The sequence below is a fragment of the Procambarus clarkii genome, chromosome 44 (genome assembly GCF_040958095.1).
Source record: "Procambarus clarkii isolate CNS0578487 chromosome 44, FALCON_Pclarkii_2.0, whole genome shotgun sequence".
NCBI lineage: Eukaryota > Metazoa > Arthropoda > Malacostraca > Decapoda > Cambaridae > Procambarus > Procambarus clarkii.
In genome coordinates this window covers 35,422,659-35,494,747 of record NC_091193.1, presented here as the reverse complement: position 1 = coordinate 35,494,747, position 72,089 = coordinate 35,422,659, and the positions used below count along the sequence as shown (strand labels likewise).

Here is a 72,089-nt window from a genome sequence, read left to right as displayed (position 1 = left end):
TCTATATACTTAAAAATCAACCCATTCGTTTATCGATCATCTCCCCATCTTGCCATACATAAAATCATCTTGTTATCGATCTATGAATCCGTCTATCTACCTGTCCATCAATCTATCCATTCTTCCATCCATTCATCTATCCATTTATCTATATGTCTATCCATCAATCCCTCATTAAATCTTTTTGTCCATCAATCCATATATATCAAAATCTATCTTTAAGTCCACTCTTTGTGCAGCTATCTATCATTCATCTATATATCCATCTAGCATTTTATATATCTATCCATCTAGCTTTCTATCCACCTATCTATTAATCTATTTATCCATATATTTATATATCTAGTCATCTATCTAAATATGCACCTAATCATCTTCCTACCCATCCAACTGCTTTACATCTATCTGTTCATCTATCTTTTCGTCTATCCATCCATCTACTTATCTATGCATTTATCCCTTCATCCATCTACTTATCTTTGTATCCATTTATCTATCAATGCATTTATTCACCCTCTTATCCATCTATCCATCCACCTATATCCGTCCATCTCTCTATTGTCTATATCTGTTTCTGACTTTGTTTCTGCCCCTCTCTTTCTCTTTCTGTGTCATAGACAGAGGACAGGCAGAGAGAGAGTCTGTTTCTGCCTGTCTATCTCTAGCTGTGAGTCAGAGTTTCTGTTTGTCTCTGTCTTTATCTGTTTTTATCTCTCTTTCTCTGTCTGTCTCTTTCTTCTATAAAATATATAATTGTCTTTGTGTGGGTGGTCAGCAGTAAAAAGAGCGCTGTTGTGTGAAATACTAAAAAAACGAATAGTTCACCCTTAGTCTGTTAGAAAGCCGTTGCTCGAAACCTTTGATATTGTGTAAAGATCGTTTGTTTTATGGGAGTACGGGCAAATTATTGACAGCAAAAAGTTTCAGTTAATTTTCCCGAGATCAGTGAATAATGCTGCATATTACCATATGAAAATAATGATTTGAAAAACTTGTTTTGAAAATATTTAGCTGCATAATTAGCTGACAGTGCCAAAAATCATAATGGTGGTAAGAATGGGGCACTGGCACGTTATTCCCTTTTAAATTTGGGTGACACCGACCAGCCTATGTTCATCCCGTTCCCCAGACCATTCCCTCTTTCAATGTGGGTAAGGCTAGCCCCATCTGTGTGATCTCTGACTTTCAACAGACTAGCAGACATTATCTCTTATGGTACTGATTATAAAATATAAATATTGAATTTTGTCACATGATACGTGCAGTGTGCTATGTTGCATTGCTATATAATGTTGGAATGCATATGTGTAACTTTTACCATCATTATCTTTAGCGTTGACGTCTGCTCCAGCGTCGAGGAGGACCTTCACAGTGTTGTCGTAACCACCTATGGCTGCCCTGAGAAGGGCTGTCATGCCTGTCAACAGATACCACAATTGTTATTATGCATAAACCATCACTATTCCAATACTTTCTGTAAATTATTGAAATAAGCTGTTCTCGTTGATTTTTTTTATATACTAGTGACGTGATCCGACTCTAAATACTTTGTAAAACTGTTTTCACCCTAAATTTAAGAGGGAAGATCGTGATAGTTTTTTTTAAGAATAGACCAATAAAATATCTTACGACCAACCAGTTCTTATTTCACAATTTATTACTTGTGGCGAGAGCGACAGTGGTGCTATTGTCATGCCCGAAACACTGAGTGTATTAGTGGCTTGAAGCATAGTATATACTTGTCCTACCTAGAGATCCAACATTCTTCTCGTATACCATTTTGTATGTATGTACTTTCCCCCTAATAAATATTATTATTATTATTTTAAATAATAATACTATTATTATTATTATTATTATTTTAAATATTAACATTATTATTATTATTATTATATACATAAGAAGAGCATTATGCAGGATGCAGCAAGAGCTGACCAACGAACAATAGCTGACTTTACAAGGGTGAACCGATAGCTCCAGTCTTGCCATCGTCAGTTAACCAATATAACCTTTTTGAGCTTCATACACCATAAACTTTGGCAATAATATGTTGGCAATACTAGCTCGAGGCAAGATAATCATTGTTGCCATCACCATACAACCAATATATCCATAACTGGTATGTAACTGATGATATTTGAGAATGGCTGATGGAGGCATGAGGGACATCGTTGTTGTCATCGGTTAACAATGACCTTCACAGATACCCTGAACACCACCATTCGTTATCTTACCATGCAAGCTTAAGGCATGAACAACACGAGGTTACGCCTGATAAATATTATTATAATTTATGGTATCTCTCTTCACTAGTTGGCATCTAACCATTGTGCAACAATGTGTTATCATTGTCAGATAAACAAGATGATCACTGCGGATATCCTGCATCAACCAAATTGATATATGATCACACAAGTCTCTTTCAACTTATAGGGCTCCAGACACCCTTGTCTCCACCGGTCCCCCTCCCCAGAAAATAATAAAAAGAAACACTAAAACAATCGCCCCAACTGACACCTCTGTGATGCCAATGGCACCATAATAAGTCACCAAACCACGTTTAATGTTTTGTAGGATGGGACCATGTTGAATTAACATCAACAAGAACCTGTTGGCATATACCACATTTACTGCATAACCCGTAAGGAAGTCCTCTCTCAGTTATATTCACTCAGGTGACCCACTACCCACTCTCAGTTTATTATTTCCCAACTCGATTTTATCTTAAAATTAATGTAACTAGCCAGAAATCTGAATTTTCTCTCAAGAATTATCAGATCCGCAGAGGCAAGGAGTGAATCATCTTAATCTAAAAGAACTGTGACATCTAATTAACCTAAATATAATAAAACGAAATGTGGATGGTACCTCAATGTTACCCTTCGACTCTCTACCTGAATCTTACCACCAGAATAGTGTTAAATGAACTAATTTATATAAACATCTTCCCTGCAATTAGAGCAGCTCTCACTGAAAATATCCATTACCAATATGTCTTCAGAGTTACCTCTGGGATGCAGCTTCCACTCCCTAAATATAGTGCTCATGGATGGATAAGTTAATAAGTGCAAGAACGTATATATTCAGTAGCTACAAGAACAAAATGTATGGTTAATACATACATAATAACCTAAGTTCTCTGTATTTATACACTCTTGGAAGGTGGTTATCCTTATAGACATTCAATATAAGAGTTCACATGATTACAACAGTTCACCGAAATATTATACTAATAATGATGACCATCAACACGTCACTGGGCCTCTACCTCATCTTCCGACTATCCTCAACCAACACTTCTGGCACTTTGCCTAACAGTCACAATGGACTTAACTGGGTGTCCGACTGCAGCTTGATATTGATGCGTAAAAGAATTCACCAACGACTCTCACCTTCAATCATTGCATGGGACAGACACGACAGACTGAATGAATGGTCCAACAAATGGCTGCTAAAGTCTAACCAGCGTAAATGCAAAGTAATGAAACTAGGCAGTGGAAACAGGAGGCCAGACACACGATACAGAAAATGAGATGAAGTACTTAATGAAACGGAAAGAGAGAAAGATCTAGGAATTGATACCCACACCAAACCTGTCTCCTGAAGCCCACATAAAAAGAATTACGTCTGCGGCGTATGCGAGGCTGGCTAACACCAGAACAGCCTTCAGGAACCTGTGTAAGGAATCATTCAGAATCTTGTGCACCACATACGTAAGACCAATCTTGGAGTATGCGGTCCCAACATGGAGCTCGTACCTTGTACAGCACAAGACGAAGCTGAATAAAGTTCAGAGGTATGCCACTAGACTAGTCCCAGAACTAAAAGGCATGAGTTACGAGGAAAGGCTGCGGGAAATGCACCTTACGACACTGGAAGACAGAAGAGTGAGGGGAGACATGATCACTACCTACAAAATCCTCAGGGGAATTGACAGGGTAGACAAGGATAAATTATTCAACACTGTCAGTACGCAAACAAGAGCACACAAGTGGAAACTGAGTACCCAAATGAGCCACAGGGACGTTAGAAAGAACTTTTTTCAGTTTCAGAGTAGTTAACAGGTGGAATGCATTAGGCAGTGATGTGGTGGAGGCTGACTCCGTACACAGTTTTAAATGTAGATATGATAGAGCCCAGATATGATCAGGAATCTGTACACCAGTTGATTGACAGTTGAGAGGGGGGCCCAAGGAGCCAAAGCTCAACCCCCGCAAGCACAATTGAGTACACGCTCTCACATGCACTACATGTCATAAACAAATGAGTCACGACAGTCCAGTTGGATTTTATCCACCACTGAAATGGATATGGATCCCTGGTGGTCCTTAATTAAGGTGTGTCGTATATTTCTTTGCTCCTTGTCTTGCTCTTTTGCCTCTCAGTAGGTGTACAGAGTTCTGCAGTCATCCAAAACCTGAATAATACTTTCCTAACAAGAAATGTAAACACAAAAACATATATGAATTAGTGTTGCCTGGAAACCCTCCTCAGATATTCTAGTTGGTGGTATCTGCCACCTCCCCATTGAGCTCATGAATCAACCTTTCCACAGACCAAGACCATTCCATCCAGTGGTAGAACCCAAAGATGCATTCGACAATTTTACATGCTGTTCATTCAAAATAGGAATTTTCTCAAACATAAATTATTATTGTTATATCTTAGCATTTATTGCAAATTTAGGTATTAATTAGGTTAAGATAGGTTTTTAGGTTCTGTTGGCGATTATTTGTATTTGTAGTATATGGGTGAGGCATTTACAGCATTTTAGTTCGAACAAAATTTATTGTTGATGAGGACGGACTGCATATATTACTGCCGCTCACTGGGAGAGATCAGTTACAGCCCCGCTCCTGTGCCAGGTTAGTACGACAGGCTCACCATAGCCCACAACCCCTCCTCGACTCAAGTCCATTACATCCAGCGGTCGACCCCACTGATGCATTCATTAATTTTTACATGCTGTTCATTTAAAACGAGAATCTTCTCAAATATAAATTAACATTATAGTATATTAGCATATTGTGCATATATAGGCATAGGTTAGGTTAGGTGTTTAGGTTCTGTTAGCGAATATTTGTATTTGTACAACGTGGGTGAAGCATTTACTGCGTTGTGGTTCGAACAAAATTCGTCAGTGAAGCACTTGTTCCGGAAGTGTTCGAACGTCAGGAGTTGTGAGTCGTGTGTAAACCGTTTTTCATTCATAAACAGGGGGTTTGGCCGGTGCATGGAATCACTTTTGGGTCTTTGTTTGGAGGACGGGCTGTAGCCCGTGCTGTTTGGAACTTTATGTTTTGAGTAGCTGAATGTAAAACAACTTGGGAGAGATGCAGTTTCAAGCGAGCAGGTGAGCCTTACAGAGTGTGAGGAGCATTATTTCATTGGTACTGAGGGCCATTGTGAGTATACCAGTTGAACTACTAAGTCTTTAGCTCTCGCTTATAGTACATGTCAACAGGTACCATGCTTTACAAGATTATGGTGCAGTTCCGAGGACCCAGACCATTACCTGGACGGAGATATTTCATACTCTTGGTAGCATCACTGGTGTTGCACCGATTGACATAAAAGAAAATGGCAATAGAGCCCTGCCCCCTATTCTCTAGTGATAATGCTCTCGAGAGGCACTCTCTTCCACCTCCACGATACTTGGTAGTGACGGCTGTTTTTGGTCGGTGTATAAGCATCTGGATTACTGACCAACCTATAGTCGACATCATCGATAGCATCGGGACACAAAACTGCACTAACTGGGGTTGCAGGAAAAATAACTGAGAATGAAGCTAGCGATCAACAGTGAAACTCACCTTCAACTCTGTTCATGAAGAGACCCTTGTTGAAGACAACTGATTCAGATTCTTTGTTATATTCACACCACTAAGGCAAGTAACGAGGGAGAGAGGTTCATCCACTTCGACAAGGTTGCAAATATTACCAGTACACCTGGAAGTGTACACCGCCTGCAGGGAAGTGTAGCATCTGCTCCCTCGACCATCACTACGGGGACTGAAATGCACTCCACAAACCATGCATATCTCTGCTGGAACACACTTCATTTCCCCTGACTGTCTGATCAGACAGGAAGATCTGGATCCTAGGGAAACATCGACAATCCGTTGAGGTTTCATATTCTCGATAATGGAAACCCTAATGTTTAAACCAAAGAGTCCAGAAGCAGGAAGAGACCAAAGAGTCCAGAAGCAGGATGAGACCAAAGAGTGCAGAAATAGGAAGAGACCAAAGAGTCCAGAAGCAGGAAGAGACCAAAGAGTCCAGAAGCAAGAAGAGACCAAAGAGTCCAGAAGCAGGAAGAGACCAAAGAGTCCAGAAGCAGGAAGAGACCAAAGAGTCCAGAAGCAGGAAGAGACCAAAGAGTCCAGAAGCAGATAGAGACCAAAGAGTCCAGGAGCAAGAAGAGACCAAAGAGTCCAGAAGCAGGAAGAGACCAAAGAGTCCAGAAGCAGGAAGAGACCAAAGAGTTCAGAAGCAGGAAGAGACCAAAGAGTCCAGATGCAGACCGAGATCAATAAAATGTGAGTTGCCCGCCAGGCTTCAACTACCAGTCCTCCAGCGACGTTTCACAACCAATCAAGTCTTACATGGCAGTGGCGCCATTGTCCAACAGCCTAATTCTCCGAGAAGCCACTTCCAGGGTCCGCCTCCACCACCAACACAGCCACAACCTACACCAGTCACGGCTTGTGAACGATTACAGTACGACTACTGAACTATTTCACCTAACGGGAATGACTGCCGGATCAAACCACAGCAAGATTGCAAAGACAATCAACACCCTACTGTCTGCAAATGGACTGTCAACCGTCATTGTACTAGGTGATTTGCTTCCTGCAACATGTGGAGGGCACCAGCAACAGCTGGGTGTAGGGGACACCAGCAACAGGTGGGTGTGGGGTCACCAGCAACAGCTAGATGTGGGGGCACCAACAACAGGTGGGTGTGGGGGCACCAGCATCAGGTGGGTGGGGGCAAGAGGTGAGTGTGGGGGCACCAGCATCAGGTGGGTGTGGGGGCAACAGCAACAGGTGGGTGTTTGGGCAACAGCAACAGGTGGGTGTGGGGGGCAACAGCAACAGCTGGGTGTGGGGGCACCAGCAACAGGTGGGTGTGGGGGCACCAGTAAGAGCTGGGTGTGGGAGGCACAAGCAACAAGGTGGGTATGGGAGCACCAGCATCAGGTGGGTGTGGGGGCACCAGCAACAGATGGGTGTGGGTGGAACCAGCAACAGGTGGGTTTGGGGGGAACAAGCAACAGCTGGGTGTGGGGGCACCAGCAACAGATGAGTGTGGGTGGAACAAGCAACAGGTGGGTTTGGGGGGAACTAGCAACAGCTGGGTGTGGGGGGCACCAGCAACAGGTGGGTGTGGGGAACAACAGCAACAGGTGGGTGTGGGGGGCACCAGCAACATGTGGGTGTGGGGGTCACCAACAACAGGTGGGTGTGGGGGGCACCAGCATTAGGTGGGTGTGGGGGGCACCAGCATTAGGTGTGTGTAGGGGGCACCAGTAACAGATGGGTGTGAAGGGGACCAGCATCAGGTGGGTATGGGGACCACCAGCAACAGGTGGGAATGGGGGCACCAGCAACAGGTGGGTGTGGGGGGGGGGCACCAGCAACAGGTGGGTGTGGGGGGGCACCAGAAACAAGTGGGTGTGGGGGCACCAGCAACAGGTGGGTGTGGAGGAACCAGCAACAGATGGGTGTGGGGGGCACAGCCACAGCTGGGTGTGGGGGGCACCAGCTACAGGTGGGTGTGGGGGGCACCAGCAACAGCTGGGTGTGGAGGCCCAGCAACAGGAGGGTGTGAAAGCACCAAAAACAGGTGGGTGTGAGGGCACCAACAACAGGTGGGTGTGGGGGGGCACCAACAACAGCTGGGAGTGGGGGCACCAGCAACGGCTGGGTGTAGGGGGGCACCAGCAACAGGTGGGTGAGAGAGCACAGGCAACAGGTGGGTGTAGGGGGCACCAGCAGCAGGTGGGTGAGAGAGCACAAGCAACAGGTGGGTGTGGGAGGCACCAGCAACCGCTGGGTGTGGGGGAACCAGCAAGAGGTGGGTGGAGGGGCACCAGCAACAGGTGGGTATGGGGTCACCAGCAACAGCTGGGTGTGATGGCACCAGCAACAGGTGGGTATGGGGTCACCAGCAACAGCTGGGTGTGAGGGCACCAGCAACAGGAGGTGGGGGGCAACAGCTGTGAGTGGGGGCACCAGCAACAATTGGGTGTAGGGGGGCACCAGCAACAGGTGGGTAAGAGAGCAAAAGCAACAGGTGGGTGTGGGGGCACCAACAACAGGTGGGCATAGGTGGCACCAGCAACAGGTGGGTGTGGGAGGCACCAACAACAGGTGGGTGTGGGGGGCATCAGCAATAGGTGGGTGTGGGGGGGGCACCAGCAAAAGGTGGGTGTGGCGGGCACCAGCAACAGATAGGTGTGGGGAGCACCAGCAACAGGTAGGTGTGGGGGGCACCAGCAATTGGTGGGTGTGTGGAAACAAGAAACAGGTGGGTTTGCGGGTGGCAACAGCTACAGGTGGGTGTTGCGACACTAGCAACAGCTGGGTGTGAGGGTACCAGCAACAGCTGGATGTGGAGGCACCAGCAACAGCTGGATGTGGGGGGCACCAGCAACAGCTGGGTGTGGGGGCACCAGCTACAGTTAGGTGTGAGGGCACCAGCGACTGGTGTCTGTGGGGGCACCAGCAACAGGTGGGTGGGGGGACACCAGCAACAGCTGGGTGTGAGGGCACCAGCAACAGCTGGATGTGAGGGCAACAGCTGGGTGTGGAGGCACCAGCAACAGCTGGGTGTGAGGGCACCAGCAACAGCTGGGTGTGAGGGCACCAGCAACAGCTGGGTGTGGAGGCACCAGCAACAGCTGGATGTGGGGGCACCAGCGACTGGTGTCTGTGGGGGCACCAGCAACAGGTAGGTGGGGGGGGGCCCAGCATCAGGAGGGTGGGGGGGGGTCACCAGCAACATGTGGGTGTGAGGGCACCAACAACAGGTAGGTGTGGCGGGCACCAACAACAGGAGGGTGTGAGGGCACCAACAACAGGTGGGTGTGAGGGCACCAACAACAAGTGGCTGTGGGGGGCACCAGCAATTGGTGGGTGTGGGGACACCAGAAACAGGTCGGTGGGGGGGGGCACCAGCAACAGGTGGGTGTGAGGGCACCAACAACAGGTGGGTGTGAGGGCACCAACAACAAGTGGGTGTGGGGGCACCAACAACAGGTGGGTGTGGGGGCACCAACAATAGATTGGTGTGGGGGTGGCACCAGCAACAGCTGGGTGCGGGGGCACCAGTAAGAGATGGGTGTGGGGGCACCAGGAACAGGTGGGTGTGGGGGGCACCAGCACCAGCTGGGTGAGGGGGATCCAGCAAGAGGTGGATGTGGGGGGCACCGACAACAGGTGGGTGTGGGGGGCACCAGCAACAGCTGGGTGTGGGGGGTACCAGCAACAGGTGAGACTGGGAGAACTAGCAAGAGGTGGGTGGGGGGCACCAGCAACAGGAGGGGTGTGGGGGGCACCAGCAACAGATGGGCGTGAGGGCACCAGCAACAGGTGAGTGTGGGGGACGCCAGCAACAGCTGGGTGTGGGGGCACCAGCAACAGGTGGGTGTGGGGGGCACCAGCAACAGGAGGGTTTGGGGGGCACTAGCAACAGGTGGGTGTGGGGGGCACCAGCAACAGCTGGGTGTTGGGTCCCAGCACCAGGAGGGTGTGGGGGGCACCAGCAACCAGTGGGAGAGGGGGGGCACCAGCAATAGGTGGGTGTGGGGGCACAAGCAACAAGTGGGTGTGGGGGGCATCAGTAACAGGTAGGTGATGGGGGCCCCACGAATAAGTGGGTGTGTTGGACACCAGCAACAGCTCGGTGTGGGGGCACCAGCAACAGATGGGTGTGGGGGCACCAGCAACAGATGGGTGTGGGGGCACCAGCAACAGGTGGGTGTTGGGGGCACCAGCAACAGGTGGGTGTTGGGGGCACCAGCAACAGGTGGGTGTTGGGGGCACCAGCAACAGGTGGGTGTGGAGGGCAACAGCAACAGGTGGGTGTGGTGGCACCAGCAACAGGTGGGTGTGGAGGCACTAGCAACAGCCGGGTGTGTGGGGGCACTAGCAACAGTTGGGTGTGGGGGATTGGCACCAGCAACAGGTTGGTGTGGGGGCACCAGCAACAGGTGGGTGTGTGGGCACCAGCATCCGGTGGGTGTTGGGGCACCAGCAGCAGGTGGGTGTGGGGGCGCATGCAATAGGTGGGTGTGAGGGCACCAAAAACAGGTGGGTGTGAGGGCACCAACAACAGGTGGGTGTGAGGGGGCACCAGCAACAGCTGGGAGTGGGGGCACCAGCAACGGCTGGGTGTAGGGGGGCACCAGCAACAGTTGGGTGAGAGCGCACAAGCAACAGGTGGGTGTAGCTGGCACCAGCAGCAGGTGGGTGAGAGAGCACAAGCAACAGGTGGGTGTGGGAGGCACCAGCAACAGCTGGGTGTGGGGGAACCAGCAAGAGGTGGGTGGAGGGGTACCAGCAACAGGTGGGTATGGGGGCAACAGCTGGGTGTGAGGGCACAAGCAACAGGAGGTGGGGGGCACCAGCAACAGCTGGGAGTGTGGGCAACAGGTGGGTGGGGGGGGAACCAGCAACAGCTGTGAGTGGGGGCACCAGCAACAGGTGGGTGTAGGGGGGCACCAGCAACAGGTGGGTGAGAGAGCAAAATCAACAGGTGGGTGTGGGGGCACCAGCATCAGGTGGGTGTGGGGGCACCAGCAACAGCTGGTTGTGGGGGCACCAACAACAGGTGGGTGTGGGGGGCACCAACAACAGGTGGGCGTAGGTGGCACCAGCAACAGGTGGGTGTGGGAGGCACTAACAACAGGTGGGTGTGGGGGGCATCAGCAATAGGTGGGTGTGGGGGGGCACCAGCAAAAGGTGGGTGTGGCGGGCACCAGCAACAGATAGGTGTGTGGGGGCACCAGCAACAGGTAAGTGTGGGGACATCAACAACAGGTGGGTGTGGGGGCACCAGCAACAGGTAGGTGTGGGGGCACCAGCAATTGGTGGGTGTGTGGAAACAAGAAACAGGTGGGTTTGCGGGTGGCAACAGCTACAGGTGGGTGTTGCGGCACTAGCAACAGCTGGGTGTGAGGGTACCAGCAACAGCTGGATGTGGAGGCACTAGCAACAGCTGGATGTGGGGGGCACCAGCAACAGCTGGGTGTGAGGGCACCAGCTACAGCTGGGTGTGAGGGCACCAGCGACTGGTGTCTGTGGGGGCACCAGCAACAGGTGGGTGGGGGGACACAAGCAACAGCTGGGTGTGAGGGCACCAGCAACAGCTGGATGTGGAGGCACCAGCAACAGCTGGATGTGGGGGGCACCAGCAACAGCTAGGTGTGGGGGCACCAGCAACAGCTGGGTGTGAGGGCACCAGCGACTGGTGTCTGTGGGGGCACCATCAACAGGCGGGTAAGTGGGACCCAGCATCAGGAGGGTGGGGGGGGGGGGTCACCAGCAAAAGGTGGGTGTGAGGGCACCAACAACAGGTAGGTGTGGGGGGCACCAACAACAGGAGGGTGTGAGGGCACCAACAACAGGTGGGTGTGAGGGCACCAACAACAGGTAGGTGTGGAGAGCACCAACAACAGGAGGGTGTGAGGGCACCAACAACAGGAGGGTGTGAGGGCACCAACAACAGGTGGGTGTGGGGGCACCAACAACAAGTGGGTGTGGGGGCACCAACAACAGGTGGGTGTGGGGGGCACCAGCAACAGCTGGGTGTGGGGGGGCACCAGCAACAGATGGGCGTGAGGGCACCAGCAACAGGTGGGTGTGGGGGACACCAGCAACAGCTGGGTGTGGGGGCACCAGCAACAGGTGGGTGTGGGGGGCACCAGCAACAGGAGGGTGTGGGGGGCACCAGCAATAGATTGGTGTAGGGGTGGCACCAGCAACAGCTGGGTGCGGGGGCACCAGTAAGAGATGGGTGTGGGGGCACCAGGAACAGGTGGGTGTGGGGGGCACCAGCTGGGTGTGGGGGATCCAGCAAGAGGTGGATGTGGGGGGCACCGACAACAGGTGGGTGTGGGGGGCACCAGCAACAGCTGGGTGTGAGGGGTACCAGCAACAGGTGGGAGTGGGAGAACTAGCAAAAGGTGGGTGGGGGGCACCAGCAACAGGAGGGGTGTGGGGGGCACCAGCAACAGATGGGCGTGAGGGCACCAGCAACAGGTGGGTGTGGGGGACACCAGCAACAGCTGGGTGTGGGGGCACCAGCAACAGGTGGGTGTGGGGGGCTCCAGCAACAGGAGGGTGTGGGGGGCACCAGCAACAGGTGGGTGTGGGGGGCACAGCCACAGCTGGGTTAGGGTTGCCCCAGCAACAAGTGGGTGTGGGGGGCACCAGCAGTAGTGGGAAGTACGACGTAGAGCGGCAATTTTGTTTTTTTCGACTGCCGCTCTACGTCGTAGGGGTATTTTCAACTTTTAGACCAGCAATTTTGTTTTTTTCGACTGCCGCTCTACGTCGCAGGGGTATTTTCAACTTTTAGACCGGCAATTTTGTTTTTTCGACTGCCGCTCTACGTCGCAGGGCTATTTACAACTTTTAGACCGGCAATTTTTTTTTTTCCGACTGCCGCTCTACGTCGTAGGGGTATTTTCAACTTTTAGACCGGCAATTTTGTTTTTTTCGACTGCCGCTCTACGTCGCAGGGTTATTTTCAACTTTTAGACCGGCCGTTTTGTTTTTTCCGACTGCCGCTCTACGTCGCAGGGGTATTTTCAACTTTTAGACCGGCAATTTTGTTTTTTTCGACTGCCGCTCTACGTCGCAGGGCTATTTTCAACTTTTAGACCGGCCGTTTTTTTTTTATTCCGGGGTTTTTATTTATTTTTGTACGGCATATTCTGTCTATGTAATCTACCATACGGGAATCGCTCCCATAATGTTTGTACCTGGGGGTTCATCTGCTCACTTGTGGCATCTAAATCGTACAGCAAACAGTCCTTGTTATTATAAATAGCTAAAGAAGCAAAGTCGCCAATGCGGGTAGGAATATCCATAGCTGCAAGCAGGGGTTAATGTCCACACATTGGTAAAACTCCATCCATTTATACCTCTAGAGGAGTGTGCGCCCCAGTCTTACTGCGCATCAGGTAGGTTACCGAGTGGTAGTTTTTTTCTTATTGTCTTCATTACTCAATAATATAACATCAATACTAAAGGGTTTTAATTTCCTATGCATTTCTTCAATGACTGGAAGATAGGATATTTCCTATACTTCATCTCTCCGAGCACATGTGCGCCCAATACCTCGGGGCAGTACTACTCGCGAAATTTCAGGGTTTTTCTGGATAAAATCTATCACGGCACTCATCGCCTCTTTAAAGTACGACAAACGATTATCTGAAGTATCTTTTCTTAAACCGGCTACCATTGCTCTGTCTTTAGATTTTTTGCAAATATCCTGAGCAATTTCATTCTTCTCTAAATGTTCTCCTATTCCATATTAGGTGGCTGCGGCTATAATATAAGGTAGATTTTGTCCACGAGAATTAGAGATGTTAATTGTTCCTGGTTTAGGTCTATCTTTAGGTACGCATCTCTTAAGATCATATAAACGTTCGCGAGATTCGTACACACTGGCGTATGTATATTTTTCTGCTAAGTCCTTAGATATACCGTAGGAGTCGCAGGATATGCAGTTCACCCCATACACAAGACAGGATTCCTTATTGCAATACACATCGTCAGTCAAATATCCCTCACGAGTTACAACTTGTGAATTCATGTTTTCAGCAGCTGCGGCGAACGGATGGACAAGTAACACTGGCAGGCTGGCTAATACTCCCCAAATCCTGTGTCGTATGAGCTTATATCTATCCCTAAGTGCGAATACAGAAAGTATTACCTATTTTTTTTTCTCAAAACCAGCCAGTATTATTACTTTAAAATTCACACTCTGTAGTGCTTAGGGGTTTTACCTTTGCAAATATGCTACTTATTTCATAAGAGGACCTACAATAAATATAAAAACATATTTGTTATTACATATCACCGGCAACTCTGTTCAGGTCTCTTACGATGTAGCACCCCAATATTAACCCTCCAGCCTAACCCCACTACCCCTTAATTACCTTTGCCCGCCCCGCCCACTCGCAGGTCACTCACACCGCATAAGATCACGTCCTAACATGATTTATCCTCCTCTATGCGCTACTGTATGCTATATGGGTTTTGTTGAAATTCAAGGGAGATATGCAAGAAAAGTCTAGTGCAATTGGTGTCTACATAAAATAATAAGTTTTTTAAATGCTAAAAATTCTTAAGCTAGCCGAGTTGCTATTTACCTGTGCATCTAGAGCCGTTTTAGTCTATATATTAAAAAAGAATTAACACCTAAGGTCAGGTTAGGGACGGTCTGGTCAATTACATTTAAAAGATGCATATATGGCGATATTCAGCACCCGAGAGAGAGAAGGGGTATATAAATATATCCTCAATACAGCCTGGGAGGTAGAATATACACAATGGAACAAGCACGTGCTAAGAAGTTCTACAGCAAGGATAGCCTAAAATGCGAGCGAATTCGATTAGATACTTTTATTAACTGGACTGTCACGTGGCTGGCTCCCTTGGCTCTAGTGCGGGATGGGTTCTATTATCTGAGAGCGACTGATTACTGTTGTTGCGCCTTTTGTAATTATGTGATAGGAGCATGGGTTGAGGGGGACACTCCTCGCAGCAGACACCAGAGTGCATCGCCATTCTGTCCTTTCATTATTGGTACCAAGTGGGAAAACGTTCCCTTAGAAATTAGCGAAATTGCGTTTCAATATGGAATATTCTTTTTCTCGTCCAATTTACGCGAAGCTAAAGGTAATGGCTTTTTTTAAACATGTAATATTACTAGCAAAAAAAAAACAACAAAAAAAGGTTTGCATGTGTAATATTTTCTCATCTATCACATTAGACTGTTGGATATCCCGTCAATAATAATATATGCTTTTTTTTTAGCAGCTCTGTCGAAGGATGAGTGTAATTTACAGATGATGGGGGTGATTAAATATAGAGCCCCTGCCTATCCTCGTTTTTCTTCATACAAGAGCAGATTGGAAACCTTTGACCTGACCTGGCCTGGGTGTGTGAAACAAACATCCAGTCAACTAGCGGAAGCAGGTTTCTTTTCCCTCGGTATGTGTAATATTTTTAATAATAATAATAATAAGCTCTTCAATTTATTCGGCTAAAAACGGGATTTTAGAATTGTAGATATACAGGGGAATATACTTTAGTTTTTTTTGTGAACACCCTACTCTATGCCGTATTTCATATTTTTTTTTTTTTTTTTCAGGCATCAGCGATCATGTCCTTTGCTTCTTCTGTGGAAATGGGATTAATAATTTCGAGGAGACTGACATACCCTGGATATTGCACGCCAGGAGTTATCCTGATTGTACCTTTGTCAACATAAAGAAAGGACGTGATTTTATTGAGGACGTTAAGGAACCTCCACAGCAACCTAAGAAGACCATTGATGAAAGTTTAATAAGTAGATTGTTAGAGGGTATACCTGCATTCCAAAAACTGATACGATTCCAGGGTATACCCTCAGACTGTGCAAGAGCTATTCTTCGAGAACATCTCAATGTCACCAAGGATTTATTGCCACTCATTTCCGAATCCACCTGTCTAGAACTGGCTATACGACATATTGAAGAAAAAACAAGGGAAAATTTGAAGGATGGGGCAACTACAGCCAATCCCGCAAATGCTGTTGAAGATATGGGAATACTTGAAAATATTAGCATACCTACATATCTGGAGCATCAGATAATGCCTAGAACGGATGTTACAGCTGAAATGGGGGCCGCAACAACGGCTTTTTCTAATGTAGAAGATATGATATGTAAAATTTGCATGGTAAATAAGATTGATGTAGTGTTGCTACCTTGCAATCATATGGTAGCATGTACTTGGTGCCTATTATCTCTGCAAAACTGTCCCATTTGCAGACAAAATATTCTATATGTAATCAGACCAATTATTTCTTGAAATTGTCAATATCTATTGAATATTAAAAACATATGTGCATGAACATTTATATTTTTATTTATCCCTTAATCCTACTGAAATGCGACTTTTTAACCTATCGACATAAACAAAACTTCCATGGTGACGTCACGCGGCTTATTGGGTGTGACGTCACGTATTGGGCGGGGTTAATACTTGGTTGGGTATAAATACCCTCACGTAAGGGGGACAAAATACAAACATTCGACTACACTCGCTACTCACCTCGGCATTCTACTGCTTGCGGCTGAAGAAATGGAGAATTTCAATGGTGAGCATAGTGACTAATGTAATATATACACATATATTGATTTTTTTTTTTTTTTTTTTTTTTTTTTTTTTTTTTTTTTTTAGTTTTGATTACTTAAACATTATATATATATATATATATATATATATATATATATATATATATATATATATATATATATATATATATATATATATATATATATATACGTATGAGGTTATTGCTATAGAAACTTATGGCTCCTTTTCTTCTCATATTTTCAGAAATTATTAAGGGAGGTGCCCAGTTCACATCTGCTGGGAATATATATGTCATCATGGGTCCGGCCATTATATCAGCAACAAACCTGACCCCAGAAACTATAACGGCTTTCCTTTCAAGGTCTTCTAAAATCCCTCTTTCTGCTACTACTCCAGCTGCTGCCCAGAACTTAAGCTCGCCTGAAACTTCAAACTCGCCATCTGTTGATGCAGCTGCTGCTACTACTACTACTACTACTGAGAAGGAGGTAGCCTCTCACCCAATCTATGCTACGAAATCTACACAGACGGACTTAAATCCCCTAAACACGCCCTCGGAGTCTTTACTGTTTGAGAGGACATATTCCTCCTTAAACCTGACTTCGTCACTGGCTGCGAGAGCATGTAGCCCTGTCCAACAACAACAACATCAACGACGACGACGACAGCAATCAAAGGATGAGTCTGTACCAGACCTGACTCTGAACCCCCTGTTTTCTGATGAGCCGGCCTTGTGCGAACGTCAAACATCCACTCCAGTGACTGAAGAGTTGGATTCAACGCCCTTATCCCCAAGTATCTTAGCGTCGTCCATAAAGAAAACTCCTGACATGTACCTGCTTGAAAATGCAGAGTTATCTGGGGCTGCTGCGGCTGCTAGTACAGCTGGGGGTCCTTGGCGCGTGTGGGATACGCCTACGATGACCCCCAGTAGGAGGAGCAGGGTCGAAAGGAGAAAATTAAGAAGGTCAACCCCCTATGTGAAAAGTAATGGAGCACGTCCTATGAAAACTAATGCTTCTCCCTCCAAGGTCACTTCGAAGTTACAGGGTCCTTCCACATCTAAGTGTATAGTAGTGGAAACAATATCAGACAGCGATGATGATATTTTTATGAACCTCGGTGAAGTGAGTCATGATGTAGAACAAGCAAATTCTAAGAATAGGGATTTGAGGAATATATCGTTTATACGAACTTGTGTCAGCAGCAGTAATAGTAGTAGCAATTCTCCTTCCCAATATGCACAGCGATGGGAGGACGATCCAAATTTTAAAAGGATATTAGCTGACGACTATCCCCAAAATTTAGAAAAAGAAAATAAGGTATCTAGGAGATTATTTTAGCCAATGTTATTACCCTCTAGTATATTTTAAAGACTCTGTATATTCGAATATATGCATATTTTTATGTGTGTGTGTAATAATAAACACTAAAAATGTATAACTGTATTTCATCTTTACCAATTGTATTTTATTGTCCGATGAATGTGGGTGACGCTTACAAGAGAGATACATAGGATTTTATCTAAACCTATTGTATTTCCCAACCTGTTGAATGTGGGAGGGGCTTAAAAAGAGTACAATAGTTGGGAGCGTAAATGATTTTAGACAGTCGGGTCAAGATGCTGTCCGGGTACACTATTGCTAAATATCGCCAGCTCAAGGCTGCCCTAATAGAAGCTGACTTTATTAACGATTATAATTTTAAGCCGGGAGACTGCCTTATCTATGACTTGACAGCAACACACCAGTTTTCTGGGGGATTTTCCCATCTGCTCGAGAAAAAATACACTTTTTGCCGTTTGCAGAAGGAAATATGTCCTGAAACACATTGTGCGGTTCTTAAAGATCGTAATAAACCAGGGGATATAATAGTTGCTTTATCCCCTGATCCAGAAGTACAACCTCATCTTATAGCAGTTATTTGTCAATATGCTGCAGGTTTACCTATTGATGATGCAAGTAATGATAATAATAATAATAATAATAATAATAATACAAAGCAGATGCTCATGAATCACAGTAAAGATGAAGATTTAGTGTTGGGATTGCAGAAGGATACTATCATCGGCAGAAGATGGGCATTTAAATTAGCCATTCAAAGAGTTATAAGCTTGACGAAACGTAATAATGCGATTAAACGGGTAATAATGCCATATGGGGCAGGCATCGATTGTGGTATAGGATGGAGTAACAAACAAGAAGAAGAGTGGATAAATGCATACTATCCTGCATTAGCACATTTAGTATATGTATTGAGAAAACAGAAAAAGGTCTTTGTCTTGGTGCGCACAAGGGAACAACGTCTACCCGAACGAGATGTGGCCGATTTACCAGCTAGGGGAAGAAGAAAAAGAAGAAAATTAGAGAACCCATAATCTATATAAACGCCCCTGAGATGAGATTTAAATAAGCAATCCTAACGTGCAAACAAAGCTCTATGGCCATCATGCAGAAAACAAAAATGAAATAAATAAATTGCATATTCCCCTTTTATGCGCGTATTCCAAATATGTAAAGTTATGTATGATGTGAAATATTATTACAATAAAATAATATAAAATGATCTATATGTGTTTTTACCTGAGCAACTGTAATTTTTTTTTTAAATGATAAAATGCGAAATATACAATCCTTGATATAAATAAAAGAAGGACAAGAATGCCTGTGATAGGATAGGATTGGGATGGGATAGGATAGGTGTGGTTATAGAATACGCCAGGATTGGAGGTTAGGACTAGATATATAAGAACTAGCTGGTCTTGGGCCAGTTTAGGTTAAGTTAGGTTCAGTTTCGATTGGAGGATAGGATAGGTTCGGATTGGAGGATAGGATGTGGTAATACCAGACAGTTAAGTTAGGTTAGGTTTAGTTTGGATTGTAGGATGGGATATGGCAGTGCTGGATGGTGTAGGATAGGTTAGGTTTGGATTGGAGGATAGAATGTGATAGCACTAGTCAGCTAGGTTAGGATAGGTTAGGTTTGGATTGGAGGATAGAATGTGATAGCACCAGTTAGCTAGACTAGGTTAGGTTAGGATAGGTTAGGTTAGGATAGGATAGGTTAGGTTAGGATAGGTTAGGTTTGGATTGGAGGATAGAATGTGATAGCACCAGTTAGCTAGACTAGGTTAGGTTAGGTTTGGATTGGAGGATAGAATGTGATAGCACCAGTTAGCTAGACTAGGTTAGGTTAGGATAGGTTAGGTTAGGATAGGTTAGGTTAGGTTAGGAGAGGTTAGGTTTGGATTGGAGGATAGAATGTGATAGCACCAGTTAGCTAGACTAGGTTAGGTTAGGATAGGTTAGGTTAGAATAGGTTAGGATAGGTTAGGATAGGTTAGGATAGGATAGGATAGGTTAGGATATACATCTCTAAATGCATTTTTGTTTTTTCACTGTACTAACTTGCCAGATGTACGTGAAAACAGTTTTGTGTAGTATAAAGTGCATAAATTATATACAGCACTGAATAATTGCTGTTACTGTGAGGAATTCCCTCGTTTATGAAAATGCCTGAGGAACTGAAATGTTGCTCTCCCCCTGCAATGAAACAGCAGCAGCTACACTTGGGCGATTGTTGCAATCAGCATCTGGTTTATTGCTCTTTCTAACGTGAAATGCATATTTTGTCATATCACTAGAATGCAAACTATGTTTTTCTACGGGTAAATAATAAAAATGTATGAAATAATTTCATTTTCAAGCCCCAGATGAGGATGGATATTAGGATAAATTACCTACTCTGTGGTAAAACATACAATTCTTCATAAATTGCAGTACGACATTTGGGTGTCTATTTGAGTTTTGAACTTATCACTGAATAATGATTACAGTTGTGGATGACTAAAATGTATGTTCTTAAACCTCTGATTAGGTTAGGTGGGGATGGATAGTCTAGTCATTTTTGAATAATAACATCAAATACTCATGCCAGTAGGACGCCAAAGGTCGCATTGGTTGTCTGGTGACGTCATACATAGTTGACCAGTAAGGTACTGTAATACCTTCACACCTATATGCTAATGGCCATCAATACCCTATCCCTATACCTGAGGTCGCTTTTCACGATAACTTACCTACTGTGCGGTAAAACATACAATTCTTTATAAATTGCAGTACAACATTGGGGTGTCTATTTGAGTTTTGAACTTATCACTGAATAATGATTACAGTTGTGGATGACTAAAATGTATGTTCTTAAACCTCTGATTAGGTTAGGTGGGGATGGATAGTCTAGTCATTTTTGAATAATAACATCAAATACACATGCCAGTAGGACGCCAAAGGTAGCATTGGTTGTCTGGTGACGTCATACATAGTTGACCAGTAAGGTGCAGTAATACCTTCACACCTATATGCTAATGGCCAGCAATACATTATCCCTATACCTGAGTTCGCTTTTCATGATGTCACTAAACAACAACAATAACTGTTCTGTAGAATGTATTTGTTTGTTATATATAATAAGTTAGGATAGGTTAGGTTAGGAAGGTTTGATCGGGTTTATGAATAACAGAAAATATAAGCAATGAGCAAAAATACGAGCTATTGTAGCTGAATATAAACTTTGATGAAGCACAGAGTACAGTTGAGGTATTAAGCCAGATTAAGAGTTCACACTTATGTGTGAACCTCCTGGGATCCGCATTTAGCCCGTTGAAGCCTCGCGCCACATTAGGGATGATGACGTCACAAAAGGCGGTAACTGCAGAAGGCCTTATTTCAAATATGAGAGGCTTGCTTTTACTGAATGAGTTTTTTTTTTTATTTGTTAAATGCTACAGTATGGTGTGGGAGGTATGTTTTGAGCGAATGTGAGACGTGCATAAGAATAGGGTTACTACCGAACTCGCATTGAAATCACCAATGCCCAGGCCTCTATTTTTTCATATAAAAGACTGATAGCAGTTTTATTTTTTTTTGCCCTATGCATAATAAACGATCCTTCAAGAAAGATTGTCAAAGCTCAAATTATATTCTCTAGAACGACGACGACGACGAAGAAGAAATAGGGGTGACATGATAGAGGTGTGACTGAATGGTCATAGTAAAGGGGAATATTATTAACCTATTATACGTATTAACATGAAACAGAATAGGAATGAATTCGATAAGTTTATATTTAGGAAAAAGACCTGGGTAAATACAGGCAGCAGGGGACGAACTTGAAAATACACACATAACTTCTTGCAGTGCTGAAGTTATGTTCTTCCCTCACATACATGATCCTCTTTGATAAATGTAATGGGCGATGGTTGGAAGTAAATATGAAATTAAAAATAGACTAGGGATGATGGTATTTTACATTAGGTTTTAAGGTCACTGTTGTATCGCAAAACATACGACTCATAGACCGGCTTTTTAATCCCCTCGAACATGCCCGTGCAGGAACGCTGAGCGGCTAGCTGGTGACGTCATTGACCATTAGCAATGTCTGTGCAGGGTCACTGAGCCAACGAAATTTGGGGATGACTTGGGGCGGCCGTTTAATCCCCTTGAGAGAAAATGGCAGGGACCATAGAGCGACTTGTAGAAAACCCAGGGTGCATAGACTGGCCCCTGAAAAACATAAACGTACGGTCTATGTCGTACTTCAAGTTCGTGAAACTAGGGGTGCGTAGACAGACCCCGGAAAAAAAAAAACGGGCGGTCTAAAAGTTGAAAATAGCCCTGCGACGTAGAGCGGCAGTCGAAAAAAACAAAATTGCCGGTCTAAAAGTTGAAAATACCCCTGCGACGTAGAGCGGCAGTCGGAAAAAACAAAACGGCCGGTCTAAAAGTTGAAAATAACCCTGCGACGTAGAGCGGCAGTCGAAAAAAACAAAATTGCCGGTCTAAAAGTTGAAAATACCCCTACGACATAGAGCGGCAGTCGAAAAAAACAAAATTGCCGGTGTAAAAGTTGTAAATAGCCCTGCGACGTAGAGCGGCAGTCGAAAAAAACAAAATTGCCGGTCTAAAAGTTGAAAATACCCCTGCGACGTAGAGCGGCAGTCGAAAAAAACAAAATTGCCGGTCTAAAAGTTGAAAATACACCTACGACGTAGAGCGGCAGTCGAAAAAAACAAAATTGCCGCTCTACGTCGTACTTCCCACTACTACCAGCAACCGGTGGGAGAGGGGGGGCACCAGCAATAGGTGGGTGTGGGGTCCCAGCAACAGGAGGGTGTGGGGGACACCAGCAACCGGTGGGAGAGGGGGGGCACCAGCAATAGGTGGGTGTGGGGGCACAAGCAACAGGTGGGTGTGGGGGGCATCAGTAACTGCTGGGTGTGGGGAGCACCAGCAACAGATGAGTGTGGGGGGCACAAGCATGTTACGAACCCGGATCCAGTGTCCGAGCATGGAGCCGTGACGACAGCGCCATCTATGGACTGGATACGTCAGGTGTTTGTGCCCGAGCCCGTAAGTGAGGTGTTTTAGTGTCCCAGTTATTGATGACGTGTCTGCTTACAGAGTCGACCTGGGACTACTGTGATGGGAGCCGAGTCAGTCTACCCGAGGCAGCCAGTCTCCATACCTTGAACCTTGCTGCAGCTGTTGTGACGTCGTCCCCCCGGAAGAACACTGTGGTGTGTTAGCCTGCCAGTGGAGTGGCAGTAAAAGGATTTACCCGGGACCGACTGTTGGAGATGATCATCCACTGGGGTACTGAAGACAGGAGAGTGATTTGTGGTGTCACACGAGGCTCCTGTCTAGGGCGTTCCACTTTTATCGTTCGTGGAGTGGCCGTACCAGCCTTGTTGGCTCAAAACCTGCCAGCAGACCAGCTGGACGTGTGGTTGACGGCCTCCACGGCGGTGCCCCCAGTGGACCCGTGTTTTGGCTGACCTGTGGCCAGGGTAGGCACAACTTCTTTGGAGAATTAATTGTGAGGCCACGAAGAAAGCACCAAGGACTCGGCACCGAGAGTTATGGCACCAGCGTCTTCAGCAGAAGACATCGATTGAGGATTAATCCCCTTGTCAAGTGTTAATACCCCTCCCCTTTGTGCACTCATTTATTTTATATATTTAAACGGTGATGGTAATAATTATAATATTAAGTTCTTAGCTTTCTTTCCCTACTCCCTTTAAGTTACTTGCGTCACGGATCTCATCCCTTGATAGCCACTACTGGCTTGGGAACGGATACATATATCTTCCTCTAACAACATCAGAGTAAGGACCCCGTTGCGTCCCGAGAGGGCCATAACATAATTGGCATCCCCAGCGGGATCCGTCCCCTTGTTAAGTATGTTTGACAGGGGTGGTGAAGTGGCGTAATCCCTGTATATAATTCCCCCTGTGTGACGATTGTGACGTTATACGTACTGTGCGGTGCTCAAGAGTGACTAAGTGCGATATTGTGCAGTGCGCTGCTCGCTGTGATTAAGCGATTAAGTGCAATATTGACTAGTGCGGTGCTCAGTGATTCAGTGCAATATTGTAGAGCGAAGGGTTCGCTGTGATTAAGTGCGATATTGCGTAGTGCGGTGCCCGAAGTGATTACGTGCAATATTGGCAAGTGCAGTGTTTGGTGCAATAAAGTGCAATATTGACGTAGAACTGTGCTCGGTGTGTTAAGTGCTAACGTGTAAGCAGTGTGTTAAGTGCTAAGTGTTCCATCTGTGACAATGGCAGAAAAAGCTACCATCGATGATCTGGACGATGTTCAGGCTTTTCTGAACAGAGTGGACTGTCTTGCCAGATTAAAATATCTGAGCAAACCAGAGCTTGTACTAGTGAGCGCCTACCTGGAGATCAAAATCCGTGCCAGTGATTCCCGTGTGGAGATCTTGTCCAAGGTTCACCGGCACCTGAAGGCAGAAGAGAAACAGGAAGGCGAGACTCCTAGTACAAGGGAAGGTGAGGAAATAGCTTCCACGGAAAAGGAAGATAAGGGCAGTGGCATTGACAGTGATGCAGGTGAGCTTAATATCAGCTTCCTAACAGTCAAAATGCGTGCCCTAGAGATCAAACGCGAGATAGAGTGGAAGAAGTTAGAAGTAGAACGAGAATTAAAAGATAAAGAAGTGGAGATGAAAAATAAAGAAATGGAGATGAAAGAAAAAGAATTGGCGATGAGGCGTTTAGAATTAGAAAGAGAAGAGAAACGAGAGAGAGAAGAGAGAGAAAGAGAAGAAAGAAGAGAAGAACGAGAAAGAGAGAGAGAAGAACGAGAAAGAGAAGAAAAAGAAAGACAGAGACAACATGAACTAGAAGTATTACGATTAGGCGCTGGTCAGAGACAAACTGGAGCAAGCGGTTTCGATCCAGTAGGGAATATCAAAATGGTCCCCAAATTCAACGAGAGAGAAGTTTCGAAGTTCTTCGCAGCCTTCGAGAAAGTCGCTGCCTCTTTGGAGTGGCCAAGGGAGAATTGGGCCATCATGATACAGTAAGTCTTGACTGGGAAGGCCCAAATCGCCTACTCTACGTTATCCCTTGACGACTCCGGCGATTACGATATGGTGAAGAAAGTTGTGCTCATGGCGTACCAATTGGTACCTGAGGCGTACAGGCAGAAGTTCCGAAACCTGAAGAAGACCTCAGAGCACACTTTCACCGAATTCGCCACCATCAAGGAGCGACTTTTTCAAGAATGGTGTGCCTCTCGGAAGGTGCAGACCAAGGAAGACCTCGAGCAGCTGATTCTGCTCGAGGACTTCAAGGATTGTTTATCTGGAGACCTGAAGACGTACTTAGAGGAACAGCAGGTAGAGACCTTGAGTGCGGCAGCCACCATGGCTGAAGAGTATATCCTGACGCAGAGGCCTTCTGCTAAGTACGTCCCAAGGCATTACCAACGCCGTTTTGACAGACCTCACGACGAAGAAGAAGAAAGACCCGTCCCACCAAGTGCTAAGAAGACGCCCCCAGGTAGCCCTCGAAGAACAAGTCCTAGTAGTCCGAAACACCGTAGTCCGAGGAGGAACATGGTGTGTTGGACTTGTGGGCAGAAAGGGCACATAGCTGCTAGGTGCCGAGGCAGAAGAGGTGGCAGCGCACGTAGGGAGGTGATGATGATGAGCTGTGTTACACCACCAGCAGGAAGCCAGTCGACAACGATGCAGGAAGGACCACGTTTGTTTTCCCCTCACACTTCAGGCGGGTATGTATCGAGTGATCATACTGGTAGATCAGTTGTAGTGCTCAGAGATAGTGGAGCAGCCCAGTCCTTGATCGTGAAGAGCTCGTTACCCGAGGGAGTAAGTGTGGACGGGAGACAACAGGTTGTCCTGGATGGGTTTCCGAGAACGCAGTATATCGCCCCCTTAGTGCCGGTGCATCTCGACTCGCCTTACTTCAGTGGCACATGTGTGTTGGCAGTAGTCGATACCCTCCCTGTGGCTGGGATTGACGTGGTACTAGCCAACGACTTGGTGACCGATTGGAGCACCAATCATCCCAAGATAGCGGACGAGTCAGCCAGAACATCAAGGTCTGAGGTAACGACAGGCCATGGTAATGTCCAGGTAGAGATAGACCCGGATTTGAACATGTCTAATTTGTCCTCTCACCCGCAGATCGACAGTTATCTAGCAGTGTCTCCTGATTCTTCTCTCGACAAGGAACATGAGGTTACGATGGCAGAAGTACCTGAGCTAGAAGAGAGGCCTTGTGTGCAGACACCCACGGATACCAACGAGTCTGGAGCGAAGGCTGAGGTGGGCTTGGGGTATGGCAAGTTACAGCGTGTATTGAACCAGCCAGAGATTCCCCAGACGTCAGAGGTATGTGCGGTGTGTTCAACAGGTCTAGTGCCCTCTTCGGTCCAAGCCAGGCTAGTGGATGTTGCCGGCTATGGACATGACAGACTCAGGAAACTTGTCCCTAAGGTAACCAAATGTTTCCTAGCGATATTTTGTTTTGTTCTCCTAGGTGTTCTCTGTGTTCTCAGTAAGAATCAGTGGACGACCCGAAAGATGATGGCTCCCGTGAACATCGTGAAGAGATCCCAGGGATTAGAGACGTGCTCTGCAAGTGTTGCGGTTGAAGAAGGGACCTGGAAGGTGATGGTTGATACAGGAGGTACGACATATGATAATATGAGTGACTGTTTCCGGCAGGTTGACACCCCCCGCGTGATAGCTGAGCCTCATGCAGCGTTATACGGAACGTTGGTCGACCTGACGGTGGCAGAGCGAATGCCATCTGCGATGTACGAACAGCCCCGTTGGAACTAGGTGTGGACCTAGTAGAGTATGCTGTAAGTACTGTTTTACCCGCTGTCGCTGTCACTCTGAATTATCAGACCCCTGTATTCCAGGTGCCCGTCTCCCTGAAGGACCACCGGACCGGTACTAGAAATACTGTCTGGGACCAGCCATCATCGGTGCCACGACACAGGGAAGTGTCGAGTCACCCCAGATCGTGTCGAAACCAATCCTTACTCGAGAGGTGTGAGATGATGCCCCTGTTTGCCATTGCAGAGGTGGTGTGGAAGATTACGTCAGGCAGGTCATCGCCGGCCATTTTCAAAGTCCCTTTGTGCCAGGGTTTTTCCTCAGTACAGTTCTGTGGACAAGACAGTCTCATCACTCCAGTGCATAGTATAAGTAAGTCCATTTGGAGTTGTGTCGCCGTACTAATTTGGTTTGCGTTTCTCTTTATAGAACCCCAAACCAAATTCTTTTTGGTGGGGAGGTGTTACGAACCCGGATCCAGTGTCCGAGCATGGAGCCGTGACGACCGCGCCATCTGTGGGTCAGCTCCCGAAACCCCCTCCAAAAGGACAACGACACCTGGTGAGGACGCCGTGAACCAGCTACGAGGGCCAGTTTCCAGTCCTGTGCAGCTCACAACACAGCCGCTCCTGACCTCTGGTGAGGTGGTGCTCCGACGACAGCGCCATCTATGGACTGGATACGTCAGGTGTTTGTGCCCGAGCCCGTAAGTGAGGTGTTTTAGTGTCCCGGTTATTGATGACGTGTCTGCTTACAGAGTCGACCTGGGACTACTGTGATGGGAGCCGAGTCAGTCTACCCGAGGCAGCCAGTCTCCATACCTTGAACCTTGCTGCAGCTGTTGTGACGTCGTCCCCCCGGAAGAACACTGTGGTGTGTTAGCCTGCCAGTGGAGTGGCAGTAAAAGGATTTACCCGGGACCGACTGTTGGAGACGATCATCCACTGGGGTACTGAAGACAGGAGAGTGATTTGTGGTGTCACACGAGGCTCCTGTCTAGGGCGTTCCCCTTTTATCGTTCGTGGAGTGGCCGTACCAGCCTTGTTGGCTAAGAACCTGCCAGCAGACCAGCTGGACGTGTGGTTGACGGCCTCCACGGCGGTGCCCCCAGTGGACCCGTGTTTTGGCTGACCTGTGGCCAGGGTAGGCTCAACTTCTTTGGAGAATTAATTGTGAGGCCACGAAGAAAGCACCAAGGACTCGGCACCGAGAGTTATGGCACCAGCGTCTTCAGCAGAAGACATCGATTGAGGATTAATCCCCTTGTCAAGTGTTAATACCCCTCCCCTTTGTGCACTCATTTATTTTATATATTTAAACGGTGATGGTAATAATTATAATATTAAGTTCTTAGCTATCTTTCCCTACTCCCTTTAAGTTACTTGCGTCACGGATCTCATCCCTTGATAGCCACTACTGGCTTGGGAATGGATACATATATCTTCCTCTAACAACATCAGAGTAAGGACCCCGTTGCGTCCCGAGAGGGCCGTAACAAAGCAAAAGTAGGTGATGGGGGCCCCACGAATAAGTGGGTGTGTTGGGCACCAGCAACAGCTCGGTGTGGGGGCACCAGCAACAGATGGGTGTGGTGGCAACAGCTGGGTGTTGGGGGCACCAGCAACAGCTGGGTGTTGGGGGCACCAGCAACAGCTGGGTGTTGGGGGCACCAGCAACAGGTGGGTGTGGTGGGCACCAGCAACAGGTGGGTGTGGTGGCAACAGTTGGGTGTGGAGGCAGTAGCAACAGCCGGGTGTGGGGGGGCACTAGCAACAGTTGGGCGTGGGGGATTGGCAACAGCAACAGGTGGGTGTGGTGGCACCAGCAACAGGTGGGTGTTGTGGCACTAGCAACAGGTTGGTGTGGATGGCACCAGCAACAGGTGGGTGTGGAGGCACCAGCAACAGGTGGGTGTGGTGTCACCAGCAACAGGTGGGTGTGGGGGCACCAGCAACAGGTGGGTGTGGGAACACCAGCAACAATTGGGTGTGAAGGCACCAGCAACAGGTTGGTGTGGGGGCACCAGCAACAGATGGGTGTGTGGGCACCAGCAACCTGTGGGTGTTGGGGCACCAGCAGCAGGTGGGTGTGGGGGCACATGCAACAGGTGGGTGTGGAGGCAATAGCAACAGGTGGGTGTGGGGGCACCACCAAAAAGTGGGTGTTGGAGCACAAACAACAGCTGGGTGCCCCCCACATATATATATATATATATATATATATATATATATATATATATATATATATATATATATATATATATATATATATATATGTCGTACCTAGTAGCCAGAACGCACTTCTCAGCCTACTATGCAAGGCCAAATTTGCCTAATAAGCCAAGTTTTCATGAATTAATTGTTTTTCGACTACCTAACCTACCTAACCTAACCTAACCTAACTTTTTCGGCTACCTAACCTAACCTATAAAGATAGGTTAGGTTAGGTAGGGTTGGTTAGGTTCGAGCATATATCTACGTTAATTTTAACTCCAATAAAAAGAAATTGATCTCATACATAATGAAATAGGTAGCTTTATCATTTCATAAGAAAAAAGTTAGAGAAAATGTATTAATTCAGGAAAACTTGGCTTATTAGGCAAATCGGGCCTTGCATAGTAGGCTGATAAGTGCGTTCTGGCTACTAGGTACGACATATATATATATATATATATATATATATATATATATATATATATATATATATATATATATATATATATATATGTGTGTGTGTGTGTGTGTTTGGGTTTTCAAGATTGTGTAATGTATAAATGTGCACTTGCACACACAAGTGAAAATATAAAATAAATATAGTTAATTTTGGCTTGCTAGCCACAACCTTTTATGATGGTTAATTGCGTTGACCAATTTATCAACTACATGAGACCTAGACTCACCTGACAGGTGTATATTATCTCTTGGCAGGTTTTGCCTGTATAGTGTGGCTGTAAATTGAATGTAAGTGGCATCCAATTGTACTCTTTTCCTCAGCCGAAAGTTTATATATTTAGCAGCCCTTTGCTAATATTCTGGACCTATTCCCATAACGATTATTATTACTCAGTTGGCGAAGTTCCACTAATGTGAACACTACTGAACTGCTAACAAGTTTAAATGAGGAAATTGTTGTTTTAAGGTGATTAATTACCTCAGCTGGGTGTCGAGTAGGATGGGTGTCATTACCACCTAGATAAATAGTAGTTAGATGGTGACGCCAATCTAACGCAGGTGTTAATGTAGAGATATTATAGAAATTGTGAGCTGTTGCTCCTGGTGACCTGAAGATTCTTACCTCAGTGTGAGGTATAGGTCTGAGTGTATGAATAGTGGTTAGATGGTGACGTCAATCTAACGCAGGTGTTAATGTAGAGTTATTATAGAAATTGTGAGCTGTTGCTCCAGGTGACCTGAAGATACTTACCTCAGTGTGAGGTATAGGTCTGAGTGTTGTGGGAAACTGACTATGTCCCCACTAGTGCTACCTTATACATGAGGTATAGACAGCAAATAAATTGGTGTGAGTTAGGCTAACATATGTGGTACACTGCCGGTAGCCACAGATAATGAAATATGGTTAGCCTAGGTTACTACACACAGTAATTAGTAATGGTTAATTAGGATAGCTTGATTCTCAGCTATCTATTAGGTTTGAAGGACCAAATTTGTGTCGTGAAGGAAAGCTAACTCTCAATATATTGATATTTAATTGATTGATTCGAATTACTCGAAGGACCACCCTATTTTTACTGAATAGGGAAACATATAAATAAACAATAGAGAGAGGACTGAAATATACCAGCGCCTGTGGATAATGAAATCATTAAGAATTATTTATTGAATATTAATGGGCTGTAGATTAAATTACTATTCAATTGTTAAACTTTCCCAAACTTCACAATTAAGGGTTAATACTAGAAGTTGATTGACTCCTAGTACGCTTCATCGAGGCTGGTTCTTCCTCGAATAAAATGAGTAACTCTTACTAAGATATATAAATGATATAAACATTTGATAATTTGGTTAGTAACAAGAATATTAAATAATGGTTAGATACGAAAATTGTTCCTATCTAAAGTTCATGAGGCTGTAGAATTGACTTCCTAGCTCCCGTAAATGAAATATTATTTCAAATTATTATTAGGTTTCAACTGTTCATAAGTAAGCAATAACTAAATTGAAATAATCTCAGCTGCTTAGCTGTGACAGTGAACGGAAGCATGGTGTTGAAATGGCGTCATCTGGAATTTGCTGGAACACGTGACCCTCTAGCGTAGTGTGGGAAATTGTTGCACTCACGGCTGCTCCAACACACGCTCGAAACCCAATGTGGTATAAATATTGTCTACACAAGTTAAATTATATCATTACGATTCAATGGAAGGGACAAATTAAATTCCCTGTGGACGTACTTGTCATTTTTGGAGGGATCACGACGTAACGAAGGACTAAGGGTAAAGTTAACACATAATGAGCTCCTATACGAAAACTAGACCACTTAACATGCTCGTTGTCCACCGATGTAATCCTTGGATCGCTAATGGACTAATTGCACACTCCAGGCCCGATTAATAGCAACGGCCGATCGTGTAGGTGGTGAAAATTTCGCCTCTCCCTGGATTTATGGCCGCCACGTTGTCTCAGCCGCCGTCCACAGGCGTGGAGGTCTCGCGTCCTCCCTCAATCCTTCTCTCGCGCATGCGCAACATATTTTAGTAGAAACGGAAAATTCTTTTCCTTGTAATTACTCTACTTAATACGTTAATGAGAATAGGGTCAGAATTATAGGGAGTTATATATTGTTTACATTCTCGCTGAATAATAATAAATATGAACAGTGTTCTTATTAAACGAGGAATGGAGAGAATTTCTGTCTCCTCCATGATAGTTTAAGATAACAGATAAACTGTTATATAGTGATCTTTTAGTTGATAATTTGTTGTTATAGGATCACTAGTTATATTATCAGGTATTAATTCTTGTAAAGAATACTGACAAAGGTTGAGAATATTATTCAATTCTCTGGCATGTTGGCAATAATTATGCCTTGCTGGGTATTATCGGACGCAATAATGTCACTCGATGTGGGAAGAATTTGGGAAATGACGCGCATTAATTAATAGGAAATTATTAATTTTTATTAGTACTACAATTAGTAGAATTAGTTAGTTTTATTTAATTAGTTAGTTTAGAATTATTAGTTACTATGCCTAGTATACAATGATGATATATTTTGATACAATAAGGATGTATTAGTGTTGGAACTTTCCAACAGGAGGAAACTAGGAGTGGGTGTGGAGGAGACTAGGAGTGGCCGATTGTTGTTGTGTGGAGGTGAATAGGAGTGAGTGTAGAGGAGACGAGGAGTGGGTGTAGATGAGACTAGGAGATGGTGTAGAGGAGACTAGGAGTGAGAGTAGAGGAGACTAAGAGTGGGTGTCGAGTAGGCTATGAGTGAGTGTGGAAGAGACGTGGGGTGGGTGTGGAGGAGACTTGGAGTGGGTGTGGAGGAGACTAGGAGTGAGTGTGCAGGACACTAGGAGTGGGTGAAGAGGATACTAGGAGTGAGTGTAGAGGAGAATACAAGTAACTGTAGAGGAGACAAGGAGAGGGTGTAGAGGAGACTCGGAGTAGGTGTGGAGGAGACTAGGATTGGGTTTAGATGAGCCTAGGAGTGAGTGTGGAGGAGACTAGGAGTAAGATTGGAGGAGACTAGGAGATTAGGAGTTCGAAGGAAGGAGACTAGGAGTGGGTGTAGAGCAGACTAGGAGTGGGTGTGGAGGAGACTAAGAGTGGGTGCAGAGGAGAATAGGAGTGGGGGTGGAGGAGACTAGGAGTGGGTGTGGACGAGACTAGGAGTGGGTGTGGAGGAGAATAGGAGTGGGTGTGGACGAGACTAGGAGTGGGTGTGGAGGAGAATAGGAGTGGGGGGGGAGACTAGGAGTGAGTGTGGAGGAGACTAAAAGTGGTGTAGGGAAGACTAGGAATGGGTGTGGAGGAGTCTAGGAGGAGGGGGTGGAGGAGACAAGGAGTGGGTGTGTGTAGGAGACTAGGAGTGGGTGTGGAGGAGACTAAGAGTGTCTGTGGAGGAGACTCGGAATTGGTGTAGAAGAAACTAGGAGTGGGTGTAGAGGAGATGAAGAGTGCGTGTAGAGGAGACTATGAGTGGTGTGGAGGAGACTAGGAGTGTGTGTGGAGGACATTAGTAGTGAGTGTGGAGGAGACTAGGAGTGGGTGTACTCAACTATTTGTGTTTGCGGGGGTTGAGCATTGGCTCTGTGGTCCCGTCTCTCAACTGTCAATCAACTGGTGTACAGATTCCTGAGCCTACTGGGCTCTATCATATCTACATTTAAAAGTGTACTGAGTTAGCCTCCACCACATCTCAGCCTAATGCATTCCATCCGTTAACTGCTCTCACACTGAAAAAGTTCCTTCTAACGTCCCTGTGGCTCATGTGGGTACTCAGTTTCCACCTGTGTCCCATTGTTCGCATCCCACCAGTGTTGAATAGATTATCCTTGTTTACCCGGTCGATTCCCTCTGAGGATTTTGTAGGTTGTGATCATGTCTCCCCTTACTCTTCTGTCTTCCAGTGTCGTAAGGTTCATTTCCCGTAGCCTTTCCTCTTTCCACACTCCTTGTCTCCTTGGAGGAGACAAGGAGTGTGTGTGGAGGAGACTAGGAGTGGGTGTGTTTGAGACTAGGAATGGATGTGGAGGAGACTAGGAGTGGTGTAGAGGAGACTAGGAGTGGGTGTGGAGGAGACTAGGGGTGTGTGTGGAAGAGATTGGAGTGGGTGTAGAGGAGACTAGAATTGAGTGTGGAGGAGACTATTAGTGGGTGTGGAGGAGATTAGGAATGGGTGTGGAGGAGGCTATGAGTGGAGTAGAGGAGCCTAGGAGTGGGTGTGTAGGAGACTAGGAGTGGGTGTGGAGGAAACTAGGAGTGGGTGTGGAGGAGACTGGGAGAGCATGTGGAGCAGATTGGAGTGGGTGTAGAATAGACTGGAATTGAGTGTGGAGGAGACTAGGAGTGGGTGTGGAGGAGAATAGGAGGAAGTGTGGTGGAGACTAGGAGTGAGTTTGGAGGAAACTATTAGTTTGTGTAGAGGAGACGAGGAGTGAGAGTAGAGGAGACTTGGAGTGGGTGTAGAGTAGGCTAGGAGTGAGTGTGGAGTAGACTAGGAGTGAGTGTGGAGGAAACTAGGAGTGGGTGTGGAGGAGACTAGGAGTAAAATTGGAGGAGACTTGGAGAGTGTGTGATTGAGACTAGGAGTGGTGTAGAGGAGACAAGGAGTTGGTGTGTAGGAGACTAGGAGTGGTTTAGAGGAGACAAGAAGTTGGTGTGTAGGGGACTAGGAGTGAGTGTGAAAGAGACTAGGAGTGGTGTAGAAGAAACAAGGAGTAGGGATGGAGGAGACTAGGAATGCCTGTGGAGGAGATTGGAGTGGGTGTAGAAGAGACAAGAATTGAGTGTGGAGAAGACTAAGAGTGGGGATGGAGGAGACTAGGAGTGCCTCTGGAGAAGACTAGGAGTGCCTGTGGAGGAGACTAGGAGTGGGTGTAGAGAAGACTAGGAGTGCCTGTGGAGGAGACTAGGAGTGGGTGTAGAGAAGACTAGGAGTGGGTGTGGAGGAGACTAGGAGTGAGTATAAAGGAGACTAGTAGAGAGTGTGGAGTATTCCAGGAGTGGGTGTGGAGGAGACTAGAATTGGGTGTTTAGGAGAATAGGAGTGAGTGTGGAGGAGACTAGGTGTGGGTGTGTAGGAGACTAGGAGTGAGTGTGGAGGACACTAGGAATGAGTTTGGAGTAAACTAGGAGTGGGTGTGAAGGATGTTACGTACTCCTAGCTGGATACGTATATAAATTTAAAATAAACTTATTCTGTTCCATTTCATCATATATGTACACATTATATTTTGGTAAATTATCGTGTGGTGTGGCAATGTCAGTGGGGACAGGAGCGCGGTGGCTCTTCACATGTCTAATACCTGTTAGATTTGGGAAATTAGAATTGCTGGACCTGTTCAGTTATGGGAGTTCCAGATGTCACTTTTACTTTAAATATATTGTGTTAATTTACTGTAATTAAACAGGTGACATTGTAACTTATATATTTTGAAAGTAACTATTATATTTAATTTGCATTCTTATGTGTTTTGAGAACAAGTGGTTGTTCAATTAGTTTTAAATATTAAAAAGTCTGTATTTTCCATCCCTCATCCTGGATGAGGCAGAGGGGGAGAGGATTATGGGTAGCGACAGCCGAGTAGTCAATAGCTTCAAGGGACCAGAAGGAATAACATGTGGGAGATAAGTCTGATTACTTGTTGTTGTGTCATGTAGTAGATTTTTATTTTGGGAGAGACAGTATTTTGATTTTACTTTAATAGTGGACCATCTGTACTTGATATAATATTGATTTTATTGTTAATATATATATATATATATATATAAAGTTATATGTCTATTTCTTCAGTCCTAAGGGAGAAATTTATAACGTTGTGTTGTACTTATCATGGGGTTACACTAGTGACCCGCTCTTGAGAACAGCAGTTTGTAGTAGCCCTAGATAATTAAGATCCATGCTGTTGTTAGGGTTTCGAGCCGTAGCAAACGATAGGTAACAAGAGTTATGGGGGCCTGTGCCAGGAAATATTGTTCCCACTTAAACTTAACTGTGCTAATCTAACCTTGCCTTCCTAGGTACTAGTGTGTTAAGTGTCTATGTGTTTCTTTACAAACTATTCCATGTGCCAAGCAAGCCTTCCTGTGTGTCAAGTAACAACGTTTCACGATTTTGAGGTAAGTCATCCTATATATTTTGTTTTTGCAGTGAGGCCAAGCGAATTTTTAGTGTTCTGACAATTTTACAGTGAAGTGTAGTGCAGTGCCATTGTTTTAATTGTTGTTGTGAATCAAGTACCAAGTGTTAGTAACGATGGAGAGTCAAGTGTTGTCGTTGTTGGCTCATCCAGACTTTGAGGGAATTAAGAGCCTAAAAAAGTCTGAGTTAGTACAAATGGCAAATCAGTTGGATTTGATCGCCAACAATAGAATGGTTAAAACCCAAATTATGAAAGTCATTGTGACGCATTTTGTTGAGAATGGAGTGTTAGACGAAGAAATTCTGGAGGAGTTAAGAGAGGAGTCAAGTGATCAGATGACGTTAAAGCGTCTTGAGTTAGAAGCTCGTCAATTAGAGCTTGAAGCTCAAAAGGAACAGAAACAATTAGAGCTTGAAGCTCAAAAGGAACAGAAACAATTAGAGCTTGAAGCTCAAAAGGAACAGAAACAATTAGAGCTTGAAGCTCAAAAGGAACAGAAACAATTAGAGCTTGAAGCTCAAAAGGAAAAGAAACAATTAGAGCTTGAAGCTCAAAAGGAACAGAAATTATTAGAGATTGAAGCTTTAAAGGAACAGAAATTATTAGAGGCTGAAGCTCAGCAGAGGGAGCTTGAGACTAGGCGTTTAGAAATTGCAGCACAAAACCAGAAAGGTTTAATGCAGTTGCAACAAGAAGCAACAAAGAAGCAACAAGCCGAGGAACAAACTAGGCAATTAGAGATTCAACAACAAATACCTGACACAAACTTCAGGCTTGAATCACAGCGTATGGCAGCTGGGCATGGAAATACTAGTAATGTTTCAACAAATAGTGATAACAATCCCATAAGGATGAATAAGTATAGAGAGTTACTAAAGTTTAATGAGGAGGATCCTGAGGTTTTCTTTGCACATTTTTATAAGATTGCAATCAGTATGAACTGGCCAAGGGATCAATGGGTAGCAATCATGCAGTCTCAATTTAAGGGGCGTAGTCAGGAGGTTTTTACATCCCTACCTGACGCTCATGGCTTTGATTATGAATTTGTAAAGAAAAAGATCTTAAATGCGTATCAAATAAATCCAGAGGCACACAGGCAGAAGTTTCGGAACCTAAGGAGGGTAAGTGATCAGACAAAAGCTGATTTTACTCGTCAAAAGATGAATTTTTGCAACAGATGGTTAAAGTCACTTTCAGTAACCGAGTATGATGCTCTAAAGAATCTTCTTATCATGGAAGAAGTATTGTCATGTCTCCCAGACAAGTTGTCTACTTTTATGGCAGAACAAAAGAATGTAACAGACATTTATGAACTGTCAAAGCTCGCGGATGAGCATGAGTTGTTGACTAAGGCCCAGTTTACGGCCACTTCACCTAAGTCTAGTCGTAGATTAAATTATAATGCTCACCGAACTCCTTATCAGAATCCATCCAGTCCTAGTGCTCCAGTTACTCCCATGAGCTCTTCTCTTACAAAACCTAACCCTGCTACTTCATTGTCAGGAATGTCAAATAATAATGAGGTTACTTCTAAACCTTCTAGTTGGTTCTACCAGTGTGTCCACTGTAAGGTCTTGTTCCCATTGTAAGAGAAAAGGCCATGGAATTAATTCCTGTTTTATATTGCACCCTGAGTTACGACCAACTGGTCTCATTTGTTGTAGAGGTGTGCAAAATAAACTTACTAATAAACATGTAACTGTGAACCCCAATTGGGTGAAACAGTATTCACCATATATGTCTTCAGGTGAAGTTTTGTGTATTAATGGGAAGTGGAAGCCAGTGGTTATTCTTCGTGATACAGGTGCTTCCCAAACCATAATTTCATCCAGTATTCTTTCTGATGTGGAAAAGAGAGAGACTGGAAAGTTTGTAGTTCTTCAGAGTGTTGCAGGATGTAAGACTGTACCTCTAATAGACATTAATTTCAGATCCACCATTACACCAAGTTTATGCATTGTGGGTGTTAGTACACAGTTGCCCATCCCAGGTGTGGATGTTATATTGGGTAATGATGTGGCCATAAATCATGTTGTGGGTGAGATTGATCCCCGTTTGTGTAAACAGCCAGTTACAGACCATGTTTATTCTGCCTGTGCTGAAATTAGTTCTATGAATGAACAACCTGTTGTAGAAGATGGTTTTGTCCATTCTACCTGTGCTGATGTCAGTACTATTATAAATCCAGTTGTCAGTTCTAATGTTGTTACTCAAGCATTTGTTCCAGTAACCAGTACCCCTTCAGTGGAGAAGTGGGATGTGGTTGTTCCAGATTCCTGTGTGGCCGACCTAGTTGTTGAGAGTAAGCCTGATACTATGACTCTGCTTTATTCCAATAAATTGGGAAAGGATGTCCATGTACCATTGTCTTGCCCGCTCACTACGGACGTTGTGCCAGGAGTTGAGAGAAACTTAAAATCCACGACTATTGTATTCCAGCCAAGTGAACGGTTTAGGACAAGATGTCGGGTTGGCATAAGTATTCCCGCTCACTCCAAGTTTAGAATCAGTTGTCGAGAGTAAGTCTGTTGTAGAGGCCCTGCCTCACCCTAGTCAAGGTGATAGTATAGGGGAGGAGGTCAAACTACCTGTTACTTGCCCGCTCGCTTCAGATTCCCTTAATTTATGTGCATTGAGTAGAACTGACCCTAAGATTTCAGAGAGAAGCAAGGAGACAGTCTGTACTGTAGATCCAGTTCTGGAGAGTGTGGGAAAGCAGCCAGAGGATCAGCTTCTGTCGAGTAGATGGAGAACCATTGAGCCTCCCTCTTCAGTTGTCTGTGAGGATGTGACCCAGCTTGGTAGTGTTATTATTGATTGTGAGCAGACAGTACTCCAGGCAGCTCCAGAAGTCATGGGAGGAAATTTTGGTAAAACCATTGAGAGTAGTAAAGTATCAATTGGATCTAAGTTGCGGAGTTTTATGGTTTGTGATTCTCATTACATGTGGAGTAAGTATTTCTCATTGTGTAAAATGAGTCAGAGTGTGTGTAGGATGTTGAAATCTACTTTTATTCTGCAGGAGCCATTTTCTTGTGAAGTAATGGACTGTGGGACATCTTTGTCCAGCCTTGAGGTTGAGCAGAGAGAGTTTACTCAAGTAGGTTGTGCATCCAGTTGTTCTGAGGAAGTGGTGAGTTATACTAGAGCAGTGTCTCTATATTCAGATCCAGTTTATTTTGATGCACGAGTGATAAAAGTGTATGTTCCACTTAAGTGTGGTGTTGACTTTCAGAGTCATATTGGAGTTGACTTTCAGCATCATAATGATGGTGAAGGATTAAATCAAACTGGGGAGCAGATGTTTGAGGCTTCAGGTGTGAATTTCAAGTTGGGGGATAAAGTTATCCTACCTAGTGTTAATCATTGTAAAGGGTTTCAGATTGTCCTTGGGGGTTTCCCAGGTGATCTGCTGTGCATCTTCAAGATGTTAAGACCCTTAAACTTCTTGGTTGATTGTTTGTCATCAGACGTAAATCACTTGGGAAGTGATGGTGAGGGTTGTCAAGTTTTTGGCATGTTGTATTTAGTCCCTTGGAAGACTAGACGGTTGATGAAAGTGTGTGTTGTGTTCAAGTTCACCATCAGAGGGTGTGAACTTGTCTTCGGAGTTATGATTGAGATATGGTGCCTAGGCATATGCCTGTTTTCTTTCACTGGTCGTTATGACAGAGTTATGAGGAAATTGATTTCTGTGTTCCTTATGGATCATCTGAGTCAGTTCGATCAGGTAGCCTTTGCACTTATCTTGGGTTGTATTTCTTGGTTTGAAGGTCAAAGGTTTGCTAAGTTGTTGTGTTGTGTTTCGGAAGGTTCTATGAATGGGAAAGTTTTATACATAATTGTGAGGTTTAATGTTAATTTCTCTAATTTTAGTATCCATTGGGCGAGAGTATGTGTTCCACATACTCTCGCGTGGAATAGGTGTGGAGGATCAAGAGTGATGAAGAGCAGATGTCTTTGTCAGAGCATACCCAGGAGAAGTCCCAAATCTACTGTACATCCAGTCAGCTTCAATTAAGCAGTTCAGCTCCAGAAAAAGGGAGTAATGGAAAATGGAATCTGTCTTGGAAAAATTCACCATGTGAAAAAGGGATAACATGGAAATACGGGAATGATCTTAGAGAAATAGTAGAAATAGATAGAAAGATAAATTGCCGTGATAACTGTGTGAAAGCAGCTACCTTTATTGACAATTCTATTCATGATAATGTTGTTGATAGGTGTGTGAAATATGATCTGAAACAAAGTGAAATAAATGAGATAGTACCCTGGAGAGATAAATTTGCATACTACAGTGAAACATTTGTAGAACATAGTCATAACACTGAAATTTCTGAGTTTCCTGTAAGAATATATTTGGAGTGTTTTCATTTTTGTCCAGAAATGTGTTCTTATTACTTTTACATGTTTGGTGTACTTAATACCATAAATCTCAAGTGTCATACATTTTACTTTGGAAAAAATGCCATTGATCTTCAATTCATTGCAATTTTTTTCTTGGAGGTGGAAGTGTTACGTACTCCTAGCTGGATACGTATATAAATTTAAAATAAACTTATTCTGTTCCATTTCATCATATATGTACACATATTATATTTTGGTAAATTATCGTGTGGTGTGGCAATGTCAGTGGTGACAGGAGCGCGGTGGCTCTTCACACGTCTAATACCTGTTAGATTCGGGAAATTAGAATTGCTGGACCTGTTCAGTTATGGGAGTTCCAGATGTCACTTTTACTTTAAGTATATTGTGTTAATTTACTGTAATTGAGAGTAGTAAAGTATCAATTGGATCTAAGTTGCGGAGTTTTATGGTTTGTGATTCTCATTACATGTGGAGTAAGTATTTCTCATTGTGTAAAATGAGTCAGAGTGTGTGTAGGATGTTGAAATCTACTTTTATTCTGCAGGAGCCATTTTCTTGTGAAGTAATGGACTGTGGGACATCTTTGTCCAGCCTTGAGGTTGAGCAGAGAGAGTTTACTCAAGTAGGTTGTGCATCCAGTTGTTCTGAGGAAGTGGTGAGTTATACTAGAGCAGTGTCTCTATATTCAGATCCAGTTTATTTTGATGCACGAGTGATAAAAGTGTATGTTCCACTTAAGTGTGGTGTTGACTTTCAGAGTCATATTGGAGTTGACTTTCAGCATCATAATGATGGTGAAGGATTAAATCAAACTGGGGAGCAGATGTTTGAGGCTTCAGGTGTGAATTTCAAGTTGGGGGATAAAGTTATCCTACCTAGTGTTAATCATTGTAAAGGGTTTCAGATTGTCCTTGGGGGTTTCCCAGGTGATCTGCTGTGCATCTTCAAGATGTTAAGACCCTTAAACTTCTTGGTTGATTGTTTGTCATCAGACGTAAATCACTTGGGAAGTGATGGTGAGGGTTGTCAAGTTTTTGGCATGTTGTATTTAGTCCCTTGGAAGACTAGACGGTTGATGAAAGTGTGTGTTGTGTTCAAGTTCACCATCAGAGGGTGTGAACTTGTCTTCGGAGTTATGATTGAGATATGGTGCCTAGGCATATGCCTGTTTTCTTTCACTGGTCGTTATGACAGAGTTATGAGGAAATTGATTTCTGTGTTCCTTATGGATCATCTGAGTCAGTTCGATCAGGTAGCCTTTGCACTTATCTTGGGTTGTATTTCTTGGTTTGAAGGTCAAAGGTTTGCTAAGTTGTTGTGTTGTGTTTCGGAAGGTTCTATGAATGGGAAAGTTTTATACATAATTGTGAGGTTTAATGTTAATTTCTCTAATTTTAGTATCCATTGGGCGAGAGTATGTGTTCCACATACTCTCGCGTGGAATAGGTGTGGAGGATCAAGAGTGATGAAGAGCAGATGTCTTTGTCAGAGCATACCCAGGAGAAGTCCCAAATCTACTGTACATCCAGTCAGCTTCAATTAAGCAGTTCAGCTCCAGAAAAAGGGAGTAATGGAAAATGGAATCTGTCTTGGAAAAATTCACCATGTGAAAAAGGGATAACATGGAAATACGGGAATGATCTTAGAGAAATAGTAGAAATAGATAGAAAGATAAATTGCCGTGATAACTGTGTGAAAGCAGCTACCTTTATTGACAATTCTATTCATGATAATGTTGTTGATAGGTGTGTGAAATATGATCTGAAACAAAGTGAAATAAATGAGATAGTACCCTGGAGAGATAAATTTGCATACTACAGTGAAACATTTGTAGAACATAGTCATAACACTGAAATTTCTGAGTTTCCTGTAAGAATATATTTGGAGTGTTTTCATTTTTGTCCAGAAATGTGTTCTTATTACTTTTACATGTTTGGTGTACTTAATACCATAAATCTCAAGTGTCATACATTTTACTTTGGAAAAAATGCCATTGATCTTCAATTCATTGCAATTTTTTTCTTGGAGGTGGAAGTGTTACGTACTCCTAGCTGGATACGTATATAAATTTAAAATAAACTTATTCTGTTCCATTTCATCATATATGTACACATATTATATTTTGGTAAATTATCGTGTGGTGTGGCAATGTCAGTGGTGACAGGAGCGCGGTGGCTCTTCACACGTCTAATACCTGTTAGATTCGGGAAATTAGAATTGCTGGACCTGTTCAGTTATGGGAGTTCCAGATGTCACTTTTACTTTAAGTATATTGTGTTAATTTACTGTAATTAAGCAGGTGGCATTGTAACTTATATATTTTGAAAGTAACTATTATATTTAATTTGCATTCTTATGTGTTTTGAGAACAAGTGGTTGTTCAATTAGTTTTAAATATTAAAAAGTCTGTATTTTCCATCCCTCATCCTGGATGAGGCAGAGGGGGAGAGGATTATGGGTAGCGACAGCCGAGTAGTTAGTAGCTTCAAGGGACCAGAAGGAATAACATGTGGGAGATAAGTCTGATTACTTGTTGTTGTGTCATGTAGTAGATTTTTATTTTGGGAGAGACAGTATTTTGATTTTACTTTAATAGTGGTCCATCTATACTTGATATAATATTGATTATATTGTTAATATATATATATATATATATATATATAAAGTTATATGTCTATTTCTTCAGTCCTACGGGAGAAATTTATAACGTTGCGTTGTACTTATCATGGGGTTACACTAGTGACCCGCTCTTGAGAACAGCAGTTTGTAGTAGCCCTAGATAATTAAGGTCCATGCTGTTGTTAGGGTTTCGAGCCGTAACGAACGATAGGTAACAGAGGAGACTAAAAGTGAGTGTGGAGAAGACTGGTTGTGAGTGTAGAGGAGACTAGGAGTGGGTGTGGAGGAGACTAAGAGTTACTGCTAGGTAACAGGTACATCAGGGTGAAAGAAACTATGCCCATTTGTTTGTGCCTGATCCGGGAACCGAACCCGGGCCACAGAATTTTTAACAAGATATTTATTATGTGTGTGTGTGTGTGTGTACTCACCTAATTGTGCTTGCGGGGGTTGAGCTCTGGCTCTTTGGTCCCGCCTCTCAACCGTCAATCAACTAGTGTACAGATTCCTGAGCCTACTGGGCTCTATCATATCTACATTTGAAACTGTGTATGGAGTCAGCCTCCACCACATCACTTCCTAGTGCACTCCATTTACTAACTACTCTGACACTGAAAAAGTTCTTTCTAATGTCTATGTGGCTCATTTGGGTACTCAGCTTCCACCTGTGTCCCCTTGTTCGCGTTCCTCCAGTGTTGAATAGCTCATCCTTGTTTACCCGGTCGATTCCCCTGAGGATTTTGTAGGTTTTGATCATGTCCCCCTTACTCTTCTGTCTTCCAGTGTCGTAAGGTGCATTTCCCACAGCCTTTCCTCATAACTCATGCCTCTTAGTTCTGGGACTAGTCTTGTAGCATACCTTTGGACTTTTTCCAGCTTCGTCTTGTGCTTGACAAGGTACGGGCTCCATGCTGGGGCCGCATACTCCAGGATTGGTCTTACATATGTTGTGTACAAGATTCTGAATGATTCCTTACACAGGTTCCTGAACGCCGTTCTGATGTTAGCCAGCCTCGCATATGCCGCAGACGTTATTCTCTTTATGTGGGCTTCAGGAGACAGGTTTGGTGTGATATCAACTCCTAGATCTTTCTCTCTGTTTCATTAAGTACTTCATCTCCTATTCTGTATCCTGTGTCTGGCCTCTTGTTTCCACTGCCTAGTTTCATTACTTTGCATTTACTCGGGTTGAACTTCAACAGCCATTTGTTGGACCATTCACTCAGTCTATCTAGATCATCTTGTAGCCGCCTACTATCATCCTCTGTTTCAATCCTCCTCATAATTTTTGTATCGTCGGCAAACATTGAGAGGAACGAATCTATACCCTCTGGGAGATCATTTACATATACCAGAAACAGTATAGGTCCAAGGACTGACCCCTGCGGGACTCCACTTGTAACGTCTCGCCAATCTGAGACCTCACCCCTCACACAGACTCGTTGTCTCCTGTTGCTTAGGTACTCCTCTATCCACCAGAGTACCTTCCCTTTCACTCCAGCCTGCGTCTCCAACTTTCGCACTAGCCTCTTGTGTGGCACTGTATCAAAGGCTTTCTGACAAACCTAAAATATGCAGTCGGCCCACCCTTCTCTTTCTTGCCTTATATTTGTTGCCTGGTTGTAGAATTCAAGTAACCCTGTGAGACAGGAGCTGCCATCTCTGAAACCATGTTGATGGTGTGTTACAAAGTTCCTTCGCTCCAGATGCTCCACTAGTTTTTTTCGCACAATCTTCTCCATCAGCTTGCATGGTATGCAGGTTAGGGACACAGGCCTGTAGTTCAGTGCCTCCTGTCTATCCCCTTTCTTGTATATCGGGACTACGTTAGCTGCTTTCCAAATATCTGGCAGTTCCCCTTTTGCCAGTGATTTGTTATACACTATGGAGAGTGGTAGGCACAGTTCTCCTGCTCCTTCCTTTAGAACCCAGGGGGAGATTCCATCTGGGCTTATAGCCTTTGTCACATCCAACTCTAGTAAACACTTCCTTACTTCCCCGCTGGTAATCTCAAACTCTTCCAGTGGTTCCTGGTTAGCTATTCCCACACTTACCTCTGGAATTTCTCCTTGCTCTAAGGTGAAGAACTCCTGGAATTTCTTACTCAATTCCTCACACACTTCCTTGTCATTTGTAGTGAATCCTTCCGCCCCTATCCTTAATTGCATAACCTGTTCCTTATCTGTTGTTTTTCTCCTGATGTGGCTAGGCAACAATTTAGGCTGAGTCTTTGCCTTGCTTGCGATGTCATTTTCGTATTGTCTTTCTGCCTCTCTTCTCATCCTGACATTCTGGTATCTTTCTCTGCTCTCCAGTGTCCTGTTATTCCTATAGTTTCTCCATGCCCTTTTACTTTGCTGCTTAGCTAGCCTACATCTCTGATTAAACCATCATGTGTGTGTGTGTGTGTGTGCGTGTTTGTGTGTGCGATTGGTTGTGTGTGTGTGTTTGTGTGGATGTCACGAGTGACCTTTTTGTGTCGACTTCCACCCGGAATGAGCCACTTTGAGATTTTAATTATATATGATACACTGAAAAGATATTTATTATATTTTTCCTCCCTCTGAACACCAGATAACTGACTTAGAAGCTGTACCTACCAGCCAAGTTGTTCTGTTCACACAAACTAGGCGAGAATATAATGATGTTCTTATGTCGAGGTCCATCAGGGGATCCGTCGTCACTCCACGTGGATATTTCTCTGTCCACTAAGTGCCATCAGTCACTGTTTCCTTATGTCTGTTGTGTTACCATTCACTAATTTACTGTATCACTGTTCACTATAGTCCAAGTATACCTAGATTCATATATGTAAACATTGGCCTCGTGACACTACGCTCCCACGTGGTCTGGTCATTTTCTTTTTGTCAAACTCTTTCTCTCTCTCCCTCCATCTCCTCTCTTCTCTCTCTCACTTTTACTTTTTCTCCAACTCTTTCACTATCACTTTTTTTTTCTCAAACTCTGTCTCTTTTTTTTCTCTCTTTTTCTTTATCTCATCAGAATTCAATTAAGTTTATAAATCTAATAATTCCAAAATTTAAATGAATAGCATTAACATTTAAAACCGTTTACGTTTAATCATTCAACTATTTATTTTTAAGACCTTATGTTTGAACGTTTAATTATCATCTTTACAAATTCGCATACAACATTGATGTGATGAAATTTAAACTTGATATAAATTTAAAATTTCGGTTTTAAAATGTTCTGAAATAAGAAATGTTTCCTGCGTACAAACACTCCAACTTATATTTCTCATTTAGTCTGATAAATAATTAATTCATCTAAAACACAAACAAAATTGTGATATTTCATCATATAAAGTCAGCAACCAATTTTTTCCAATTTAGCGACAGTCCATTGTTAATACTAACGTCAAGGCCACTGTCAATCAGGTTTTTACACCTGAATTAGGTTTTGCCGGTACTCATAGGAGGTCAATGACTACAGAGTTGAAACATTTAAAAAGTTATACAAGTTATCAGTAGCAACAGCACCTTAGATGAAGATAACGTTTCACCTTATCTCACCTGCAACACCAGTTCCTCTCCATAAATGCTACTCTCACCAACACCTCTCCTTCCATGCTACTCTCACCAGCATGTATGCAAAGTTTTTCGACCCTTACTTCAACCTGTCTTGGTCGTCCTATGTCAATTATCTCTGGGTCCTTGCTCTCAAGGTCTTACCTTACCTATATCTTGTTAGAGGGGAGGAAGGGGGACTTGCAGATAGTGAACGAGTTTTTGTTTATGCTCTCTAATGCCATCTAAACTAGACTCTAGCTGTTTCACATATTCATTGGGTTCTCCATCGACCCATGTCCAACCACTTGGGCTGGACGGTAGAGCGACGGTCTCGCTACATGCAGGTCGGCGTTCAATCCCCGACCGTCCACAAGTGGTTGGGCACCATTCCTTCCCCCCGTCCCATCCCAAATCTTTATTTTGCTCTGGTTCCTTTCATCCTCCTCCAATCCAGAGCATTCTCTTAGAAGAAAATATTAAAGGTGCACAACGGCATGGAATCAGCATCCCTAAACTACTCAGGCAACCGGTGTTGCGTCGTTTTAAGATCCGTGATCGGTATAGGCATATCTCATGAGAGTCTTTCTACAATTATGAAATAATCTTTCTTCTAACAGTTTATCTGCCATTCACTTGCTACTGTTCATTTTACGGAAGAGTCAAAGTCTGCTGAAAACTCTGGCTGCTCAGTTATTTTTCCTTATCAAACTTTTTAGTGCCGCCATCCTCTGTAAGCGATTTCATGTTACTGCTGAACTTCATGCAATTTCGCTAATTTTACACAAAATGTGTTCTCGTATACATGCCAGTTCCTATTTATGAAGAAAGGTTCATTTGTTTTTAAGCTGATTCTCGCAGGTCCTATGTGGCTCTGGAGTTCTTTAACCACCGTGCTGCGCTGTCTTAAAATATGATATTCCCGCTGTGCGCAGAAAAGAAATTCTTTGACAAAATTATTTTTTCTTCGAAAATTGTTAAATACCCTCCCCTGATCACATATATGTTGAAAATATTGCACAAATGTACTTTCTTTAGCCGCGGCGGTGTCCAGAAAATGTTGGGTGCCGTCACAGCTTAGTGGTTGTCCGTTCCGTAGCCTCCCGCAGGCAGTCGTGCACCAGATTCAACAAGCGCGAGTTGCCGCAAATAATTTTATGATCATTTTTTCTGTACATTTACAAATGCATTTCTTTTTTTCTGGCTAATTCTATATATATTGAACAGGTTTACAATATTCAGGAAATAGAACATCCGTTCTGTTCAAAGAAAATGTGTTACATGTATCACAAATGTGTCCACAAATATTGTTCATATTTTCTATATTATATGTTCAATTATTTACATTTGCAACTTGTTTAACACACTGTACACTATCACAGACTATATACATCACTGTCAACACAAACGGGGTGAGAATAGCTTGAGCTACCTCATCCCTTTGTGTGTATTTTACCTCAATAAACTTATTTCAATTTCTGTCAACACACTTAGAATTGCGTAAGTGTGTGATAATCACTGAAGCAGTCAACAGATCACAAGGCGACCTTGCACTCAACGCTCCAAGTGCAGATGGATCTTCGCTTCTGTTCCCTACATTGCGTGTTCTTGCAAACAACGCAGGGATGTTTACCCTTTTCTCGTGTTCCTTTGCTTGTCATATAACCAAGCTTGTGTACAGCAAGGTATTCTTTACCCCTGAGTCTGTCTGGAACTGAGTGAGGCCTTGTTGCTGGCACCCCCATGCGGCACAACATTGCCCTCCACCCATACCTCACCATTAGTTGTGACACTAGAGCAACACTGAATGTACGGATAGGTTGTCTCCTGCCATATTTCACGAGATACGTGTTGAAACAGTTCAGCACTGCAACGTCAACGAGGTGGAAAACAATTTCTTTATCCACTTCACAGATTTTCTCATGCACTTGACGGCACCAACCATCATTTCACATTTATCTACAAACCGCATATTTACATTGTAATCAATGACACAATCAGGTTTATACATTAGCAACTTTGTTGCAAAGTTCACTTTGCAACAAGGTTGCAAAGTGAATAATTGTCCAACATGACACCGTTGTGAATAGTTGTCAACATATTCACCACGCGTCTGTCCCTCCAGCACACTGAAAATATTTTATCACACTTTCTCAGTTGGCAATCAGCCACTGCAATACCAATGCCAAACACTAGCATTTCCCTCCTGTGGGCCTTGACAGTGCCACATTCGCCGGTGTTGTGGACAAGGAGGACTCTGGTTAGCAAGGCGCTGGTATAATAGTTGTCTGTGAAGAGGATATGCCCCTTGTTCAGAAACGGTTCCATGAGTGTTTTCACGACGCTGCTTGAGAAGCCGTGTGGATCTTGTCCATTTCGACATGTAAGTTGCTGTACACAACTACCATGTCGTAGCTCAGTCGATTAAGGTAGCGTCTGGGATGCTCTCGGACGTAGGTTCGAATCCTCGTCACTGCCCTTGTGGATTTGTTCATCTGGTGCCGCTTTGATGGAATGTACTGCGTGAACGTGAGTTGTCCCTTGAAGAGGATTAGCGATTCATCAGTCAAGACACTCTGTACTGGTACAAAATAGTCACGAAACTTTCCTCTCAATTCACTAAATATCTTCCGCACTTTCCACAGTCCGTCGTGTCTGTCTTCCTTAGCATTGTTCTCAAAGTTGAGGCACCTGAGAAGCAACAGGAACCTATCACGAGACATGTCCCTGTAGAATAAGGAGGTAGGAATAAGGCTGTCTTTATTCCAAAAATCCTGGATCATGTGTTTATCAGCATGTCTCATCATCATGGTCAACGCTAAAATCACATACATTTCCTCAATAGTCGTGTCTTTCCAACGTGTCAATCCAGAGGCAGGTAAAATTCCAGAGTCAATGAATTCCAGAGCGTATTGGTTTGTCTCTGCAACGAGATGGTCCATGAATGGTTGATCGAAATATGCCATTAAATAATCAATTTCAGGCATATCCTCATTAGTATAGGGGAATAAGGGTATCACACCAACATCTGTATAATCAAATGCTGGAATTTGTGTGACAAAATTCTCACAATCCTGCCAAACAATTACACTCGTCTTTTTGGTTTTGGTGCCAACACCACGGTCAACAGCAGCACGATCACCACCAGCACGGGTGCCAACACCACGGCTACTACGTCTTGTGCTAGAGCTGCGCGTGGGCATGCCAGGAGATTAGACTGTTTTGCATAGTACAGGCCTACCGCAAACACCTGATGACGAGGACACATTGTCGTCAGGCCGCGTGAGATGCTGGCGCTGCCTTGGGCAGGGGCAGTGCTTGTGCTGGGGCAGCAAAACTCCGCATAGTAACACCATATCCCCCTTGTATTCAGTTCATCATCACTGCTTGTATCTGAGTCTATGGCATTGAATCCAGAAAATTACTCATAACATGTAGTATCACCCAGTAGACTTACGTCCGGTGACAGATGGTGATGGTAACTCTAGTGGTGTTGACCCAGGGCAGCTTGGGAGGCCGGTCGAGGTGCGTGTACTGTACACACTCTCGACATCATCCACCGCATACTCCCCATCACTCGTGTCAGACCCCTGTATTAGGTATTGTGATGGTGTCCCACCCCTATGTCTTTCCTGTCCCGGTATCAAGAGTCATATCTCTACGATTTGCACGTTCTCTGATGCTCAGAGAACATTTTGATATATATAAAGGTATAGAAAGTTATCGTGTTGGCAATGAATTAGCCGATTTAGTTTGGTTTCACTAGTAGCTTACGCCCTTTTGGTGTTACAAAATGGCGTCGAGGCTTTCCACTTCCCGCCAAAGGAGCGTGACGCCTGCCGCTAGTTGATTCTGACGCCAGGTTGGGTCACGTGACAATATAGACCAATGACGAGGAGCACTCGGGATGCGTGACATCACAAGGTGGAGGGCTCTGAGCGGTCCGGCGCTACGGGCATAGTGTGTCACAGCCCGTCATCGAGAGCAGAAACGCTGGAGTGAGGTCCCAATTTGGAGGCTAGGAAGCCCCATCCAGTGGACTCAAGCAGCCGCATTAGTACCGCAGACGTCATGGGAGATTATCTGATTCCTGTGAAGTACATGGAAGCAGAGCTTGGCTGGTGTTAGAGCGCCAAGAGCACTTTTACTGATAGTCTGCGGCAGAGGTGAACGTCGGGAGGACACCCCCTCAACCCCACGGGCCACGTTCAAACGCATTAGGCGAGCTGCTGTGCCCGTGGTCAAGTCCACTGGAAGACTGAGAAGGAGACATTGAACCAAACTGTAAGTTTGTCTACAGTGCTAGTGTGGAAGGAAGAAGACGGCGTGCACAGGGACCTGTCTCCAGTACCTCAGGAGGAGGAGGAGGAGGACCTGCCTGCATAGTGAGTACGGCTAGGACGCGCATCTACAAGTCGGCTGATGACTTTGTGTGTAAAGGACCCTAATCAACGGAGGACCAAACGCTAGGACCGTAGACCTAAGCTATCCTCGCCAGAGGATATGTCGACTATGTAGTAGAAAGAGTTATGGTACAAAAATTCCCTTCCATTACCCCTTGGTCTAGGTGAGCTAGGATATCATTCATGTCGTGAGCATTGTCTTTATTATTACTGCCAGGGTGGTAGCGTTAGGCTAGGTGCCAGGTTATTCATATATACATGAGGTAATATATATTAATGTATGTGTGTGGGTGCTGTGACATTTTGGGCAGCTAGAGGAAGGGGCTGGATTCAAGAGGTCAGGATCGAAGTTTTGAATCGTCCAGCTGACTGTGTTGCCAGAGGCGCGTGAGGAGTGCTGCCGCCATCTGACAGTTCCACTTCTTTATGCGGATCCAGTGTAGTTTTATTCGGTAAACTTATCATCAATTTTTATACTGGGTTTGAGTGAGCCTTCGTCTCTAGGGCTATTTGAGTAGACCATTTATGTGGCACTGCATTGCATCTGACATTGAATCCTTGGTTTGTGATAACAAATAAGACCACTGAGGAGAGTTGCTGGGACACGAGTATGAACACCCAGCTGTCGACCTTGACTTAAAGATTTAAGGATTTACCTGTGTATTCTTCCAGTGTCACAGTGGGCAAGTCCGACCGAGAGCAACAGAGGTGAGGTTGGATTTCCCCACTCGCCAGGGATGCAATTCAAGGCCAGCCCTTGGTAGACTGGGGGCCCCTAGGGTGGGCAGTGGCTCCCAAGTACAAGGGGGCGAAGACCCACGGGATTAACCCTAACTACTTAAGGAAGGAATGAATGGGGTGAAAATGATGACAGTACTTCTCTGAGCTGTAATCTAAATCATCAGTAATCGGTCGTTCATCAAACAACATGTCTTCTATTTTGTCCCCTAAAAGTCATTTTGCAACACAGCGGCTGACCGTAGACCGGGAGCTAGTAGATGATACATCAGACATGGTTGCTACCTTAAACCTGGGGCTCCCCACCACCAGGAGGCCTCAGGCATCCATTTCATACCCGAGTAACCACGTGGAACTTTTTAATTCTACGCTATACCTACGAGCGCCCTAAGGCACTCTGCGCACCTTTGATCTAGTGCTTAAACCTGCTCTGTGCAGTGTGGGGGTTAACCCTTTCCATCATGTTTTGAACAAATCCTATACAAGCTATTCCCCCTCTGTGGTAGGTATATTATTGTAGAATTGTGCTGGGTCCCCAAGCCATATTGGTATTGCTTATAATTAACTCACAGATGCCGCTACTAAAGAATCTGTTCATATAGGTCCTATCTCCAAAAATGCTATTCATTTCTTAGAGTTCTACTGAGTCATTCAAAATGCATTCCGCAACCACTAGAGAGACAGACTGTCGTGTATTGGAAAAAAAATACCATTAACTGCGACCTCTGGCCTCCCCCTCTAGCACTGTAATGCAAGGTGATAACTCTGCCACAGGTTACATATTGGCCACACACGATTCACTCATGGGAACTAGACCAAAGTTCTGCACCTTACTATCAGAACTTCTTTCTTCCATTTACAGTAGCGCTCCTCCTAATTTTCAGGATGATTAGAAATCATGTTTTCCCAGTGTGTTATTAATCATTTGTTCATTGATAAAATACCAGGTGAAGCTGGTACCTTTGACATAGATCAGTTTGTGTTTTTGTTCTCTTATTGGCTTCCACAGAATAATATCTAGAAAATTCTTATTTTCTGTGCCAGAAACGATGCTAAATTTTCTTTTGGACCTGCCGTCAAATTTTGCTCAATTCTAATGTAAATGAAAAGTAGAGAATGCCATCAATCTCTGTAGTACAGAAGGACAGGAATGGTGAGCGGTGTCGTGTAGATGACTGTCACTTGGTAAAACATATGAGTATCAGGTACTGTGGGTGATGGTCTCAGTGGTAAATGCACTTCCATTCTGTAAGGTGATAATTGCCACCTCACTACACATCTTTACTACCTGTTAAACTGTAACAAATAATTGAAATCTGGAATGTCTTGCCAGTCAAAATGGACACTCTACAACATGCACATTCAGTGTCTAACGGGCAGAGTGAGACTGACAACGTTTACAGTAGTTAGCATGATACGAACGGTACATCCAGAACTACCAGAGAAATGAGTGTACTACCTTTAAACATCGAGTAGCGTAGAGACAGTGCAACAACTGAGGAAACCAACATCATGAAGACTTTGTGGTAGTAAGAAGCACACTTCCGTGTAAGAAAGCTCGCGAGCTTAGACCCCAACATTATATATTACCAGGAGAATGATAAGCTGTCTAATATTAATACAAGATCAAGTTATGCATTACACGAATCAATGAATTATACAAATAGTTGTATGGTGGGAGGGTCCAACCTTCCATGTAACCCTCGTGAACAAAGCTGTTAGCAATAAGTCAAAACAACCCCCAGTGCCCCACACCTCCTCCCTCGAACAATGTCGCTGCTGAGGAAGGTAAGAAGTGACTGAAAACAATGGAATATTTTAAAACATATTCTGAGGAAACAATAACTAAAGGAAAATATAAAGGTAATAGGTGAAGTGATAAGGTCAGCAATTAATGCTCTACTGCTCGAGAAAATGACCAATGTCATAAGAACCCCAAAACTGGAGTAACATTGCCCAATCCTGAAAATTTATTTAATTTTATATATTTTACCTGCATTTTTCTGCTGTTTCGAACACGAAATATACATGGCAAACATAAAATAACAAATGAAACTAACAGTAATTATAACAGGTTGGTTGATGAATTTTCAGTCACTTAAGCTGATGTAATCGGCCAGCAAAAACTGAGAGAAGTTCATTATGCTTCGGCCAGCTGAACTTTACGGCCATTCACTGGCATGATGGCACAGTGAATGTGATCTACAAAAAATCCATTGAGGAGATTGGCGGCCTGGCCGCCAGGGGGGCGTAAATGTGCTCGCCAAGCACTCCCCAGTCTTTGCTAAACGTTCCCTGTGGAAGGGTGTTCTTGTTGCGTCAGCGCCATGGTGACCTCCCTCCCCCTTGTTCGCCGCTCTGAGACCGTGGGTCTGGAATTTTCTGTACGCGTGTCTTACCTTGCCCTTAAGATTGTCCCGTTGGATATGCTACATGTTCGTGTTGCCGATGTGTATGGGCTCCAACTGTTAACTACCCATCGGGCACTTGTGAAGTTTCACTCCACTGCTGTTTATAAGGACTTTGTGGCCTGTTATGATGGGCACTCATTTACTCTCCCTGGGGACGGTGGTACCATCGCTATCTCTGATCAATGCTGCTCGGTGACATATGTGGTACTGCATTGTGTACCGTTCGAGTTCACAGAGGCCTTGCTTTGACGGTACTTTACCCAGTTTGGGACTATAGTTTCCATCCGGATGAACTCCGTCTCTTCTGGCAGGTGGCGTGGTGTCTTGTGTGGAACCCGGACTCTCGCCCTACGGCTCAAGTCACCTGTTCTCTCCACGGTTACCTTGATGTTCTACAATATGTGGGCATTCCATGCAGGGCAGCCACGAACATGGTTTTTGGTGGTGGCCTTTAAGGCCACCACCAACGTACACAGGGCAAGTAGTACACAGGGCCTACTCAGTGTGTCCAGTAGTACACAGTAGTACACAGGGCACAAAGTACACAAGGCCACAGGGCAAGTAGCCCTGGTGGCCTTTAAGGCCACCAGGGCTACTTGCATAAACTCGCAAGTTTTTTTGTAAACACACATTGACACCCTCCCTGCAGTAGATTCGAACCCAGAGAGCCAGCTGTTCGGGCAGCTTGACATAACTGGTACACCTTAATCGATCACACCAAACTCAGACCCTTAAAAGGACTGGAAATTCCCGTGGAACTCTTCTTCCATTTGGGTTCTGCAGCCCCCCTCCCCATCCGGCCCGTTGGCGCAGTGAGGGGTCTTAGTGGACGGCTGCTGGAGTGTGATGTTCTGTGGGACAGTCCTCTGTCCTTTGGTGGCCTTGCACTCCTGCTGCTGTCTTCCCTAATTGTGCCGAATCGCTTTTCCCTTTCCTTTTGTTTCGTTTTTCTCCCCCCTCTTCTCCTATCTGCTTGTCTCTTCCTGCCGACCTTTTGCTTGTTTTGGTGATTCCTTTGGTCTTCTTCTATTTTGATGCCCGGGTACTTGAGGAGGCATACTCTTGCACCCGTAGAACTGTAGTACCCGACGTCTCGAGCGAGGGGAACCTTTTATTGTCAATCCCCCTTTCGTCGCTGAACCCGATCTCGACGGACTGACGGTTTTTAAGGTGGCGTTTGTGGGTCGTATACTCACGACGCACCCCTAGGGGGCCCCCCGACATGATCGGCAATAGCTTCCTGTTGGGTGTCCTGCCTCTAATTGTGGCTCCATGGTGAGTATGGGGGCACATTCGTGGATGAATTTCTTTCTCTACGTCTATGTGTCGTTGAATGTTTCTGTTGTACCCTCTCAGGCTCGTGGGGTGGGCGACCAAGCCCCCGAGTCGACCTGTATTGGAAGACCGGGCTCTGTAGCCCCCACTGCATTGGGCCCCGACCTTGCTCCTCCTTTGTCCGTCCTGAATTCTTCCCCCAGCTCTCCTCCCTCCTCTGTGGTTGGGTCGAGCCTCACGCCCCCAGTGGTGACCACTTCGTCCCCTGGTGCGGCTAAGTCTCTCGTTGTGACTACTGCGCCTTTTGACCCCTCTCTCTCTGGGGGTTCTCAACGCCGTCGGCGCCACGGCCGCACTCGCTCGTTTCCTTCCTGTACTGATGCGTATCAGGCCTTATTTGGTCCTGCTTTGTGGGCCAAATACTTTGATCTCCTCCCTCTTGATTCTGCGCCGCCTGACGATTTCTCCTTCCATCGGCATCTCGTTGATTCCGTGGATGCGTCTGTAACTTTCAACCACACTCGTCTCGGTACAAGCGTCGTTGCTGCTCCTTCTCAGGAAGCAGCTTCCCGCTTGGCTGCCTTATCCTGCCTTGGCGAGATCCCTGTTCGGGTCTCAAAGAACGTTCAGTTGAATGCCAGTGTTGGCACTATTCTCCTCCCGCCCCATGTTGCGATCGGTGTTCGAGATCTGCGAGACTGCCACGACGATATTCGACATATCCTTGATGCCCAGGGCCATTCTGTCCTCTAGGTAGACTCGTTTACTCGTCCCCCTTGTGGTCGTCGCCGTCAACCCCTTCGAGTTGTGAAGATCACCTTTGATGGTAGGACCCTTCCATCCTCTGTCATTCTTGCTGGTGCCAGGTGCTCTGTCCAGGAGTATAGTCCTTCTCCTCGGCTTTGTAACAAGTGCTGGAGGTTTGGGCATGGTGCCCTCCGCTGCTCTGGAATTGTCTCTCTCTGTCCTTTGTGTGGGGATGAAGGTCACTCTAAGTCGGAGTGCACTTCTCCCCAAGCTCGCTGCCTCAGCTGCGGTGAGGCCCATCTTACCTTCTCCCGTGCCTGTATCCATTACAAACTTGAGGCAGCCGTCCTCAACATGAAGCCCCAGGAGCGTTTATCTTTTCCCAAGGCGAGGCGCCAGGTTCGTCGGCTCCCGCCTTATGCTAACGTCTCTTATGCTCGCGTGTTGCGCTCTTCCTCTCCTCGTCCTTCCCACCTTCATCAGACTCACAACCGTTTCCGGGCCTTGGACCCTGATACGCCCACTGCCCCCTCCCCTGTTCCTTTGAGTTCTGTCGCGAAGGGTCCCCCTCCTGGTCCTCTGTCTGGGGTTCCCCTTCTTCCAACCTAGTATGTCATGTCTCCTGCGTCTTCTTCCTCGTCTCCCTCCGATCCTCCTTCCCATCCTTCTCCTCCATCTATTGACTCTCTCCGCTGCCTGTCGGTGCAGGCGGATGTCCATCACTCTTCTAACGGCCGTCGTGTGTGCTCTCGTTCAGCTTCTCCTGTTGAGTCGCTGGAATCCATTGCCCAGTACATAGGTGCTGGGTCACCGGTCTCTTTACGTTAGAAGCGTAAGCCTGGGTCCTCTCCTTCCTCCTCCCCGGCGGGTAAGAAGGCTTCGCTTTCTTCCTCGGCTCCTGCTACTGGCTCTATTGCTCCTTCCCCTCCCGTTTCGGTGGTTGTGCCCCCTGTTCCTGCTATGGAGGTTTCTTTGACCCCTGCTTCCCTCTCGGTTGCTGCCCTTGCTGAGGTGCGCTCCCCTCTTCCTGCTGCTGTCCTTGACTGCTCCTCTCCGTTGTCTCCTCCTCTTCCTCCTCCTCCGGACCCCGCCCTCCCACCTCTGGTCTGTTCTCCCGCTTCCTTCCTTGCTCAGTATACCCATGCCCCCTAACGCTGACTTTGCTGACCCTGATTCCGACCCTGATATTCTTTAACGTGCTATGTTGCTCATTCGTCTTTGTTCCTTCCTTGTTCTCTGTTGTTGGCCTTTCTCTTCTCGTCGATGTCTATTCTTCAATGGAACGTTCGAGGTTATTACGCCAATTTCCTCGAACTCCAACTTCTAATTTCGCGGTTTTTGCCCCTTTGTGTCTGTCTCCAGAAGCCGATGCTTGGTGCTTGTCCTGGCCGTTTTCGTGGCTATTCCTTCCCCCCCCCCCCCAGCCATTGCTGGGGCTCCTAATTCTTCTGCTCTCTTGATTCGCGCTGATTTTCCCTTTGTCCCCTTACTTTTTCCTCCGCCTCTCCATTGTTCTGCTGCTCGTATCTTTGTGGGGAAATGGTACACAGTTTGTTCCATTTATCTCCCCCCAAGTGTCCCGCTTTATCTTCCTGATTTGAAACACCTCCTGGACTCCTTGCCGGAGCCTGTGCTCCTGCTGGGTGATTTCAATTGTCATCATTCTCTTCGGGGTGATGTTCTGACGAATACCCGAGGTCGCCTTCTTGAGCCGTTTATCCTCTCTTCTTCCCTGTCTCTTCTGAATTCTGGTGAGCCTACTCACTTGGACAGTCGGACTCGCACCCTTTCCTGTCTGGATCTTTCTCTCTGCTCTTCTTCTCTTTATTTAGATTTCACGTGGCAGGTTCTTGATGACCTCCTTGGCAGTGACCATGGAGGTCATCAAGAACCCCATCCTTGTTTCCTTTTTCTCTTTTCGCCCTTCCCTCTCCTTCCCTAGGTGGCAGTTTGCTAAGGCGGACTGGAACCTATTTACCCTCAGTGGTACTCTCTCTGACCTCTCCCTTCTGCCTCTCCCTCGTGCTCTCCTCCTTTTTCATCACACTGTCTTCAACGCTGCCCTCCGCTCTATTACTCGCTCTTCCTCTTGGGGTCCGTAGAAGTGAGTTCCCTGGTTGGATGCGGATTGTGCTCGGGCTGTCCGCTGTAAGCGTGCAGGCTGGAAGAGGCACCGCCGTCGACAGACGGCCGATTCTTTTCTTTTCTTTTGGAAAGCGAGTGCGGAGGCCCGTAGGGCCATCCGTATGGCTAAGCGTGAATGTTGGGCATCTTATGTCTCAACAATTACGTCCGAAACCCCTCTGCCTCAGATCTGGAAGCGTATCCATAAGATAGCGGGTAAGTTTGTTCCCGATGTTTCACCGGTCCTTCACCTCCATGGTACTCTCGTGGCGGACCCGTTGCAGGTCGCTTCCGAACTGGGTTCCCACTTTTCTTCTATCAGCTCTGGTCTTCATCTTCCCTAATCTTTCCTTCTTCGTAAACCTGTCCTTGAGTCTCGTCCTATATATTTCTGCACTCGTCTTCGGCTTCCCTATAATGATCCCTTCTCTCTCTCTTAACTTCGTTCTGCCCTGGCTCTCTGCGGTTCTACAGCGGCGGGCTCCGATGGTATTCATTATGAGATGCTTCGCCATCTCCCTCCATGCACGTCTCAGTATTTACTGAGTCTGTATAATCGGATCTGGGAGTCGTCGTCAGTCCCTGAGGACTGGCTCGATACCGTTGTCCTCCCTGTTCGCAAACCAGGGTCTCTGATTACTTCCCCTAAGGACTTTCGCCCTATTGCCCTCACAAGTTGTGTCTGCAAACTCTTTGAACGTATGGTTAACGTTCGTCTGATGTGGTTCCTGGAACACCATCACCTCCTCTCCCCTTCTCAATTTGGTTTCCGCAAGTGCCGCAGCACGATAGATGTCCTGGTGAACTTGGAGGTCAATATTCGTACTGCTTGTGCTGCGAAGACCTCCGTTGTTGCCGTCCTTTTTGACCTGGAAAAGGCTTACGACACCACTTGGTGATATCATATTCTATCTCAACTTCATTCTTTTGGCCTTCGTGGTCATCTCCCTCTCTTTCTCCGCAGCTTCCTCTCTCGTCGTTCCTTTCGGGTGCGCCTTGGTACCGCTCTCTCTGCTTCTTTTCAGCAATATGAAGGTGTGCCCTAGGGTAGTGTTCTGAGCACTTCTCTTTTTCTGGTTGCCCTCAATGGTCTTCTTTCCTCTCTTCCTTCAGGTGTCTTCTCCGCTATCTATGTTGATGATCTTACCCTTTGCTGTCAGGGAGATGATTCGCCTCTCCTTCAGCGCCGACTTCAACTTGCAATTGATGCCATGTTGTCTTGGGTCACCGATCATGGATTCAAGTTCTCTACTTCTAAGACTTGTGCCATGACTTTTACTCGGAAACGGGTCGTTCTTCGTCCCTCTTTGTCACTTTATGGTCATCCCCTTGAGTACAAAGATTCCGCGAAGCTTTTGGGGTTATTCCTTGACATTCATTTGTCTTGGTCTCCCCATATCTCTTACCTCCGTGTTGAGTGCTCTAAGGCCCTTACCCTCCTTCGGGTATTGTCCCATACTTCTTAGGGGGCAGATAGACGCACTCTCCTTGCTTTACATGCCTCTCTCGTCCTGTCTAAGCTCGATTATGGTTGCCCTGCTTACTCGTCTGCTTCTCCTTCTACTCTTCGCCGTCTTGATGCTTTGCACCACACTGGATTGCGCCTCAGTTCTGGTGCCTTTTGTTCGACTCCTGCCATTAGCTTGTATGTTGACACTGGCTTCCTGTCTCTCCAGGACCGCCGTGATCGCTACTGTCTTCGCTATCTTGCGCGGTCCTTACAACATCCTTCCTCTCTCCTCTGTCGTGCTTTAACTTTTACCCCTCCTGCGGTTCCTGTTCCTCTTGACCACCTCCCTCTTTCTGTCCGGTTATCTCGCCTACAGGATTCTCATTCCGTTCGTATTTCTAATGTTTCTCCTCGTGTTGTTCCCTCCTTGTCCCCGTGGAGAGTCCCTCTTCCGCAGTTTTGTACATCCTTAACCCGCATCACTAAAGCTTTTACCCCTCCTATGGTTCTAAAACGCCTTTTCCTTGAGCACTTTTCTTCTCACTCCCGCTCCGTTTCTGTCTTCACCGATGGGTCTAAGTCTGCGGACGGTGTTGGCTACTCTGTTGTTTTTCCTGATCGCACTTATATGTGTCGCTTACCTCCGGAGACTAGCATCTTTACAGCGGAGCTTTATGCTATTCTCTATGCTCTTCGTCTCCTGCTTTCTCGTTGTCAGTCTTCCTTTGTAGTTGTTGTTGACTCTCGTAGTGCCCTCATGGCTCTCGGGTCCTTTAATCCGGTTCATCCAGTAGTTGTCGAGATCCAGCATTGGCTGTTTCTTGTTCACAGTAAATTTAAGTCAGTTGAGTTTTGTTGGGTTCCCAGCCATATTAATGTGTCTTTAAATGAGGGTGCGAATGCTGCCGCCAAGGAAGCTGTCTGCTCTTGTCCCATCTCTCGTAAAGGTATTCCATATTCCGACTTTTACCCGGTTATCCATTCCTCCGTCCTTATCCGTTGGCAGGCTTCTTAGTCGTCTGTTACTGGTAACAAACTACGTACTCTTAAGTGTTGTGTTTCCTCGTGGCCGTCCTCCTACCACCGTAACTGGCGATGGGAAACAGCTCTGGCGAGGTTGCGTATTGGCCATACTCGCTTAACCCATGGTCACTTGATGGAGCGCCGCCCTGCTTCTTATTGTCCTAGTTGCATTGTCTCTCTTACGGTCATGCATGTCCTTCTTGAATGTCCTGACTTCCAGGACGAGCGTGTGTCTTGCTTTCCGACCGCCCCTCACGGTCACCTGTCCCTCAATAGAATTCTTGGTGACTCGGATACTTTTCATATCGTTCGCCTTATGAGTTTTTGTTCTCGTATTGGCATCCTTGGTGATATTTAGCGCCTTCTGATTATTCTGCACATTTGATGGGGCTTCATAGTCTTCCCGGTTTGGTGCCTTCTTTTGATAATTACTTACTTACTTTGGGTTCTGCGGGTGATAGGGGGTTTTGTCACTGGGGTACCGAATTTAATGCCTCAGCCATGTGCGGCTTCTGGTCGTCTGATCTCTGATGACGAGCTATTGGTTTGGGAGGCTTACTGCTTACATTTTCGGGAGCGGGAGTACGCGGATAAGTATGAATAGTTCGTGTGTTTGGGTTTTGGTTGGTGCTTGTTCTTGTGTGTCTGTGTGGGATTTTGTTTCCCAGTGCCTGCGTGCACGGGTGTGTATTTTTGTGTGTGCGAGTGTGTGGTGTGGGATGTTTTTTTCTGGCTCCTGGGTGGGCCTGTTCAGATGTATCTTCGTTTGGCCTTTGCGACCTATTGTTTTTGTTTGTGAATTTTTCTTCGACTATGCTGTGTGTCGTGTGTGTGTTCTGTGTTCTTGTTTTATGGTGTGATGTTTGCTGTTGAGCGGTGTGACACATGGTGCATATGTTTTGCATTTGTTTTAAGTTGTATATATGTATTATTTCTTGTTTTGTTTTTACCTTTGGTTTCAATGTGTTTCTCTGTACACTTTTTCTGTTACTGACACCTTTGGCACTCCCCATCTGCGTTGTGTAGCTTTTGTTTTTTTGTATGTTCTCATGTATTTTTATTGTTCTTTGTTTTCACTTTTATGTTATATTGCTGTGTGTGCCCTGTTATCTGTATTATTGTCATTCTGTGTTTCTTGTTATTCTATGCTCTCTGTGTGATGTTACTGTGTATGTTATGTGTTGCTTCTTGCCTGCCCCGAGTCGAGTGTTGTGGATGGCCTGTGTACTCTCTCAGAAGCTAAGCTCCATAAAACATACTCAAAGCACTAAAACTTAATTGGAGTTAGTGAGGGTTCCCTGTATGGAACCAGGTCACCAGCGGACAAGTTGTCGACTAATTCTGACCAGGAAAATGCTTTAGTTGTGTTTCCTTCATTACTAATATTGCAAACGTTCTATTATTAGAATGAAAGTATGATGGACAAGGTAAGATCATGATAGTATGTTCCTCGCCCTGCCCTAGTTACTCTGTATTATTGGGTTTATGGCCACTTCTCAGCTCACCTACATCTGTTAGGTAATAGTAGGAAAAAGCATTTTGCCTCTGAAAATGGTGGAGATGTGCACAGGGTGTGCACAAAAGTCTACCTTCCTTGGTAGTGGAGATAGACTAGTGAACTCACATGTCTTTCGAAAGGGGATACCTTCAGCATTCCAAAGAAGTCACTCTCGTTGACGTAAGTATTCTGTGTGAATAGTTACAGGTTTTCCCTGAATTCTGTACCTCGGGCACCTGACAACACACACAGAGAGAGAGAGAGAGAGAGAGAGAGAGAGAGAGAGAGAGAGAGAGAGAGAGAGAGAGAGAGAGAGAGAGAGAGAGAGAGGAGGCAAAGGGGACCACCTCAAGTACCAACGGCTCCCCTATGCCGGTGACGTGACGTCATCAGCGTTTCCTGCCGGCTTTACTCTTACTGGAAGAGGCACGAAGGCCTCCGCCGATGCTCGAACCTGATTGGTCGAGTGCCTGGCACCAAAGGAGCCGCTGCTCGAATTCTCGTGCCAAAACCTTGCTGGTGTGAGTTTCTTGCGCCTCACGCGGGTGTTCTGTGTGTAGAATCTGTGCTGTCGAGACGTCGGGAAGTCAGGTCCTGGCCAAGACCTTGGTTTCTCCTGCCTATATTAACCTCCAGCCAGCCCAAGTTGATTCTACGCCGCTCTGTGTTCGTTGCTGCAGAATCCAGCGATTGCGGGCTACGTCAGAAGTTAATTCAGATGATAAGTGAAGTCATAGCCATCATATGAGACACCAACAGGTGCAACCGGACTGTTTCAGAGTAACAATGGGACATCGGCTTCACCTAGAGCAATCCGTCATTTCATTGCCCCGTAACAGTGAGATATAAGAATCAGGAAACGATTGTATGTGTTTGAGTGATGATCGTGTTAAAATCTTCAATATTATGAGCGTGGACTTAGATTATTTCCAGTCCTCGCCATTGTGTTCCCGGCATCCCTCGCGGCACCACCCCCCCCCATATATATTCATGTATGTACATACATCTGTGCTAGCGTGCTTTCATTCAGCCTTCAGCAATATATCACACTTGTGTTCAAAACTGGTGCATAAGTGCGAGCGCGATACCAAGTTTATTAGTGGAAGAATATTAGGCGACTCTGGCCTAGATCTGTCTGGAGCACGCAGGAAACACCTCCCCGCCGTACCTCACCACCTCAGGGCCCTGGGCCTGGCGCCTCACCTCGCTCTCTACCTCTGAGCGTCGGTGTTCCAACCCGACCTCCTCCTCACTCCGTCATCTCCAGTGTGTGGTCTTCAATTAACAGCTGTGAGTGTGTGTATGCTTGTGAGTGTGTCATACCGGTATAAATTAACGTGAGTACTCAAACATAAATTTCTCTGTATGTTCTTTGGTTGTGAAAATTCCTTGTGTTGAATTTAATTCAGCTGTCCGGTATTCGTTCTCACTAGTTCCCCTACGGGACCGAGTTCGATTCCCCGAGGAAGCACGATAGGTAAAGACCTACTACAACTTTTCTGTGTAAATACTGTAGCCAGATATTTAGTGTGATTGTCATCTTACACATTCAGTTCTTACACATTTAGTTGTCTTTGTGATGTGTGTATTTTACTGTGTTTAGTGTGGTTTATTGTTATACCATCACTGTGTGTTAACCCATGTCCATGACGTTCTGTCTTTATTTCCAGGGGACATGCTGTAAGTCCAAGTAAGACTAATTTACTTTGTGTTTATTATTGATTTATTGACACGTGAGTGTGTCAGTGTGGTGTGTTGTGTTTACTGTATTTATGTGGTCTCTGTGACCTGGTGTACTTTGGTTTAGTGTATTGTTGTTGGTCTCAGTGACCTGTATTGATGTGTACATTATTATTACCATACTAGCAGTGCCCGGCCACGTGTTGCTATGGCTCAGCAACGCACATCACTGCAACCTTCCCTGTCCCCCAGTCCTCCCAACCATTTCCCCATCACCCGTCTCCTCGGCCTCCCAACCATTCCCCACTCCACCGTCCCCTTGTCCTCCCCACTCCACCATCCCCTCTTTTTTCCCACCATGCCCCACTCCACTGTCCCTTTGTCTTCCCACCATTCCCCAGTCCCTTTGTACTTCCCACTATTCTCCATTCCCTCATCACCTCGTCCCCACCATCTCAAACTCCCTTGTGCCCTCGTCCTTCCCCACCATTTGTTGGAAATTTCCAACACTATTACAACACTGTTGTATTATTATTAATTATTACTAAATCTACTAATCACTGTAGTAATTAAAATTAACCAACCGTAGAGTTCACATGTACTAATAATTGCATCTGTACAATAAGGCTAGAATTTTTACGTCACCAGACGCCAGTATTGTGTCAGATTCCATTATAATAAACACATCTATGTCCAGTGTGTCAGAGAATTGAGTTTGATTCTCTAAAAACAACGGTGTTCTGTGTGATAATTATTTACAGATAACCTGACTCCCAAATAATGCCAAATAGAGCGTTTCTAGTTACAACTGTTATCTGGTAATAAATTTAACGTCACGCGTGAATGCCCTGGAGAGATTTTAATTCATCTCCACTGCTCGTTTACCATCGTAAAACGAGCAAATAATAATATTTTACTCCTCTGAATAATAAACCCGTCCTTATCGAAGCATTTCAGTCGCAACTGCAAGAAATGATATTATTCGTAGTAAATAATTTGTGTATCAAATGCGGGACGCGGAGTGGGGGGTATTGGAGACGCCATTACATGAGAAGACGCCACCGAGAGCGTGTGGAGGAGGAAAGTTGCCGCTGTGAGGTGTGAAGAATTGTTGCAGAATATAGCAACTTAGCTGGTGTCAGTGTCACAGGATACATCGTGGTGAATCGTCAACGAGAATTAACTTGACGGTCAGCCCGGAACCTGTTAATTTGTTCCGTGTAGCCCAATGTGACCGGCCAGAGAAGTGCGTCAACATCTAGGCTAGGCTCGACACCACGTGTTCGTTATTACGACGCCAGAACCTAGGACGCGAGCTTCGGCAAGCCTCAACTTACACAGTGCCCTATTAGCTAAGTACCTTTATTCCCTTTTGATGCATCATTATGGATAGGTTATAGCCGGGTAGCTTGTCGTCACGCCGAGCGACTAAAACAAAACACAGGTTATTATCTGTTTCCACTCTCCATTTTAATTTCTTGAACATAGATATTTAGCAGCCTAATATGTTGCTACTGAATATATCTTGATTTACAGCTTGTGTGTGAAAAATTCACACACAATTTGCTGGGCAAATTGTGTGTGAATTCGAGCTGTCATTTCCCGTGTTAATCATCTCCCAGTGTTCCATGATGAGTTCAGGAGATTCCGAGGATGATTCATGACTGATGTCTTGGAAAACGTCTTCAAGCTAAGACCCTTTCCGTATTCCATTATTTACATTATCTGTAGTGTATTATTACTACGGATCACTGTTTTCTGGATTAACACGTGTTTATTATAATCATTAATTTCTGATGTTCATAATCTATGTTCTTATTGGTGACTATTTTATTGATTCCATAATTGGTCATAGGATTAGGTTATTACATAATGAACTGGTGCACGAACCACACTAGTTCCTAGACATATGTGAAGTTCTAGTAATACCCCCCCAATGTAGGTGTTTGAGGCTTTGATTCAGTTAAATTATATACAGCCCATTAATTATACAAGTGATTATATTCTCTAGTATTTATCCATAGTTACTGGTTCATCTAGGAATTTTCTAATGATCACATTTTATTAGTTTCCCTCTTTACTATAAAAGCAGGTGGTCCTTCGTAATTGATTTCCATTACATTAATATTTAAATAAATAGAGTCAAGCCCCAAATGTCCCACACCATTATCCCCTCCCTTGTCCCCTCGTCCTCCGCACCATCTCTCACTTCCGTCCCCTCATCATCCCCACCATTCCCCACTCGCTCATCTGATGCCTTCCCAAATGGTCTGATGTTCCCATAAAAAAATCGGGAACATCAAGTGATCTGATGTTCCAATCACTGAAATATAAGAAAAACGGTTAAAAAATGAAATGAAAATATGAAAAAATAAAAATACACTATTCTCACAAAATGAAGGATCTGGTAAACAACACAGCTCAATTCCAACGCAAATCACATAAAATAATTAAATCAAAATGAAAATAAATAAAAATCTAGGAAAATTCAATTTATCAATGCAATCAGAAACATTGAAATGGAATTGTAACATATGTAGTATAGCCTGTGTGTTGCTCTTACATGCAACAGATCGCGCTGTTTTTCAAGAAAAGCATAGTTTTACCTGTCGCAGGTGTGGCATCTATACTTACGAAATGAACAGTATGGTAAACAACACAGCTCAAGTCCAACACAATGTCACACAAAATAATTCATTAAAAAATAAAATAAATCGAAATCTATGAAAATAAAATTTATCAATGCAATCGGAAATATTGACATGGAATTCGTGATATATTTAGTATAGCGTGCATGTTGCCATTATGTGCAACAGATGGCACTGTTTTTGTCAAAAACGTATGTTTTTACCTGTCACAGGGGTGGCATCTATATAGTAGATATATAAAAAGATGCGCCTATTCGAATGCAAAATTTCATAGCAATTAGTGAAGAACTTTCGGAGATTACAGTGTGTTTTGCCCTTACGTCCTAAAGATGGCACTTTAAAAAAAAAAACATGTTTTTTTTCCTGTCACAGGTGAGGCATGTATATAGTAGATATATAAAAAGACGCGCCTATTAGAATGCAACGTTGTGTCAAAATTTCAAAGCAATCGGTAAAGAGGTTTCGAAGATTTCCCCTCACATGAAAAACACAGTTTTTCAGAAAAAAACATGCTTATTTACCGTCACAGACGTGAGATCTAATTAGTATTTATATAAAAATCTGCTCGGATGCGAATACAACGTTGTGTGAAAATTTCAAAGCAATCGGTGTAGTACTTTCGGAGATAAGCGATTTTGAACAAACGAACATTTCCATTTTTATTTATATTGATTGTGTTGACTCAGTGTCGTCAGTGTACTTGCGTTCAGTTAACCTCAAGACGTCAGTGTAACTTCGTGTTCAGTGTCTTGAGAAGTCAGTTAACTTTGTGTTCATTTACTTGAAGCGTCAGTATACTCAGTGTTCAGTTAATCTCAAGACGTCAGTGTAACTTCGTGTTCAGTAACTTGTGCAGTCAGAATATTTGTGTTCAGTATCTTGAGACTTCAGCGTAGCTTGCGTTCAGTATCTCGAGACATCAGTATACTTGTGTTAAATCATTCTTGAGTGTCATTACATTAATTTAAAGTAATTTAATACGCGGTGATTAGTAATCGTATTGACTGATCGATGTTAGTTAAGCAGTCTTAGTGATGCCGAGCTTTAACGTAAATTCTTTCTGAATTAAGTGAGCTGTAAAGCTTTGTCAGTTCCTGGTACGATTACTCAGGGATTGCTAATTACCCGTAGCCATTGTTGATTTCATTGACATTTGTTTTGATTGCATGTATTGGTGACAAAGTAACATAATCATAATTACTGATTAAAGTAACGTAGTCAACTGAGTGTTGCACAGACGACTCGTCTCAGTCACAAGTCTGTCAGTTGTTGTCATTCAGTCATCAATCACCTCACGCTGGCCACGGATCTCGCATCTGGCACCAACGTGGGGCCGTGTATTGTTGCAACTATAATCACCCTCATTGATCCCGGATTCACATCTGGCACCGACGAGGACCGTTGTCTTTCATTGTATGTTATTGTTACTGGCCACAGTCTCGTCAAGCTGCCATTGCGTTTGAAGTGGTTGCCCCTTTTTGTTAAGTGTAGACAGGGTCAGCAATACCGCGAGAGGTCCGAACCGGAAGCAGAAGTTCCGGCAAGTTTAGCCTTGTCAAGAACCACGTCCGACATTAACGTAACGTCAGATTATTCTTGCCATGTACCGTTAGCATCAAGTTTTATGAATAACTAATTGTTAAGTACAAGTGCCTTTACGTTAACCTTCAGACCCTTGCACCCAGTATTGACTTTGCCATTACTTGCATTATTTGTGATACTACCGTGATCCATTTTATGTTGCGTGGATTACTTGGATTCGAACTGCGTTCATGGCCATACACATCAAATATAAATTTTAATTTTGTTGTGAGGACCATTCAAGCTCCTCTGACGACCTCCCTCTGAGGCCCCTAGAAGCTCCGTGACCCAGTGGATAAGAAGTGCCAAGGATTTGGACTCCTGCAGCTGCTCTATGCATCCCTGGTCAGTCATTAAAGTATAATCTGCCTTCAGCATTTGTTTGATGCTAGTTCAGTCCTTTCTGACTGAGGTTTCTTGTAACCTATTCACCACAGAAAAGGGATAATCTCACAGTATCTATGCCTGAGGGTCCAACACCTTCCGGTGGAGCCGGTCGGCCGAGCAGACAGCACGCTGGACTTGTGATCCTGTGGTCCCGGGGTCGATCCCGGGCGCCGGCGAGAAACAATGGGCAGAGTTTCTTTCACCCTATGCCCCTTTTACCTAGCAGTAAAATAGGTACCTGGGTGTTAGTCAGCTGTCACGGGCTGCTTCCTGGGGGTGGAGGCCTGGTCGAGGACCGGGCCGCGGGGACACTAAAGCCCCGAAATCATCTCTAGATAACCTCAAGACCTCAAGATAACCCTTAATTACCTCCTACCTCTAATTACTCAACAAAAAATCAGCAATTAGGACAATCACAAAATTCCAGTCCCAGACACCACTTTGCTCTCTTACCGAAATCCTTGAACATGTTAATTAAAAATCCAGAAACACATTCTCACAGTGTTTTCTATATCCATAAAAACTCTGAAATGCAATGCCAATCCTCACCTTAAGCGCTTCTTAGAAGGCTGAAATAGAACTCACAGTCATCACACGCGAAACAAATATCTCTTTGACATTCTTAGAGTGAGGCTCAACCAAAGCAGAATTGTAATGTCAATCAAGGCCGCAACTCTGGGCAAGTAACGTTACCAACCACCTTGTCAACAACTTAGCAGCCTGTCCCACGCTATCTATCTTGAGAGGTTATCTTGAGATGATTTCGGGGCTTTAGTGTCCCCGCGGCCCGGTCCTCGACCAGGCCTCCACCCCCAGGAAGCAGCCCGTGACAGCTGACTAACACCCAGGTACCTATTTTACTGCTAGGTAAAAGGGGCATAGGGTGAAAGAAACTCTGCCTATTGTTTCTCGCCGGCGCCCGGGATCGACTCCGGGACCACAGGATTACAAGCCCAGTGTGCTGTCCGCTTGGCCGACCGGCCGTGTAAGTGTATACTCCGTCTAGTGTACTCCATGTTCATATATCATATTTGCTTAGTGAAAACTAATTGATGTGACTTGTACCCTGTTAACTTGCGGCTATGATTTGCTGCTATGTACTCCTTTGTTGCGGCTATGTAAATATTGTGTATATAAGGTTTCATGTAGTAATTTCGACCCAGTAAGCGTGTGGATTTTACTTAGACTGTCACTCAACCCTAGACATTTTGAACTTATTGATTTGAGGCCAGGAGGTTCACTTACTTAGGGGAAAGTTCTACACCACGAGCCTTACTTTGGATCATAAAATTATAACAGGGCACCAAAAACACAAGGTAGTAAAACTTTTAGTTCCTCTAGGGAAATGTATAAGACCATTGTATGTATTTGTTGTGGAATCATTGCCGACAGTCCTACAAGTGACTGGTCTCGGAGCCACAGCAAGATTCAACAAACAAAATGGGGCTTATCTTAGCAGACCACCAGATAAATTCCATATACTTAACAGATATTGGCATCCTTACGGGTGCTAATTAAAACAATTCATTTATCTTGGGGGAAACAAACATTAGAAATGTACTTATTAGAGTCTACAGGAGGGAAGTTAATGTCCCGGCCAGTGTTACACTTTAGGACAATAACTCCTTTTGAGCAGAAATATTCTGAAACTGTCGTAGTAGCATGACTGAGCCAAGAACAATTACTCTAAGAAATCAGTCATATAATTGATGATGGACTGGAGTCAGTCCATAAACAGTAGGATCTAGACTCTATAGGAAATTTTCCTACAGAAGATGGACATCTGATAAGGTGTACATGTGTTTGCTTACCTGTGCAGCTACTAGATCAGTTTATTTAAAAGTTACACCTGATGTGACTGCTCAAGTTATCCCGAAGCCTATAATGCACTGGAAAAAATGTGTAAACGAAATTCATCCTACCTTGAGCTCCATGGCATGGAGGTTTGATGAAAGAAGATAGATCTCACGGAGCTCCAAACAGTAGTCACAGAAATCGGGTCTAGAATAAATAATCAGCTGTTGACTTACATCTTAGGTGACTCTACTCAACCTGTGCCAGTAGTCCAGCTCACTTAATGTTTTGCCAGTCTCCGTGGTGTAGTGGTAAGACATTCACCTGATACGAACCCCTGAACCCGCCAGGAGAGACGGCTCAATACCTTCCACATGCGGAACCTGAGACGCATCCTTGACATTACATGGAGAGACCACGTCACCAACAACACAGTATTCAAGGAAACAGGAATCCCTTTAATGTTCCCTCCGAATGGAAGATGGCCGCATACCGAAGGACCTCTTGTACGGAAAACTGGGATCAGGAAAGAGGCCCACCTCTTTCCTTGGGGCTTACGGTCCCCAAGTGGCCATTTGAAGGCATAGAATGGCCGCATTTTTAGGCACCCTTCTTAAGCCCAGATGGGCACACGTATAAGAAAGTAGACGGGGTAGCCATGGGTCCCCCCCCCAGGTGTCCTGTTTGCGAACTTCTACATGGGCACCATCGAACTGAGGGTCTTAGTTGACATAGGCTTGAAACCCGCCATATACTGCAGGAATGTTGACGCCATTTTTATGCAGGTACCTGATGCTAGATGTCTGCAGCAGCTGAAGAAGGCATTCGAGCAGAAGTCTGTGCTGAGTTTCACTTAAGAGATGGAGAGTAATGGGAAGGTGCCCATTCTGGACGTAACAGTCACGGAAAGGAGCGGAGGCATCCACACTGCATTCTACACTAAGGAAACCAACATAGAAACGTGCCTCAATGCCAAGAGTGACAGCCCAAACAGGTAAAAGAGAAGTGTTGTCAACGCTTATGTCGACCGTGCTCTCAGTCACAGCTCAGGATGGAAGGAAGTCGATGAAGAACTCTATAGAGTAAGGCAGGTCCAAGTCAACAACGGCTTCTCTAACGGTTTCGTTGAAGACATCATAAATAGAAAAGTGAATCGCCATGCAACCTCTGAAGAACCAACTAACACAACACCTGTACCCCCTATTAGACTATTTAACAAGAACGTTATTTCGATGGCTTATAAAATGGAGGAAAGGGTCCTGAAAGGTATTATTGATAGGAACGTTAACCCTACAGACAAAAATCAGAAAATACAATTGACAATTTATTATAAAACCAAAAAAACGGCTAATCTATTCATGAAAAACTCCCCAGACACCAAGAAGAACGCCTTAAAGGAGACAAACGACGTCTATGCCTTTAAATGCCCACTTGGGGACTGTAAGCCCCAAAGAACTCAGAATATAGGCAAGACAACATCTCTTTCCAGGCGACTAACAATGCAAAACAACAGGGAGCCATCAAGGAACACACAATCTCTACTCACAACCAGACGGTCACCAGAGAAATCTTAACAAACAACAAAGAAATCATTGATAGGTACCGTGATAGCAGGCTGCTCGATATTAATGAGGCATTACACATCAAAACGTCAACACCAGTAATCAGAAGCCAATTAATGCACAACTATATTCTAGCCACTTCAAGACTCCGAACCAATATAGAAGCATCAAGAGGAAGTGTTGATGCTATGGCCCAATAGGCCTTCTGCAGTTACTTCCATTCTTATGTTTTTATACCCACTGGCTCGTATTCTATCTTGGGTAAATGTCAATCACCTCACCCAAAACTTTTATACCATATCACCTCACCCAAATGCGAGTGTGTATATATATATATATATATATATATATATATATATATATATATATATATATATATATATATATATATATATATATATATATATTGTCGGGGTTCATAGGTGAGCAACAGTATACTCAAGGTCACTCACCGTAGCCCTGCGGGTCTTCACTCTATCCTCGCGGCGCCACTGTACGCCAGGAGAGTATCCCAGTCAATCCCAACCGGCCTCTGATCGAGAAGGAGTGGGAACACAACTTGTTCACTTAACTATTGGGTGCCCGCCCCGTCATGGGCTCTACTACTAATCACAAGGTCGCGAACTGGTGTTTTCAGTGTCCAGTAACACGTCAGTGGTTTTGTTGAATTGTGGTAACAGTGGCAAAGAGCCCACTCAATATGTTTGATATCAGGCAGGTATTTACTTCTATCCTTATCTGCTTTCAGGTATTATATAGCCACAAGAAATATGGAGGGGATGATATAAACACTAATGTACTTTGTATTTTACTTAAAACTCATTCAAAGACATCACAATATTATATCAAATAAGCAAACAGCTGTTTCAGGCAGA

At 44.9% G+C, this 72,089-nt stretch overlaps 2 protein-coding genes across 2 annotated transcripts; one reads left to right on the top strand and one right to left on the bottom strand.

Annotated features, from left to right (window-relative positions):
* The first annotated feature begins 16,675 nt into the window (after positions 1 to 16,675).
* Positions 16,676 to 17,722, top strand: LOC138350224 (uncharacterized protein DDB_G0290587-like). The gene has a single exon (XM_069300574.1). It carries the CDS (start codon positions 16,676 to 16,678, stop codon positions 17,720 to 17,722), a length of 1,047 nt encoding a protein of 348 aa, XP_069156675.1.
* Positions 17,723 to 48,229: 30,507 nt separating this feature from the next.
* On the bottom strand, positions 48,230 to 49,096 carry LOC138350223 (piggyBac transposable element-derived protein 4-like). The gene has a single exon (XM_069300572.1). The coding sequence runs from the start codon at positions 49,094 to 49,096 to the stop codon at positions 48,230 to 48,232; it is 867 nt and encodes a 288-aa protein (XP_069156673.1).
* Positions 49,097 to 72,089: the final 22,993 nt, after the last annotated feature.

Excerpts from the sequence above, each read along its gene's own strand:
- LOC138350223 (XM_069300572.1), bottom strand. The coding sequence starts at position 49,096 with ATGCCCACGCGCAGCTCTAGCACAAGACGTAGTAGCCGTGGTGTTGGC.
- LOC138350224 (XM_069300574.1), top strand. The coding sequence starts at position 16,676 with ATGGGTCCGGCCATTATATCAGCAACAAACCTGACCCCAGAAACTATA.